This window comes from Convolutriloba macropyga, chromosome 15 (assembly GCF_964194025.1).
Source record: "Convolutriloba macropyga chromosome 15, txConMacr16.3, whole genome shotgun sequence".
In the NCBI taxonomy this organism is placed as follows: Eukaryota; Metazoa; Xenacoelomorpha; order Acoela; family Convolutidae; genus Convolutriloba; species Convolutriloba macropyga.
In genome coordinates, this window is record NC_134482.1 from 10,986,530 (window position 1) to 11,058,618 (window position 72,089).

General features: G+C 36.4%; 3 protein-coding genes across 3 annotated transcripts; all 3 read right to left on the minus strand.

Moving 5' to 3' along the window:
• Positions 1–6,052: 6,052 nt before the first annotated feature.
• LOC142354383 (guanine nucleotide-binding protein G(I)/G(S)/G(T) subunit beta-3-like) lies at positions 6,053–52,109 on the minus strand. Its single transcript, XM_075406662.1, has 8 exons — positions 51,701–52,109; positions 43,324–43,417; positions 42,798–42,955; positions 20,092–20,224; positions 18,238–18,351; positions 10,610–10,795; positions 9,816–9,994; positions 6,053–7,291 (listed from the first exon to the last, which is right to left on the minus strand). Exons 1-8 carry the CDS (start codon positions 51,872–51,874, stop codon positions 7,181–7,183), a joined length of 1,149 nt encoding a protein of 382 aa, XP_075262777.1. The 5' UTR covers positions 51,875–52,109; the 3' UTR covers positions 6,053–7,180.
• A 792-nt stretch (positions 52,110–52,901) lies between these two features.
• Positions 52,902–53,717, minus strand: LOC142354384 (protein lin-7 homolog C-like). Its single transcript, XM_075406663.1, has one exon. The coding sequence runs from the start codon at positions 53,679–53,681 to the stop codon at positions 53,031–53,033; it is 651 nt and encodes a 216-aa protein (XP_075262778.1). The 5' UTR covers positions 53,682–53,717; the 3' UTR covers positions 52,902–53,030.
• A 1,526-nt stretch (positions 53,718–55,243) lies between these two features.
• LOC142354776 (thioredoxin-like protein 4A) lies at positions 55,244–56,124 on the minus strand. Its single transcript, XM_075407161.1, has 2 exons — positions 55,902–56,124; positions 55,244–55,598 (listed from the first exon to the last, which is right to left on the minus strand). Exons 1-2 carry the CDS (start codon positions 56,094–56,096, stop codon positions 55,365–55,367), a joined length of 429 nt encoding a protein of 142 aa, XP_075263276.1. The 5' UTR covers positions 56,097–56,124; the 3' UTR covers positions 55,244–55,364.
• Between the last annotated feature and the right edge of the window lie 15,965 nt (positions 56,125–72,089).

The window sequence follows — 72,089 nt, forward strand, 5'->3', positions numbered from 1 at the left end:
GAAGCAACTGTACAGTAAAATGAAACGTTCGCATGTGAAAATGAAACGTTCGCTTGTGTTGATGCAGCTTGCGTTCTGTGTTTGGAGCATATACTTGAGAAAGCATACTCCTTTCCCTTTTCTGTGTGTTGGCGTGAACTAAATTTATTTTTGATCATGAGTCTCAATGGTTTCAAGGGTTTCAAATTTTTTTGGCATTGTTTGCAATATGTGCTGCCTCTCGTCTGTGAACATACATGCTTTCGTGTGATTCAAGATAACTGAATATACGCGATGTCAATTTCTATTGAAGCTAAATAGCGGCATTGCTCATAAAGTTTACTCCCAACAGGTGTTGTTGACATGGGACTATTGAACTGGAGTGATTCAAACTGGGTCCAATCGCGAAACCCTAAATATTACCGGATGGAGATGAAATTGCCCAATCTTGAAAACATTGCTAGCTCTTACTGGAAGTATTGTCGACAAAACATCGCTCGCTGCATACGGATAAATTGCCCATCAAATAAATTTCGTTCACTTTTGCAGAACCTACGCTCTTGAGTTGCCCTATTACAATTATTATTTCCCTGCAGAAGTGGTTTACGTATTTTCGCAAGCAGAACAATGATACTTTTTACCAAGCTAGAAAAGTGAATCTTCTCAAGAATCCGAGTAAAAAATACTTTTTACTTTGGAATTTAAAGATTAACAGAGTAGTAAGAAAGAGTGATCTAATTGATAGAAGAAGACGATCATCTAGATTTTTGGGCAAAAATTGCCAATACGTATACGCATTATGAGTACAATAAAAAATATATATGAAAATAAACATATCAGCATGATATATAGTGTGAGTACTAAGACTGGCAACAAAATGTTACCTTATACGGAAATCCCAGAATTAAATCTATTTCCGGAGGTAAAATTACCATGTGTGCAGTTAATGACGGAGATAGGAAAATTTAACATCAGGTAGCTTACAGCTAATAATATGTTTGAATTAAGAGCCAATGAGCAAGATATAGAACTTCTCACCTTAACAAAGCTTACTTCGTTACAATAATTTTGGTACTTTGAATTTTTTGCACCTGACATTATATTGCTCAGCTAAGCTAGACAGTTTCTTTAAGTTTAAGTTAGGTGTCGCACTCTATTTCATATCTTCCATTCGGCGGTCTTGAGTTGATTGCGTAGAGTCTGCTCGCACTTAAAATACGCGGAAAAATTCCAAGTTTAAGCCGGCTACTGATTTTGCACAGATGACTGCTGCACTCTTGACAGTGGGAGGATAGTGATGTGAAGTTGCTCCAACTTGTCTGGCCATGAATGAAGAGAGAGAAATTTCTTCTTGATGTGTTTGCTCCCCTTGTCCATGAGTCTCTTTTGGTAAACTTAATAAAACTTTGATTGTCCTCACCAATTACTATTGGTCAATTCTGTTGAATGTCAAAGTCCTCAAGAAGTTGCCACAAGTATAGTGCTTCTTGAACTGCTTCGAGAATGACTTCGTATTTTGCTACTAATGATTACAGAGAAAATGTGATCTGCCCATTGACACCACATCCTAGTGATGCACCCAGCTCTTTCATCTTGAAGTAGCAGCCCGTCTTTGAATTCTTGTTGATCACATTTCTGCTTCGACAGCGTGACCAAATTGTTTTGGCATAGGACTGCGAGCAAGTCCACGGCCTAGATTCTATTCAACGCCAAGGGTTGACGGAAATCCAAATTCTCGTTACCAAGTAGATATTTAATAGTTATTTTTGTGTCCAGGCCGGACGGGCTTGCTGTAACAGATATGACGAGATAAAACGTGGAGTTACAAACCTCACATGAGTCAGCTGTATGGAGGACAGTAAAAAGCACTTTTCAAAACTGCAAACTAAACACTCCGAGGTGCCATTTAAGTCTGGCGCACTGGGTGTGTTGCACCTCCACTTGATGCCTTTATATCCATAACTCACGACAATGTTTATTATGTTCTTTTTTCCAACGCTTTTTTGAATCCGATGAAGTTTAGATCATTATCTGATTAATTATAGCCAGCATATTTCTACAGAAAACAAAATGCAACGACCCAATAGCATAACAACTGCATAAGACATAGCATCTAAAGATAGAACGACTTTAACCTGGACAACAAATGTGGTCAGACAATTCAAACGCCATCTTTTCCGATGAACGCTAACTTAAGATGGGCTAAAACAAACAATCTAGAAGTTTGTGAAAGGAAGGAACTGGTACCCGAGTCTCTCTGTTAGTGAGAGATGATAGGGTGGGGGTCTTACATAATGGTTGCCCTCTAGAATGTTCAATTTGATTTGCGCCACAAGTAGAGCTGTTAATGTTATTTTTCGAGGCTTTAGATGCGAAAACGCTCTCGGTCCCGTCAGGAAGTGTTTCAAGGCAGCTGGAACTGCGGTAATATGTGCATTTTGCAGAAAATGTGCGCTAAAAGGAAGAAACTACATTCCAAAACACATTAAAAGCTTATTCCAATTACCAGCATCTTGTTGGCGTCCAGATCACTGTCAGTTTTTTTATTCCACAACGAATTTGTCAGCCCAGAACAAAACAAAGTGTGACCCTTTGTATCAGCTTTTGCAAACAAACGATAACCATCACTGCTTCTGTTGGATTCTTGTCTAGTTTGAAAATTTGCTAGTCTTTTGTATCAGGTTCCGGCTGCTTTTTTCTGCATGTAGTAAACTGACTGATTCAGTCGATATTCTATCTTTCTCCGTCTTGTCCTAGTTTTACAAACTCTTGTGTTTTTTACCGGTACAATCTTCCTAATAGTTGAGTGCAGTCACTTTGACATCAATTGGCGGATCACATAGCAAGATTTCGAAGCATTTTAGGGGAAAGTATCATTTTTCACCCGTTTATATCCTTTTGCCAAAAATTGTCCTTTGTTGTAGTAGCCATTAGGTCCTAGTCCCCTTTTTAAAACCATTTGCCAGGAGCGACGTCATTTTCTGTGGGTTGTCGCAATAGGTTCCATGTCAGTTTTTCTTGAAAAACTTTGACTTCGTTCTTCATTTTCAGGTGCTATTGGTTCCTCTCAACACTTGGCATAGCTTCATAGACTCATCTGTATTCCACATATTCACCCACAGTCACTGCAAGATGAGTTCCGAATTTTGCATAACATTGCGTAAAACATCTTGACCTTGTCCATCGTCTGGGCTCAATTACATCCATTTTTTCGTTTGCGTGTGAGAAGTTATATGTATCAATCTTTTCAAATGACCCTGAGTCCCATAAACACCTGATAGCAGTGGCTTCTTCGTCCATTGCCACCTGTTCAACATCTTAGCTCTCCTCAATGTTGTTATTGATGAGTGCCTACGCTATCTGCGTAATGCCTAGATGTATCCGTTTGCTCTTTCTGGTTATGTTTTTAATAGAATCATCACTCTTGGGAGAGTTGTCATTTTTGGCATCCCTTGTATAGTCATTTCATGTAAAATGCAAGACATTACCCAGTACGTCCTGAGAGTTACTTGTTTTCGTTGTCGTGTGAGCTTCTCGGGCATTCCCACTGTGAGAAAGAATAACATCAGACTGGCTAGTACTTCACTCCTTGGCTTTGGCAACTCCAAACAAAACACTCCTTGTTCTGGCCAGCAAAAAAAGAATTGGAAGCCTGAGAACAACTTTACTCTGAAAGGTTTTTTTTCACGTCTGTGAGCACTCCAGTTCTCCGTTTGCTTGGGTCCCTGCAAATCTTACAATTTGAGCCATTTTGATCTTGGCCAACGCCATTCTTTGAGCTGATCAATATCTCTGGTGTATTCCTGATCTCATATGCTTGATTCACTCTCTGTTTTCTTGGTGTTGAAGCTTGTCCTGAGTTCAATAACGATGCAAAACGAGTTAAAATAATTTTTGTGCATTTATTTCACCCTTGGAGTTTGTTTGCAGCTTTACCTTCTCTCGAAAGCCAAGTGAATCTTCAGACAGATAAGGTTTGAAGAATAGTCAGTGACATACAGCATCGTTTTTCGTTTACATTGGAAATCCCCTCTGCTCAAGTGTATGGTGATCCACACACACAGTCAATGCCTATCACTTTAAGGGCTTTTTTATGCTTCTAACCACTCATTGAATGGACCCAAAGTCCAGGAACGCATAAATTTTTATTAACATGTAATTTATTCAACGTCTCCACTGGCTTGTCTGCTGTCTTCTACTGGGTAAGAGCCAAAAAAATACTTTTCTAGTGTAGTCAATGTTGGACCCACTGCCACTTACTCACGTTGAGTAACATCGTTGTGCCAGTTGCAAGTTTTGTCTAGATCTCTTCTCACCGCATTTGCTACATCTGCAGCCTCCCTCCTACTGCAGTCCTTTCCAAACTAACCACTAAGAACTCATTAGACTAATTTCACTTTCAGGGCCACTTCTCAAAGCCAGGTTTCACTGCTGCTGCCGGAGAATCACCAGATTGTCCCCTGAGCCTATGCTATGAGCTCCCATGGAAAAAGCACAGCTTTTGTCAACTTACGCGAAAGTTGTTGGCTGTCGAACAAACTGTTTCGCCAAAAAACTATTGTCAGTTTTTCCACGCTGAACAAATATCAAACGAACAGGTGATATGAATTTGTGAGAAAAAACTAAAAGATGATGCTATGAATTTGTGCGACGAAAAAGGCTCTAAGATTGCCCGAACATATATTCCCATTAACGATGGAAAAATTGAGACAATAATCTAATTAGAGGACAATGATTTATAGATGGAGACCTAAATCTGACCAACTGGACACTTTATTCAATAATCCGGGAATTAAACATATTTAATGACGTACCCTGACAGAAAATTACTTCCAAATTGGTATAGGGAAATTGAACATGAGATACGTTACAGCTAAACTTAGCTTTATTGACTTCAGTGATTTTGTTGGTTCAAATCAACTGCTCATGATATTCTGCTGGCAAGTTAAACTTTACAGTTTCTTAATGTTTAAGTTGGGAATTGAACTCGATTTCTAACATTGGAATCATGACATCAACCTATTTTCACTTGATGCCGCAGAAGCTGCGCTATTGAGAAGTAAGACTCAAGTTGCTCAATTTGGATTTCCCGCAAAGGCATTTGAAGTTGACACCAGGGCCTAGTTATGAGCGGCTGTTTCGCTTTCTCATTTTTCTTTCTTCGATCTTGTAAATACCAGGTCTTGTTAACGTCTAATTAACGAGTCAGAACCCTATCAGGACAGAAGTAATTGTTTCCCAATGTGTCGCTGAAATAGATTATCATGCAACAAAAAATCAATACATCAAAAATAACTGATGCATTGCGGATAGCATTCGTTTTAAGTTAGCAAAAGCCGGTAAAATTCTTTATTCATGAACATTATTATACGAAGTGGAAGTCAAACTTTCGAGTTTAGTCTAACTTGTATCAGCGGTTATTAGGTCTCTACTTCCGGCAAACTTGAACAAAGTGGGCGGAAGATGCATATTTGTTTCCATTTCTGATAGAAAAAGTTGTTTTTCGAAATATTAGCAAAAATTGGAGCTTAAGTTGTCCGAACAAATAATTCACCGACCTTCCCCTGTGATTAGAGGCAAATCCAAAAACACTATTGTCAACAAACAAAAATGACAAAATGAGCAAGAATTCCTGAAAACGCGAACAAAATTAATGGATATAGGTTTTTATAAAATTTGTGCCCTGCCAAAACTGCAAATGAGCGCAACCAACATACCAATTGACGATAAAATTGCAAAAAAGGCGTGCATGACAAAAATCGCCTAAGGCTTCAATGGAAGCAAGCAAAATGAGAAAGAGAACCAATTGTGAATTGCGCAAAGATCAGCTTTTTGTTCAGCTTAATTTTGGCAGAGGGATGAAACCCTGCGGAACCAGAAAATGGGTTAAAAGGGATACTACTCACAGTCCGGAGCTTACGACCAGTCAATTCAAGAGATTGTACATCAGCCTTGCGAAAAAACGCTGGCTCGATTCCAGTACTGGCCCATTTTATTCCAATAGCAGCGCCTGTTTTGACCCTCTTAACAAAATCCTAATAATAATTTTTGGACTATGGCTGAGGCAGAAAGGTTGTTTTGCAAAAATGAATTGAAATTAAATTGAAATTGAAAATATTATTTTATAAACGCTACAAACTTGAGCAAAACATGCCACTTAATTAAGTTGAGGTACAAACACGAGATGAACCTGCGTTCGTTTTGCTACCAATAAATTTATCAACACAATTCTACTTTTCGCCCAATTAGAAGATTATCTGCGAATTTATAGGAAAAGCACAACTCTCTTTCTTTATCAAATCAGTCAAATCAAAATACATTCGACAAAAAATAGAAGACAATTTCCACTTAAAATGTCAACTGTTACGTCTGATAGATTTCTTTTCATTTGTAAGTGGAAATGAATGACTAAGAAATTGAATTTACAAAAGTAATGAGCATTAGTAATTAAAGATTGGCTTAACTTTTGGATAGAAGTCACTGTGTTAAAAAGAGAAAACAATATTAAATTTTCAGATCAATAATTTAATAAAACTGCGCTTTTTTCATTCGGTCTGGCATATTACTTGGGCTCTCAAAAATCCCTCAAATTTAACAGTTTTGGTTCCATTTTTCCATAGTCTTCATAATTTTAACAACCGTTGGTTCCATAGTCATTTCAAAGAGGGCCATTTTTACTGAGAGCAGTTGTGTGAGAACAAGTTGCAATTTGTCAGATAAGATGAGAAGTACAAAATATTCTTTGACAAACTAACTACAAAAGACCGGCTCCAAAGTCACAATATAATCAATTAATGTTCAAAAAGCCCCTTTTTATCTTGCCCAGTTTGAACACAGTTTCAGCTAACAGTAGCCCGCTCCGATAACAATTAATTCAGCTGTTCAAATCACCATGCAAACGCGTAGAAGCACATAACACTTCAAGTAGTTTTATTCAATACTGTTTGAGTTTTGAGAAGTCAACTTTAGTCCTCGAAAGCTTTTCGAAATAAGTCAAAATCGAGATGTAAATATTGTTTACTCGCTAGTGTAAACATGAGCGTTGATAGCTGCGAATGAAAGTGAAAACAAATCGGATTTGAAAACCAATACAAATATCAGCAGATGCAAACAAGTGGGCAATGAGCACTGTTGGGTTGTTCAGGCAGGGTACGGGGGTAGGGGTGACTGTGTGTGTGGTATATCTGTGGAAGTTGTTGGTTTAGTTCCAGATCTTCAGTTTGGCATCCCATGAGCCAGAGCAGACTGCGTTGCCATCCGAGTTCACGCCCAGACAAGAAACACGCGCTTCGTGTCCAGAGAGAATACCCACCTAAAACATTCATATTTTCAGGAAGGCAAAATATGCGCTGAGGGAGAGGGAGGGAGAAATTAACTTTATACAGCACGAGTTGCTTCATGTGCGTTTTACCGAAGATTATTTTGCTTAAGTCGACCTGGCTTCAGCTTTCAGCCCCGGATTATTCGTTACTCTGGTCTCCAAACTGGTAGCTAATGTGTCGCACTTTTCAATTTCGTATCACTGCTAGTAGTTAACTGTCGCTAATTGAATATAAGTGCCAACAATTGCGAAGGAGAGATGTAAAAGCCAGTAAGTAAAATTGTCAGAAAAAAATTTAGCATCGAAAAGACACACCACTACAATCATTTCACAATTGTTGGAGAGCAAATAAAAAACATAACAGGAGACAAGTCCTGAAATACTTTTCAAAGAAACTAATTAACTAAGCACCTGACTATTAACACTTATAGATCTGAAGTGAGTCAATTGAACTGATTAAAGTAATCCTTATCAGCAACTTTTGACATCAGTCCCTAATGAGATTATTGATAAGTACAAAAATACTCTCAAAACTCAAAAATTCATTAACAATATTGAATAGCATCAAAGTCATGAAAACCACTAGCCTTCAACTCCAACCCTCACTTCGGTTCATATGTGCCTCATTAGCAACAAATGAGACCCAACAATACTCTCAACAGGCAACTACAAAGAGAACAGAGATATAATAAACATAACCGACTAACGTCAGGCGAATTGCTTTCAAACGACCGGCGAGCGGTTGGCTTCGCCAGTAGGTAGGCATGGTTTCGTGAGGCTAGTTTTAGCTGAATTGAAGGGGCGTAAGTGAGCAAAGCTGGGGGTGCACCGGGGAGAGTCAATTTCTAAGAACCACCCTTCGCACCATAAGTACAAGTCTCCAAAACAGATTCTGTGAATCGCATACTTGAAGACTAGTGAGCTGAAAGGCTCTAAGAACATTTAATGGCCGCTGGGTGCTACCTGTTTATCCCGTTTTGGAGGACGAAAAGTCAAATGCGTCGAACAAAAAATTGGTCAAGCGAAAAATGGCATTCAAAAAGACCGACAGGACTAATATAATTGCTACAAACTTCGTTTGATAGCAATTAAAAAGACGATTCCAGACGATATCATATTAATAGCGCTCAATAGAGGAAACACTGAAAACAGAAGTCAAATTGCCACACGCGAACAAAATTCGGTTTCAATAATTTTTTTTGTGATACTACCGAACATTTGTTCAAACCCCAACTTCTCGCTCCACTTTAAAAGCAATTTGAAGAAAATCAGGCTTATAACCTACTGGCTTATCTCTCCAGATCTGTATGTGAACAGAACTTCAAAAAATAGACAGCGTGAAGAGATGTTTTAAAAAAGACAGGGTATCAATACAATCTAAATACTATGGATTCTATAAAAATGGGTAGACGAGTTTCCGTTACTAGTCCCCAATAAAAAAATTGAAAACAAAATTTCTTTTTTATTTACAATAACAAAACCGTGAAGTGGTGTCGTATGGTAATGCAAAACGGAAACATTTTAAAATTACATACTTTTGCAGATTCTGTGCCATTATTCTTTTGTAAAATGTGTGATACTTCCTATGCAAGTTATGGCATGTGATAACTTACGTTTAGAAACTAAATTGATTTAACGACTCGAAGTGTCTTTTTCAGTCAATTTTATTGGAGTGAGATTTGAAGCAGCAATTCACATGCTTGAAAAATTTTTGATTTAATTGAGTGTTGAACAAAAATGCAAAAGGGAGCGAAAGGACATTAGTTTTTTGTTCTAACTGTTTTTGAGAGAGAGAAATTGAGGTATGTAATCACTTCTTGTAAGCGAGCGAAATGTTTAGTTCACGTGCGGCTTTTTCATACATTTTTTGTTTAAATGTTTTTTCGGTTTAGTGGTTTGAAAAAGCTACGCAAATATATTAAAGTATGACCAGATAGTGTCTTTAAAAAATTTTAAAAATTAATCCGAAATTTGCATATTGCTGTGTGAGCAGTTTGTTTGTTGTTTTCAATAGCATAAACCATAACCCACTTGCTCTCAAACAACCGTTAAGCGGTTGGCTACGGTAGTAGCCAGTTGTGGCTTTGGGATGCAATCATTAGGGGGTGGGTGGTCAAGCGATGAAGGGGGTAGGGCTAGCAGGGCTGAACGATAGGTTGGGGTGGATTGAAATTGCCGGGTGCTGGAGGGTGGAAGGAGGAGTGTTGTGGGGGGAACATACGAAAAAGGCTAACGATTTCTACAATTAACTATTTTTATCCTTTAATACTTCGGTTACATGACAATTTATTCAATGCCAAAATACGAAATATGCTAAAATACCCGATATCATACCCAATTAATTCCCTTTACGGCCTTTTCGTTTACCTATGTTCGTATTACAAGCTTGCTTTATTACAATCTTTCGCATAGGATAAAATATTGGGTCTATTTTTGCGTATTGGCTCTTTTGGCATTGAATATTTTGTCTTGCCGCCAATAATTCAGTCAATAAATTAGGAAAACAATGAGTGACCTTGAGACTCTTGAGGGTGTCCCAAATTAATACATCGAAGTCACAGGCCACGAAAAGGAGTCGTCCACTTCGAGAGAAGCTGACGGCTGCGATGCCATAATTCAGGTTCAACTGCGAGTAACTGGCCACTGCCTGGTCACTCCTTATATCGTACAGCTTACACGAGTTGTCATCCGAACCTACAACACAAACAAACAAATGAAGATTCATAATCAGATCAAGTTACATTTTATAATTTGTGACCTCTTCTGGTGCAGAAGACTTGATTTCAGCTTTTACTATCTTTCTTTAGGCTAACTAACGTAACCTTTTAACGCTTATTTTGATGGAATTTTTTCGGAGAGCGGGGCACGCGAGAAAATGTTCTGATTTCTGCGAAGTTAAATTCTTTAGTTATTAGTCGTTAGTGCTATACTAAGCAAATTAAAGGTTAGTGTGGTGGTAGCAAGAAGTGATTTATGAAATTTTACTGCGTTCATTACTTTTCTTAGTTTATATTTATCAGCCAATCAAAAGCTGCAAGCTGGACACATATTTGAGCATCTTCTATTTTGTTTGGTTCTTCACGTTACCCATATGGCTACCATTTTTTACATAATCTAGGGCGCAAGGGCTCAAATCGGTGTTTGAATGGGAATGAACAACTGGAGGCCAATCAAGGCGCGCGAAGATCATTCAAAAACAAGTCACACAAAAACACAGCTTAAAAATTTACGGAAAAGCAGCCAATTAGCCGAACCCTTTCAAAGTAAAGGGTAAACAGCAAGACCTGATGTGACGATGAAATTGTTTACCTGTGACGAATGCTCGGTCGCTGGGAAAGAAGCTGATGGAGTTGATGTCTAGCTCGTGTCCAGTGAATGTCTGTTTGGCTCCCTTGTCCCTCACATCCCACAGCTTCGCACTCCTGTCGCAACTCCCACTCACAAACACTGTATTGTCACTGCTGCCCGCCAGACCCATCACTTCTGCCGTGTGTCCTGCATAATATGATGGACGTTATACACTTCGGTAAATTGTACTTTTTGGATCTATTTTTTTAAAAAGGAACATCATTGATGAGGGTTCATACATTTTCTTCCAACCCGTCAAAGAAAAATCTAAATTTGAAAAGAGGATAGACGTTTCTCGCCTCGACGTTTGATGATAGATAACGTTAGAACACCATCGGACGAATTGCTCTCAAACGACTGACGAGCGTTTGGCTGCGTCAGAAGCTAGCTACGTGAAACAATCTTACATCTTAAAATAATAGCAATACAATTTCTGACACATTTCAAAGAATTTTCATTGATTAAACAAAAGAATAGACCTAGCATGGATAATAAATGGGCTGGGAAAACCACTTAGAAGAGAAACTGATTAAAAATTTTAAAACTATCGAAAACCAAAGTCAAACTGCCACATACGAACAAAAAAAACCACCATCCAGAAAGCAAAGCGAATTTTTGGTCACAGACTGTTTTCTCACTCTACTTTGAAATCACACCAAAGCCACTCGCTTTTTGTGCCCCACTTCCTGTTTTGGCGTGAACAAAATCGTTTCTACATTTTTACTTAGGAAAACATGCGAACAACCTTTTAAAAAAAGACAGCGCCCAAATACAATTCAAATTCAATGAATTATAAAAATAGAGAGCACCAATATAAAACAGTTCTCGGATCGTAAAAAACCTGCAGAATACCACTCAAAGCTGACAGACAGTCTTTCGATATTTCAATTCATAATATAGCTCTTGCTAAACTGCTCTACTTAACATCTTGCTAAACTACTCTACGTAAACTGGTCTTATTTGATACATTATGAGTTAGGTCAACTTAAAATTATGTTAAAAGTACTTTAGGCCATCCGACGTATATTAGAACGGATTTTATGCAATATAAAGCTCACGTGGTTAAGAGAATGACGTAGTAAAACTTTCTCGCTAAATGTATTGCTCATTTCATGAATATATTGCTCATTTCAATTTACCTGGTAATATCCTCCGGCCCGGAGGGAGGTGTTGAGAACATTGGTGCAAGCGTAACGAGCGATTCAGACGACGTGCGCACGATGGCGGAGCGGGCGACGCTGTCGAAACAGCATCGAAGATATTCAATTCAAGCAGTTGGATAGTAACCCCCTAGGGTTGCTTTCTTAACGATCCAACAGCTGCTCGGCAGACGTCTGCCACTTAGACCTACGGTTCAGAGCAGGTATACACTCCTTCAGCCAACTTACCAAAATTGCTTTTGCATTGACGTAAGACTGCGCACGAGCGATCCCCTCACGGTGATCGAACTCGTCAACGCCAACGATGGACGGAATTCCGGTTGCTTGGTTGCCAAGTAGAAAATGATTGGGTAATATTGCGCTGAGGTGAGATGGACTGGTGCTTACGGGCGTTAAAGGACGTGCGTTCAGTGCGTATTCAACTAGACAAAAAGTAGTAATCAAAACCTCACCTGAGAGGAGACATGTACCGAGGGTGGTATACATTACCCTCTCAAAAACACGCACCAACCTCTCCCAGATGCCACCTTGGTGTGGCGCACTGGGCGTATTGAAACTGCATTTAATAACCTTAAGCGCAAAAACCGTGGAGATGTTAAGTGTTCCATTTTTGAATACATTCACGGAGATCTTTCTCCGCTCCGATAAAGTTCGTACCATTATCTGACAAACAAATAACAAGCGTACCCCTGGGGGAAACAAAACCGTTCCACTCCCATAACAGAGGAACTAGTATCCATGGACGGAACGGCTTCAACATGGACAGCACGTGCAGTCAGGCAAGTGAAGAGAAATCCCAACCTCTTCTCTGTAGTCCGACGAGCGGTTAAGTAAAATTAGCCGAAATAATCAACTCCTGTGTTGGTAAAGGAGGAGACTGGTAAGCAAGTCTCTCCTTTTGCGGGTTTGCCTTAATCGGTTTTATGGTTGCCACACATAACTTTCTACACAAGACGCAGTTTGATTTAATCGAACGCAGAGTGGAACGTAGTTTAAGGACGGCGTAACGTTCCTGTACTTTTGACCTTAAGTAATCGATGCTCTGATGTTGATTTTTCAAGGAGTTTGAGCACGTATGCGGTAACAATTGGTTTTTGATGAGAACTGAACTTATCATACGATACTAAATGAATGCTTTGTTCATTAACGATTTTGGTTGCGGATGCGGCTAAAGATGAGGTGGAGTCATGATCTTGTTCCTTGGTTAAACCACCGAACTTGATGTTATTGACGTCGGTATCTGTAACGAAAGCAATTGCTTAGTTCCCAAGAAGTCAGGACACTTCACCCAATTTCTTATTGCAATAACTCAGCGGACATACCACGCGTGCCTTAATCTGCCGGATTATTACAAGAGGCGACGTGGTTCCATTGATCAAGGCTGGTGTATTCCAAGATTTCAATTACACGATTTCCGATAAAGATGGGATATTTGTTGTTTGAGTTTACCCACTGCAAGATGATCGTATTAACAACAACAACAACAACAACAACAGTCAATGCTCGACAATTTCCTTTTCAAGCGTACAGCGAGAAGAGCGGCTTGCAGTTCTAACATCGAAATGGTCATCAACCTTCATAGGTTCAACGCGAGCATTGCCCACGACTAACGCCAACTCTGTTTTAATCGCAAGTTACCTGAGTCCGAAAAAACCTACAGCACTGAATACGTCTTGTGAGCTATGACCAAACAAGCGGAGTTCAAGATGTTGGAACGGTTCTGAAAAGTAACTTCTTGGTATAGTGATCTTGGCAAACAGCGAAAATTCGTCACACCGTGCAAGAATTCTATCAATTGTGTCTTTGGGTAACCCACCATTCCAACTTCGTCTATTGACATGCCAGATGTCTTTCAAGATTTAACCAGCACCTACAGTAAACAGTGCGACAAGACCAAAACTTAAAGCCAAACGCTGCGTCAAATTTTTTTGTGATGGCGTTGTTTGTACCCCTGCCCACAACCAGAGTATCGTTGTTGTGATCCCACTTAACCTCAAGCGCGTTCATTAATTCCGCTTTGGATGAAACAATGACTTTCGGTTCAGTAGACTGAGGACACTCATCAAACCGGTCAGCCAGATCAAGCAAATTGCTTACAAACTTAGTGAGCCTGAGCTCACCTAGATGGAAAGTACTAATTCCTCTAATCTAATGAGGGACCTTTCGGGGATTCCACTGAATCTAAGTAATCTTCCATATAGAATTTCTCAAATACGGCTTTTGCGGCTTCCGGATACTGCTGAGCATTATCACGTGGTGTGCGCTGTAGTGCGTAGTTAGCGCAAGTAGGCGAGTCCATTAGCCCAAAAATGTGGCGTGTATACTGGTGTACCAAAAATTTGATGTGGGATCCTCCAGTCACAAACAGCCAAAGATTGCTAATCACATGGTATACTCGCACTTGGAGGAACATTCCCACGATTTCGGCTGATATGGCAAATGGATGCTGTCTGAAGCTTAGAAGTTCAAAGATTTTGTAATAAATCGGGTCCAGTGAGTAACGACTTATTAGGAGATGCGCCATGGAGTTTAACTGCCCCATTTAGCCCTGTTTGTTCGGGTTAACAACCCGATGGTGCGGTAGGTGCCACTCACTTTCCGAGCAACTTTCCACCTGGAGGGCATCTTTGACCCTTACTGCGTAGCACTTCCTAAATCTTCTTTGATGGTATCCGAACTTTTCCCTTAACGACTGGTGTCTCGTGAGCCGCTTTTCTTTAACTGAACCGGCGCTGAGAAGTAATTATTGGACAATTCGATGTTATCGTCAGCCCAAAGCATTCTGGAGTCTTACCTTTTTCCATTATGCAGTGGTGTTTTCAAGAATTTCATGCTCACGAGCATCCACGGCGGATCATGGCTCTACTTGCTTAATTGCGCCAACTAGTAATTTCAAAATCCTGCTCCCTCTTATCTTTAAAAACAAGTCAAGACTAATTCTGAAAATGAACGACGAGCACTTCTTGTCGGCAGAAAAGTACTATAACGGGCGGATGGCATCCTGTCCGAGTATCATCTGGATGTTTCCATAGCAACATTTAGCCGGATCTAGACCTTCTCGGTGCGGATATGTTTCTTGGGAGTGGCTTAAGGTTGATTGCGTCGGCACCTACATTCAACTTTTCCTTCACGTATGGACTAACTCCAGAAGGATCAGATGCTTCGTTATCGCGTAGTGTTACAGTCAGTTCAAACATCTTGGTGTCAATAACCTCGGTATTTATATCCTTGACTGTTAGTTTCAATGCTGTACCATGCAAAACCAGTCCATTTGCAAGACTATTGGACATCCAAGAGTTACTGCAAGCGGTATTGCACAAAACCAAAGTCGTGGTATCTTATCAGTAGAGCTCGCGAACTGTAATTCAGTCACCTGAAAGAGGCCTTTCTAGGTACTCACGGATGACAATGTTGTGGTCTTGAACGTTGATTGGCCACTAGAAGGTTTACTTCGACTTGCACCAGTATTGGAACTGCTTTTGTTGTTGGTTGAGGATTTCGATGGGTAAACCCTCTCAGCCCCATGAAGTGTGTTATGGGTGTTGTTGCAACCATCATTCGTACATTTCCTGGGATTTGGGCACTGCCGGAACATGTTTTTCCCTCAAACATGAAAAACAAAGTTTTGCTTCGGTCGCTACCTTTGCTCAATCTGTGGGACTTTTCTTTTAATACTAAACTCCCAGAGGCGGTGGTTACCCTTACAGACAATGCAGCGAGTGGTGGCTGATGTTGCTAAAGTTGCAGCCGGTTTGTATCTGCATTTTTGCTGTGTGTTGGCAGTGAAAGTCCTTGGTAACTTTGGTCTTGGTTACTGAGTTGGTGTTGTCCTCAGTTCTTGCCTTTATTGATGTTTGTTTCATCAAGTCATGTGCCTCGACCTTTTGTTTCAAACAGTCATTGAGTCGAGAGGTGTCCGCTGTATCCAATGCCTTTGGACCGTAGAGTGACCATGACTCTTTCATATTGGGCGGCAATTTTTGCACTGCCGTATTAAGTAGCGAGGCGCTCTTCAAGTCAGCGTCGTATGAAAGGGACATAAAGACCCCAACAAGACTCGAGATAGAAGCAGAATAGTTTGAATTATCACTATTGTTTAACTTTAGTGGTGAAAAAGCAGAGTTTGTCAAAGTGTGCACTGAAAACTGCCTGTGGTGGGCCAAATTTACGTTCAATTGTCTTAAGTGCATCCTTATACATTATTCCGAAATGTGCGAACTCAGGAGTTCTTTAGTAAAGCAGCTTGACATAAACAGCCAGAGACTGAGTCTATGGCGCTTTCAATTTGTCCGAATTATTCATGCCAGTGCAGGTGGAGACCTTTGTACTGTGAAAATATCCAAACGAGCCGAAAGTGTGGGATGCGGTGAGCCACCCCAACACAAGGGGTCCCAAACGGTAGCTCCATACGTTGGAGCAGCGATGGGAAAGACGAAGGTTGGGGCTGTACCAGTGGCAGAACTAAAGGGATTCGGTTGCATGAACTCTGATGTTACGTGGGTTTGGGACCATGCTGCTGCTGCTTGTACATGAGTGGAGGAGCAGAGCGAAGTAGGGACATGAGGGTTAAATAACGGGCCATTGGTACGTTGTTTAAAATTATTGATGTACCAACAAGTGCGATTGCATTTGATGGAACTGATTCCCGCAAGCGTCAATGATTGGATCCGGCAAAGGGAGAGCTGCTTGGGTTGAGGGGACAGAAATTAGTGGCATGTACCTCTGCTGTGGGGCCGGTGGATAATTCAACTGTGGTAAAAAAACATTTGCGGGAGAAGAAATGTTCTGTGCAGGCGGAGCGGGCGGTAACTAATTGGCATTGTTTGCCACGGGGTTTTTGACGTTTAATGGGAGTGCAGTTGGTGGTGGTGCGCGAGCAAACCGAAATGCGGGTGGGATTAACGCGAGTTGCGTGGCTATGGGGTTAAGGACAGGGGATGGAGCAGAGCGGGCGCTTAGTTGTGCTTGTGGCTGCTTAAGTGCTAGCGGAACATTAGCGAGTGCATTTAAGGGTGGTGAACGAGAACGGCTGAGTAGTTTCAACTGTCCCCGCATGCTTGACCTATCGGCCTGTTGGTCGACCAGCTGCAGACCATCAAAATGCATGGTAGGTAGAGACAGCTATCGGGCTGTGTTCGGAATTGTGCTGGCATACCAAAGTCTATTGGTGATGATGGACGTGTATATTGAAGGTGTTGCTGTTCTTGAATGTGTTTCAAGAGGTGCACTTTTATTTACGATATAACCGGTCTCCAGCCTATTGTCAGTGAGGTTGATGTTAGCCTCAACTTGACCATGTGTATTGAGATCCAAAGGATGCGAGTTTAGAAGTTGAGCCGAAGAAGCACGAATGGCATTGGTTTGATTTGATTGAGCAATGGAACCAGAAAGATGCATACTCGGTTCAATTGCAACATCTGCCATGTTCACGGCCTGTGACGAATTGACCTAATCTTGAACAAGTTTATTGCTCTTGACCGTGTTTCTTTCAGTAATCAGCTCGCTCAGCTAGCCTGTGTCGGACCCGTCTGCTGATGATTTTGTCGTCTACTCGATTTCCCCAAGGGTTGCAGTAGCTGCCTGGTTGATATGTTTCTCCTCAAGCTCCTGAATTACTAATTATCGCAATTGCATCTGTTTTTCAAATTCGAGGCACTGTCTCGCAATGCGCAGCTCTACCTCGTGTTTTTTCAAGTTCCTACCTTTTTAGTTTTGATATTTCCAATCAAAACGACTCGTAAAAAGACCACAGCGCTAATGTTATTGCTTACAAACTTCGTTTGAGAGCAATTAGTAAAACTAAATACTTCTTTCTCCAATAAAAATGATCGATCAAGATTCATATTATCAATTCGATAATGCATACTTTACATAAATCACGTAGTTAAATTGCGTTATTGTGTTTAAAATTAAAGAAAGCATGAAAATGAACAAAGAAAGAAAACAAAACTATAAACAGTTGAAGCCATTTGTTCGAGAAACAAAGATGGTCGCACTTTTTTACGTCTCAGGAAAGATTGATCGGCCAAAAAACCGGTGCTCTGCTACAAAATTCCGGGTGTGCAAGAAGTTCCGAACCCCAATTAATCATACTTTTTAAGACCAACTTTGATATAATCACCTGTTCAATTCAAATCCATAACCAAATCGTTTTACTAATTTTATTAACATTTTGAATAACAGTCTGAACTAAACATTTACTTTCATTTACATGCATAACTGATCTATACTGCCAATATCATAGTTTCATATCAAAGCAATTTGAGCAATCTGTAGAAAAGGCCTCATACAGGTCTACAGCAATCATGCCTACAGCAATCTGTAGAAAAATATTTATAGTGCCTAAACAGCTTTGTAGGGTCGCACAAAGAATTGTGAGTAATAGTTTATGGATCGATTTGGGTAAAGAGAGAGTGATGAGAGACTTACCCTCGTATGAGGTGTGTTTGATGTTCTGCTCTGAGTCCCAGAGGGCACAGGAGTTGTCCCCTGAACTGCAGAGCAGCTGTGTGTCGTCTATGTAGTGGATGGAAGAGATGAAACCTACAACACAACAATTTTGAATCACTCGCAACATTTTTTGAAAATCGTCTTTTTCACCTTTTCACAAAAATATTGCTAGGACTTAACATTGCAATAAATACAGAAAAGATATAGCCGGACGCGCACGTCAGGCTAAACCGATACCGCTTCATACACAAAACATCACTCACTATATTTGTTTTTTTCACATCACTCGTTTTTTTCACCGTTTCCAAGAAAACGTGCTGCAACACAAGGCATGAACATGAAAAGAAATTCGCTTTGCAAAATTTTAACGAGCAGACCCAGTTTCATTTATTTGGAAGACCTTTTTATGGTCGAAATGAGGACTACACAACATCTATCACCTCTCACTAGATCTGGTTGCCGGCTATAAAAAGTGTTTTTTTTTTCAGGGATTTCTAGAAATGTAATCTAAATTGGAAGTTAAAATATTTAGTAGCATTTTATAACCGCATGCTCACATCGCTGGCAAACCCCAATCAAATTCAGATTGCTTGCGCTTATTTAATCTCATTAGTTCAGTTGGTTTGGGGCGACTTTCTTGTGTCAAACTAATCAAGATACTTTGTATTATTTCTGCATATTAGGCTACTCAAGTATTGAAAGTGTAGGCCTTGTTGTAATAGAAACATCAGATAGGTAGGTAGCTAGCTAAGTAGCATGTAGTTTGTGTGCAGCAGTAGTGGTTGTTGCTGTAATGATTAGGTTTCCTAAAATTACTAATTCTGCACGAATGCCCACTACTGACCTTTTCCGCACCCCCCCCCCCCCCAATCAAATGACTGTCTACGCAGTTAATGGAAAATAAATCAAGTAAGTATCAAACGACACGCAGCTTGCTTTTCTGTAGCTGCTGCTGCAAATGCAAAATTACATGGACACGAATTTAACACAATGCTGAATATCGAAAGAAAGCGAGCACTGATTAGAATCTCAAAATGAGAGCATAGTACCATTGCTTCTGGTATAAGCAGCATTACTTCAGCTACTTTTACGCTGTTTGTGTTTGCATCAAGCAACAACCACTATCACAGTTAGTGAAATGGGCGGGTGTCAAATTTCATCATACAACACCGCCTTAGAGAACTTACTCCAAAGGTTCAAAATTAGACCAGCTCACATAAATGTTGATTGAATTCAACAGTGTAACACAATAACTCAACAAAAGTTTACCAGATATGGGAAATAGTCAACAGAATTATAGAAAAAAAAGGAACTGTAAAGAAAACACTTACAAATTGTGACCAGACATGCAATTACTTTTGAGAAAAAGTAAGATCACTTTATTGGTAGAACTTAGAGCCTTGTTTGGGGAAAATCATTAATCCTCCCGGAGTTAAAACAAACCAAATTTTTCTTTTTAAAAACTATTTGCTTGCAAGCCTTGTCCTCTTAAACTAAGAGAGTTAAACTAAGCAACTTTTGATTTCAATTAGTTTCTGTCTCGCAATGCCATAAAGCGGACTGTGGGCCATGTTACAACACCGTCTATGCTTTGCAACTATGAAGCGGTATGGCGGTGGTTGGTGGGGTGGGGCTAGTGCTAGTGGTTGGTTGAGCGCAGGAGTTGGCGGTGGTGTTTGGCTGGGGGATTCCGGTGGTGATTGAAGGTTTCAAGTTTAAGTAGTCATGGCTTTAATAAGAAAAGTAAAAAAAATTAATTGTAGGTAGACATAAGGGGTTAAGATGTTCAAGAGTAAACAGGGGTCAAGTGTGAGGTACTTGGACGATGCCTACCATTGTGGTCTGTGAGCTGTTGTACTGGCTTGTCTGGCACTGAGCCACCTTTGAGGGAGTAGATGGACACTGCGTTGTCATGGCCACCAGAGGCCACAAAATTGCCAGAGGGTGCGAACCCGCTGCTCATCACCTAAAAACAACAAATATCAAATACATATCACAAATCGGACTTGTATCAGAAATAGGATTAATAATGACCGACTGCTTTACGCAATAGCTGATAAATATTACCTGTATCATGTACATGTAAGCTCAACATAGAGGTCAATCAGAAAGTAGTATTAGTAGCAGCCCGCAGCACTGATGACTGCGACTTAGTAATAAGTATTTGAACAATGTTACGACCACAGTCCATCCAATAAATTTTGCTCTACGACAACAGGTCGCCAACTTTTGAAGATTGAAACAGATTTGATAGAAAACCTGATTTGTTCCAAAATAAAACTAAACAAGAATAAAAATTGGTACTAATCTCTATAAAAAGCTTCTAAAAGCCTCCACTATTCTGATTCATGTTTCTGCCCAAAGCTCTTAGGTCTATTTCTAGGCAAAAAAGATCAAACATAGCTGATTGGCGCCAAATTATCAATTAAATCTGCAAATTTGTGAAACAAATATTTATAAACAGCCCAAAATTGATCTCCAAATCATAAAATTAAACCTCAGTAGTTTTGGTGAAACGTATACAACATAGCTGCCAGCTTGCCGGAACACCTGCGGGCCGGATACTGCAGATAGAAACAGACAGCTAAAAGTTGAAAAAGTTATCGATGCCGCTAAAAAATTTATGAAAAAAACATTCCGCTATAAATTGATACAGCTTGTTAAAATTCCTTCAGTAGAAACCTTCTCACTACGGTCCTTCACTACAAATATGCGTTCATTTGAGTCTAAACAAATTCAAATTATACTTGAATTTTAAAGTGCAAAAGTCATTTTATTGAGTGAGGCAAGTCACGTATGATCTAATCTCGCAAATGACCTGAAAAATTTTGAGAGAGAGAGAGAAAAAAAAACTGACATCACGCCCACAAGCGCCGTTAGTGAGAGGATGAAGTCAATCAGAAAATTTGACTTCCAGCTTTAATGTGCGAACAAATGTAAAACGAAAAAAAGACCAGTCTTGCAGTACCAGTCATGAATTAAAATTTTAAGAATCGAAGAATCTGAAGGCGACACTATCAGCCTCAAATAATAAAAAGCCGGCAGATTGCCGGAAAATAGCCGCCGTTCACGCGCTAGCCGAACATCGGGATTGAAACAGAAAAAGAAAACAGCTGGCAGATTGGCAGAAAATAGCCGCAATAGCTTTGGAGAACTGCAGTCTCAAAAAGAAGCCGAGATGTTAAATTTAGATTGAAAATATGTATAACTTATTGCTGTTTCTAATAGCTGCTCTTAAATACCATTCGATTAGAGTGATATACACTCACTTGACCTTATCTCTTTGAATTGAAGTAAAGAAAAGTCGGTTTTAACAAAATATTTATCACGCGAATGAATAAAGAAACTCGCTCCACTAATAGCGAAAAGTGACGTATCACACATGCACTCCAGTTGAAATTGCATATACGCATGTACAAAAAGCAGATTTGAAGTAATTTTTAATGTCATGTGGCCGCAACAAAAACCTTGACGCAAGAAACCAAAAGCAGGCAGATAAAAGCCTCAGCTATCGCTTTGTAGCTGTTAATGGAAAAAAAATATGTGTGCAATCTTCAGTCGTTCATCTGATAGACGAAAATGTTCTTATGGATAATTTTTCTGAGGTTCAAATGTGTGACTCGGTGAGATTGTCTCTGTGCCAACATTCAGAGGAGGGCAATAATTAGATGAGCAGAATAGGCTCTATTTGCTGTCTTTGTTTGAAGTATCTGTTACAATATATGATTTTCTGTTATTCATATCTGTAACTTTGTACTAAATTCGAACTATTTAAACTAATTTTTTTTTCATCTGGCTACCAATATCAAGATTATTTTTCGCATGACGCAAGATTTTATGCCTGCGATTGAAAGGAGAACGATTTCGCTAACAGGGGAAAACAGATGTTTTTCAGTTTTCACAGCGTACTTTTCCTAAAACAGGACACACACAATTGAGCTCAATTCTAAATAAATTCCTGTCCTAGTACAGAATCTTCACAAAAAAATGCTAAAGAAGACAATATGCCAAATATGTCAATAAATTTTTGGCCCTCTTTCAATCGGCTTTCTTCCACGTCACCGTCGAAGAAATACCAATTTATGTAGCAACTAAAGCGATCTGCGCATCTGTTTCACGCAATCAGACCTCGACTAGATGACCAAAACTTTCACCAAAATAAGCATATTTGTAATCATTATTAAAAAAATTACCGCCTATTTCAAAAGTGGTTCTGATTTACAAAAATTATTCAACTAGGAAAAAACAAAAACATAGCTGGCAGATTGCCAGAAAATAGCCGCACTAGCTTTGTAGAACTACAGTCTCAAAAAAACAGACAGACAAAAAATTAATCTTTTCATTGAAGGCTGAGATTTTATATTTTGATAAATGATCTGTATTAGTTTTTGCTGCCTCCATTAGCTGCTCTCAAATAACCTTCATTTAGAGTGAGATTTATTCAAGGGACCTTATCTCTTTAAATAAAAGTCGAAAGCAAATAAATAAAGTCAATTTCAAAGTGAAGAAGTCATTTTTGAGAGTCAGGTAAGTCACGTACGACCAAAAACTTTATCACGCGAATGAACAAAAAAGCTCGCTCTATTAAGAGTGAAAAATGACGAAACGCACGTAATTCGGTTGAAATTGCATGAACGAATGGACAAAAAGCAGATTTGAAGTGATTGTGACGTCATATGGTCGTCACAAAAATCTTGACGACTAAATAAAAAAAACCAAGAGAAGGCCAATAACGCTTCGCGGATATTAAAAAGGGGAGAGAGAAATTGACCAAAAATTTTTCCTAAGTTTCAAAAATTGTTCTACTCCAGTGTCAGTTTCAGTTAGATTCTAAACCTATACTTACTTCAATTCTAAACTGAAGCGTATTAGGCTTAAAACTAATATCAGCTAGCAATCGCTCTCATGAACTTTGATAACCTAATGCACTATGACTTAATGACAGGGCTTTATCGGTTTATCGTTTCTTTTGATTTTGCTCTTTTGACATTGACCTAATTCACTACATTGCGTAATTCAATGCGTGAAAGAATTTACAATCCAATCACTTGAAACAGTGAGTGAGGTCAGTCAAGCGTAAAAATCGTGACTTATGTTGAACGAAAAACGTGATCAAAAGGTAAAACGAAAGGAGAGCGCCTAAATGTAAGCCGTTGGAGAGGCTGATGAGGCTATTAAGTAAATCATATAATAAGATGCCCACGAAAGTAAACAGAACACTACAAAAATCTAAACATAGCTGGCAGATTGCCAGAAAATAGCCGCAATAGATTCGTAAATCGGCAAAAATCGTGATTAAAAATCTGTATAAGTTATTGCTGCCTCAAGTAACCTTCATTTAGAGTGACACACACCCATTTGACCTTATCTCTTTCAATTAAAGTAAATAAAAGTCAATTTCAAAGTGAGGAAGTCATTTTTGAGAGTCAGGTAAGTCACGTGTGACCAAAAACTTTATCACGCGAATGAACAAAAAAGCTCGCTCCACTAAGAGCAAAAAATGACGTCACGCATGCAATTCAGTTGAAATTGCATGAACGAATGAACAAAAGTGACTGTGACGTCATATGGTCGTAACAAAAATCATGACGACGAAATAAAAAAACATAGCAGGACAAGTCCTGAAATACAATTCAAAGAATTGAATAAAAAACATAGAAGTACTCTACCTGACCAGCACATCAATTGAGCAATGCCAGCCAATCAAACAAAATCATCAAAACGTTGAGAAGTTAAAACAATCAAACAAACTAAGCAAAAATATACTCATTGCTAAAACTCTTGAAACTTTTACCCCGATAGGCAAAATTAATCTCTTTAAATATGACTAACTTATAAATATAAAAACAAACTTTGGATCTTAAATCGGTCCAGGATTACATCTGCAAGACCTGAAAAAAAATTCACTGGACCTTGAAGATCCATTAACTCAGAAAATGAGAAAAATTTTTAAAAATCAATTGCAAATGTTAATGAAAGGTTGATGAAAACTTGATATCAATATCCTCCGAATCATTTCTGTGTCTCTAGAGGCTATCTAGTAACCGAATTCCAGGCCTTAAAAAATTCAACGGCTCAAAGATCGATAAGCAACAGTTTTTAGAAAAATCAAATTTCAAAAAAAATCCTATTTCTTCTATTAAAATATTAAAAACCATTCTCTCAACCCCTAGCAACTATGTTATAACATACTTTCAAAACCTGGCGGAGGTTACCTGGTGACTGGGGAAAAAAACAAAGAAAAATTTTTCCAAACTCAATTTTTTATCAAAAAATTTCTAAAATTCGAATTGCTAAATTGTTAAAAAAATTCCTTTGACAGTTAGAACCAAGCAGCAACTTTTTTTTATCAGAACCATAAAAACGTGGAATAGGTTTTCTGGCACCTAAGAATGGACAAATATCAAAGATTGACAAAAAATTTCAGGAAGACTTAAAAAAATGGCAGATTTTACACAAAAAATGCATCAATTTGAGACATTAAAATGTTGAAATCCATTCTATTATTACTAGAAACTATGCATTGTCCTATTATCAAACCATAAAGGAGATTCCCTGGCCCCTGAGAGGCTGTAAAAACTGAAAAAGACAAAAAAAATCAAAAAACTTGAAAAAAAGTGCAAACTTCATCAAAAAATTCCAAAATTCGAAAAGTTAAATTGTTGAAAAAATTCCATTGACGATAACAACCATACTCTAAACTTTTATCAGACCGTGGAATAGGTTTTCTAGCACTTGAGAATGGACAAATACGAAAAACTGACGAACATTTTAGGAAAACTTAAAAAATGCAGATTTTATCAAAAAAAAATGCTAAAATTCGAGACATTAAAATGTTGAAAACCATTCAATTACATCTAGAATATCTATAAACCTACGCAGTGCCCTATTATCAAACCGTAAAGGAGATTCCCTGGCCCATGAGGCTGAAAAAACTCAAAAAATGACAAAAATTGTCAAAAAACTTGAAAAAAATGGCAAAAATTAGTATCATTTTGCGTGTTCATGTTTGTGGTACCGAAAAATATAGCTCATTAAATGGTCATAACAAGTAATTTTATCTCTTATAAGACCTTCATCAACTATTAAAAACTTCAACCTCAGACTAATCAAACAAAAAACGGAAAAAAATGACAAAAAAACATGAAAAATTGCACCATTTTGAGCTCAAAAACTCCTAAAAATGACCTTTTAACCTTAAATTAAGGCCATCCCAGCAGCTGCACTACTCTAAGCACTTAAAAGACTACTAAAGCTTACTTTGGGCCTCTAATGAAACTTAATGCCCGCTGGGCTTTACCTGTTTATCCCGAAGTAGTATCCATATCTGCCATGTTACTGGAGCGGGGGGGTCCGGACCCCCCCCCCCCTACAAGAACTCTCACCACCAAAAAACTGATTTTCTCTTAGTGAAAGCAAGTTTTTTGGTTAAGTTTCGCCAGCCTGAGAGAAGTTCTTGGGTTAAGTCGGCTGGCGAAACTTAACCAAAAAAATTGCTTTCACTAAGAGAAAAATCAGTTTTTCGGTGGTGAGAGTTCTTGTAGGGGGGGTGTCCGGACCCCCCGCCCTCCAGTAACATGGCAGATATCCGCTGTTGAAATGTTCGCTGTATATAGAATTAGGTGTTACCTAAGTTTTGAACTCTCACTAAATCTTTTTGGTGAAAACATAAAAAACCTAATATAAGACACCAGAAGCCTAAAATTTTTCAAAAAATTTCAAAAATTTTTTCGAAAATTTTTCAAAGTTTTATAAAGTCCTAAAATGGTCTGAAATGGATTTTGCGCTATGAAAGAGCACTCAAAAGTGATTTTTTGTTGACTTCACTTTTTTCACCAAAGTAGTATAGGGGTCGAAACATATAAAAATTTCGAATTTTTTGAAAAAAATTTTAAAAATTTTTTGGAGTCCTAAAATGGTCTGAAATGGATTTTGCGCTATGAAAGAGCACTCAAAAGTGATTTTTTTGTTGACTTCACTTTTTTCACCTAAGTAGTAGAGGGGTCGAAACATATCAAAATTTCGAATTTTTTGAAAAAAATTTTAAAAATTTTTTGGAGTCCTAAAATGGTCTGAAATGGATTTTGCGCTATGAAAGAGCACTCAAAAGTGATTTTTTTGTTGACTTCACTTTTTTCACCTAAGTAGTAGAGGGGTCGAAACATAACAAAATTTCGAATTTTTTGAAAAAAATTTTCAAAATTTTTCAAAGTCCTAAAATGGTCTGAAATGGATTTTGCGCTATAAACGAGCACTCAAAAGTGATTTTTTGTTGACTTCACTTTATTCACCTATGAAGTATGGGGTGTCGAAACAAACAAAAATTTCGTTATTTTTCTGAAAAAAATTTTCAAAAATTTTTTGAAGCCCTAAAATGGCATGAAATGGATTTTTCGCAATGAAGGAGCTTTCAAAAATGATTTTTGTGGACTTCATTTTGTTCAACCAAATAGGACATGAAAAACTCAGTTTTTGAAGTAGTCTGAAAGAAGTCAAAGAGCAGTCAGAAGCAGTTTTTGTTGACAATACTTTTGCAAATGTTCAGTGTGACGTGGAAAGCTTGGCTTTATTTTTTTTATATACATGGGTAACTATGTATATTTCTATCAAAACAAGTATGTATATTTGCTTACATGTGTTCAAAATTGTAATGTTTATGTAGGAATGAACAATTGAAAGAAACGAAAGAATGAGAGTTTTATTTATATAATTACGCGTATTCATGTGTATAATGAAAGTATATATATGAAAGTGTATATCTGTTTATAAGTAAATATAACTGTGCTTAAGTTTAGTAATATGTTTCTATGAGTATAAGCTGAAGTGTATGTCTGTGGGTAGAAATTGTAAATGTGTGTATATGTGAAGCCGTTCTTGGTTTTATGTGTGTATGTTTTTCTATATCTATACAGTGAAATGTATGTATATATGTCTGAATGTGTTTGTATTTATGTATTTATATGTTTGTAATCCGATGAGAGAGATAGAGAGAGAGATAGAGAGAGGGGGGAGATAAGTTCCTGGAGGGCATTTTTATTGCCTTGAAGAATGTTGTTATTTGTCTCCACGATCCAATAATATTATATCTTGCACACGGATTTTGACCTTCAGCGTAGCTAAACTCTGTCCCATTAAGCATTGGCAGGCAAAATGTCACAAACGAAGACGACAACAAGTTTTTGATCTTCTGAGCATGCTTTGTTGAATACTGAATTTTCTACACCTATCTAGCTACCATATTAAAAACTATCAAGATTTTTTACGAAAAAAAAATTCATGCTCTTTGTCTTTTAATCCTAGGCAAGAAAATGATAAAATTTTGCAACACAGAAGACAAAAACAACTTTTTGATGTTCTGGGCATGCTTTTTTGAAAAAAATTTCTCTATACGCATTCAGCTACCCTTCTAGGATTGAGCAAGATTATTTACAGGAAAAAAATATTTGAGATAAATTGTTGAGAGATAAACAATAAATTGAGCTAAGTAAAAAGATTAAACTCTGTAAAAAACGGAAAAATTTGGTGGAAAAACTATGATATGCAGGAGCAGCTGAACGTGTTAGTTAAATAAATTAGAATGATAGGAATTCGTCAAGAGCTTGAATCAAACAAATAGTGTAATGATGTACAAGAAGAGTAGTTTCCACTGGAACTGTAAAAATAGCTAAATTCTTAAAAGTTAATTAGCCACTTGATCAATTAAGCAAGAAAGAACACAAGCTTTGTATCTGCGGGGGGTTGCTAGAAACAGCTTCAGTAGCGAATAAGTCTTGTTTGCGCATTGGGAATAACACTAACGGATAATGCGTGCTTTGACTGAAATCTTAAACAAAAGCGAATCGCTTCTTCAGTAAATGGTTCCAGCATACTGAATATACATATACTCAACTATTAAACACTGGAAGTAAAATATCAGAACACCTCAAGCCAATAAAAATCGAATGAGTTCATTATTGTTCTTTCTTGAATCAAATTTTCTGTGCATTCAGTAAAACTGTTAAAATTTTGGATTACCTATTGTTCTGTCGACGTTTTAAAATAACATCACCGTAACGATATTTGATAGGGCATCGGAAAGAGTAACATCCAAAGGAATTTGAAATTTAAAGCGACAGAGTCTGTATAACATATTGGGTTATGAAGCCTGACGAACATTTCGGAATTGAACACAACACTACTGCTACCTACTACTGCTACTGCCTACTACTACTGCTACTGCCTTCTACTACTATTACAACCTCTATCTACAATTAGTACCTACTACTACTGCTAACTACTACTGCTACTGCCTTCTACTACTATCTACAACTACTATCTACAATTAGTACCTACTACTACTACTACTGCTACCTACTAGTAATACCTACAACTACTACTAGATTCTATTAATATCTACTACAACTACTTATTGGTTCCAAGTTACACTAGTACCTACTACTACTTCTTTTCAATACCTTCAGATTTTACCATTTGTTTACTAACTATCTACAAAAAGCTGTTTCTGTTTCTCTAAAAAATGAAAACAATTCTTATCTCTAGAGGAGACTCGCTGAGCATAAACAACAGAAGCTTTTCTCTATCTCAAGGTAATGTGTCCTGACTGACACAGACCGATAGAATTTAGCCGCTAATATTTTCAACAATGCATTAAGTGTTTGAAGTTTTTTCGAAGATATGAAAAACGCTGAAGCTATGTTGTATACGTTAACTCATTAATTTTCAACTCAATGTTAATTTCTTAATTAACAATTAAGAAATCCATGGTATGGTATATCAAGTGGTACTTAATTAATTAAATCAATGTAGGGTTTTATTGTTTAGCGAACCAGTCTAATTTTTAGGAGTTTTTTTGATATGTTCTTTTTTTGAAGTGCAACTCTTTTTATACTTTATTCAAAAATTGCTTGCTTCAAAAATTCTATAGTGTGTACCTTAATGGAAACAAACACTTTTCTACGTACCTACATTATCAGGTTTTACAGTATATAGTTGTTTTCATATGTTTATTCAGAGCCACCTGTTGTTTCAGTTGTCAGGAATTACACAAATTTTCCGAATCCCTACGTTTCAAAAACTTGTATAGACAGAAAACTGCTGGGATAGCTTGCCAGAAGGACAATGCGTTTGTTGAGTTTCATATTAACCTTAGCTTTGGCTCAGGATGTGTTCAAAGCTGAGACTGTAATTGTGAACTTGCTATGCATCAAAAGTTTAGCACTACATGATCTTGCAATTTTTGTTATATTAACATCTTCCTAATTTGTTAAATTTCATTTGGTCCTTGTTTATCTGAAGAAAATTAAAAACGAATCAACCTCATGAAACATTCTTGCACAAACTCGTTGCGCAGTCTTGTTGCATTCTTGCAGAGTCTTGTCGCATTTGAGAGCTCAAACAAAAACATTAAATTTAGGTGTTTAGCTGAACAAATTTTGTTTGTTTTCAGCATCTGTTTACACTCAATGGGCACCAAATGGTTCCAGAGAAGTACTTCTCGCGGAATTTGAAACAAAATTCTTCTTTATTAGTGTTCAAAACACAACCGGAGACAGTATGGCTTTGGATAAGCAAGTAGAATAAAAATGTGAAAAATGGTCGATCACTACTAAAAGTTGAACCATTGTGTTCGATTTCGAGTTTGTGATCTAAACAGTTTTCAAGGAGAATTAACTTTTAAGAAAAAGGCTTCTTTCTTAGTATTCAAAGCTCAGAGGCGGAATGGATTTCGATAATCAAGTTTATTAAAATGGTGATTTTGGTCGATTGCTCCACAGAAAAATGGAAGTCTTGAGTTTGTGTTTGAATTTTTGATCTAAAAACACTATTCAAGGATAATTGACTTTGAAGAAAGACTACTTTTAGTATTAAAAACACAATAATCGGTGACCGCTTAACTTTGAGTTACCAAATATAATAAAATGTGAAAACTTGCCCTATCCCTCTAATTTAAAGTCAAAGTTTGAGTTTGAGTTTGAGTTTGTGATCTATAAATAGTATTCAAGGGATAATTACGTCATAATAGTTGTTATGTTATTTAGTTGTGAACGCAAAACATTTGAAATACGTTCTCACAATCTATTTAGACTACAGCTATATATGTGTCAAAAAAGTGAAGGAGACCTTCTGGTTTTACTAAGCTTTTTGATATAATTTACTATATTATATAGACTATATTCACGTGGTCTATTATGCAATCTTTACTGCACGACTTCTGCAAGCATTCAAAGCTGAAGAGTATAATTTTGCATTGTTCTATAGAAAAAAAAACAGAAAAAACACATGATTTTCCTGGTGCTAGGAAAATTGGCGGACAGGTCGTTTAGCCGACAAGGAAAAAATGAGAAATTTAGACGACAATTTTTATCATAATTGGTAATAAAAGTCTAATTAGTTTATAAATCAGTAGTTCGGTTGTGATAGATTCATATCAACTCCCACAGACCGTTGAGGCATGACCATGGCCCGCGAGGCATGGCCAGATGCGGTTAAATGCAGTCCAACCACGTAAAGCCCTCCGTTACATTAGTTGATGAAAAAACTAAGGTATACTTGTCCGCTTAAAGAATAGTGTTTTAAATTGGCCAATCACAGCTTCAGAATAAGATTTATTGCTCATTTTACTTAAATTGTCGGTAAAAATGTTCATTTTCTTGGTGTGTTGACATATTTTACCAGTAATTTTTGAAAAGATAGGTCAGTGCAACTCTTTAAATGATTAAATTTCTCTGAAGAATATTCGGCTAATGAACATTAAATATTGTAAAATAACTAATGTGGAGATATCTTTAAGTCATGACCACATTAAGTAACAGTTAACACAACTAATTTTGATTTTTGCTACCATAAAAACCGACAACACAGACAGTAGAAATCAGATTAGGAGCTTCGATACCATAGTCAAACTGACAAGTATACTTCTACATTCATTTGGCCGATTTGGAAAATTTCCAGTGTTAAAATTCTGTAACCCATAGTGCATCAAGTTTAAAGTTTAAGGTATTCAAAATTTTTGGAAATTAGTGTTTCACTTTTCTATGTGGTAATATTGTATTATAATACTAGTATTCTTGGCTTTGTGTACTTCGTTTTGATGTTCTCTTTCCGAAAGGGTTTCTATGTTTTCAAACGTTTGTTTGTTATGGATCCTATGAAGAGTCAATTTGAGTTCTTTCAACTGAGTCAAAGACAAAAAACAACTGTCAAAAAGCAAATCCTGATTATAGAGGCAATTGAGCTAATAAGATTTCCAAATTTTTTAATGCAGTATTTTAATTTCCTCTGAGCTTAAAAAATGTGAGAAATAAGTAAAAATGTCTCTTGGAAAAAATCTCCAGGTGGAATTTTACTACTGCGTGTTTTGCTTATTGCCACTATTGTCAATAGAGACCATTGTAATTTAACATGATTTTTATCCTCATGAAAATTTGTAGCCTCTATAACAATAAATGGTTGAATCATTATGTACATGAAAAAAATTGTTTGTCACGAGTAATCATATAGCAAAACCTTAATTTTCAATAAAGCTTTATTGATCGGCAATTTACGCTATGAAAATGAATCAGCGGTCTCACAGGTAGTATGAAAAAAAAAATTTTCATGGCGCTCAAAACAAAAGGAAACCTCTAACAGAACTGCAAAATTAACAACGGTAAGAAAAGAAACGCTTTTTAATGTCAACTTTGCTTTTAATTTGAAAGACTTAATATAAAACAATGCCTAGCTGAAAAAAAAAAGACTTAGATTGCGCAAAGCAAACATTTATAAGATATCCTTGTCAAACAAATATTTATGTACAAGCTGATTTTTCATTACTCCTTTAACAAATTTGTTTTTTTACGACCTCAATAGTTTGCCTTGAGAAAACTCATAGGAGAACGGAGAAGTATTCACTTCTTGCATCTATTGGAAATTTCGTTCTGATACGTTAAATGCTTACTATTCATGATACCATAGCTTTATGGATTAAAGAAGTTTTAAGTTCGCGTTAATGAATACTTAGGTTTTAAATTTTTATGAGTTACTTGAATAACATACTGAAATACTTCAAATTGACACATAGCTCTAAAAGCTACTGAAGGAATTCTGTGAAAACCAAATGTTCTAAGACAAACACAAGCTGTTGCACATGTATACAGAGAACAGTAGTGCATACTTACGTCTATGGTTAAAATTGAGCCTTTGAGCAAAACATGTTTGTTATCTACTAACGTTAGCAGGGAACTTCTTATCGTTCCTTACAATAAACCACGTCAATACTATGCAAAATCAAAGGTATTATACAGATAACTTAATACTAAACGTACGACATAGAACCAGTTACTATATAAACTAGAAGCAATTGTAACCGTGAAAATCAAACAATCAGGCCAATAGTTGAGTTTAAATGTATTTGATTTGTCCATTTCTTTTTCCATTGCTTTATATAAGTTAACGTTATTTTGTTTAAATTCAGCACAGTAGGGGGTCGAAATGTACTCCCAAATAAAGAATTGCAAGCCTATGTACTCACTCTCTATTTATCACAAGTTTTGCTGCAACACAGTAGAGTACATGTATATATACGCCTTCTTGATCAGAGACAAGAGAATACTTAAGCAAACTAATAAAAGTGCTTTTAGCCGAAAATATTATGCAACAATTTTGCAGAGAAGACTGAACTTCTCACAATATAGGTTTTTTTATTCATAAAAAGCAAGTGGTCAGGTTGAATTTTTTGTTTCAACCCGTGACTTGTAAGAGAGCCGAAGTGAAAAGAGCCGATTCAAGAGAACCGACATTTTATTTAAATTATAAGTTGATAATTTATGGTAAATTTTGCGACAAATTAATTTGGCTCTTAAATGAGACTACTACATTCGAGTATTGGAAAAAATAATATTTAGTATCTTCTAGTATAAGACACTGAGAGCAAATTAAAAAAATAATTATCTTGAAATCATCGCGGACCATGGCCATGCCTCAGCGGCTGTTGGGACTTGATATGAAACTATCATAACCGAACATGATAAAAATTAACCCACTCAGGTACTTTTTTTTAATAATCAACTAACAATTTAGGGTAATGAACGGCAATTTTTTAGTTTCGGCTCTACTTAAATCAAAACAAGTTGCGGCGTATTCTAACGTCAGCTTTTTATAACGTCGACTCTTGCGCGTATCCATTTCAACATTTCAGAACGATAATCTACGGTTTGGGGATCCTACTCTACAACAAATTTCTGACTTTCTAGTTCTTTAAACAGGTCGAAGCCTGTTTCCTGTTTGTCTGACGTGGATAATGTTCAACCAACATACTTTAGTTTAAAGGAGTGGTTTTTCAACTACTAAAATTTGGATAATAAGCATACACAACGGATTTAAATAAAGCACAGCATTTCAAAATAACAGGTTATAAATGGAAAATACTGGATACCAACGTCTAGTTCATAAGCTTTAATCGACAAGAATTTTTCAGTTCTAGTTGTTATTGTCGCATGAACACCTCACATTTTCATCGAATCTCATTCTTTTTGGAAAATTTCCACTGTGAATTACACATCCTCCAACAACCCGAGATTGGCTCCTCTTTCGTAGAGCATTGTTAGCCGATGGCTCAGTGCTAAATTTCTGGAAGTTTTCTTCAATTTTCGAGTTTTCTTCAAGAAGACTAGGGAATCGTTCTAAGATGGAAGATATGACAGTCTTTCTGTTATCATCGGGTGTGGATGATGTTGTATGATCAATTTTATCGTGAATGGTGGCTAGTTTTGTTTCAATTCTGCATGATTCGAGCTTTTTCCATATTTTTTCCAAACCTTCTAAAGCAGCGAAATATTCTTCATGGCTCCTGAAGAGTGGCATACTTTCGAAATCATAACTGCGCAAGATCCTCTTTATGTCCATAGGAAGTGACCATATGTCAGAAGTCAAAGGATTAGGTATATTCTGAGAAGTTACTCCCGTTTCTGAGGGGGTTGAGTTGTTGATAAAGTCTTCCTCTTCGGTTATATTAGGTAATGTAGTAACAAAGTCAATAAATTTTTTGGGTATGAGACAATGATCGAAGGTAGTCCAGCTTGAAACTGAGCTGCCCTTTCTTTGTTGTATAAAGGCAATATTGTTTTCATAACGAGTTTGATAGACAATTGTGCGCTGAAATGAGCCTTCAAATTGCGTTAGGATATGATACATTATAGGTTATAAACCGGCAGTTGAGTTTGGGTTTTGGCATACATTAACTGAATGAAATACAAGTCAAGAATGAAAACGCTAAAATATTAATTCGAGAAGCAATTCATTCAGTTAAAAGTAAATATGAGCCGTTCGCTGGGATGTTAGCACTCGTTCTATTAGCCTAATTAGCCAAATAGTTTCCAATGAAGACATATAACTTTTCGAGGAGAACTCAGTTGTTAAATCAGTTAGACTAATTCTTATTCCTTTTCAGTTGTAAAAAGAAATGAAGTTTCTCCTAAGTACCTCAGACATTAACATTTCAAGGTTTTGATCTGATTGCTACGTATAAAGCTGAAGAACTGCACTGTGCGTATGAGAAGTTCAGTCTTCTCTGCAAAATTGTTGCATAATATTTTCGGCTAAAAGCACTTTTATTAGTTTGCTTAAGTATTCTCTTGTCTCTGATCAAGAAAGCGTATATATACATGTACTCTACTGTGTTGCAGCAAAACTTGTGATAAATAGAGAGTGAGTACATAGGCTTGCAATTCTTTATTTGGGAGTACATTTCGACCCCCTACTGTGCTGAATTTAAACAAAATAACGTTAACTTATATAAAGCAATGGAAAAAGAAATGGACAAATCAAATACATTTAAACTCAACTATTGGCCTGATTGTTTGATTTTCACGGTTACAATTGCTTCTAGTTTATATAGTAACTGGTTCTATGTCGTACGTTTAGTATTAAGTTATCTGTATAATACCTTTGATTTTGCATAGTATTGACGTGGTTTATTGTAAGGAACGATAAGAAGTTCCCTGCTAACGTTAGTAGATAACAAACATGTTTTGCTCAAAGGCTCAATTTTAACCATAGACGTAAGTATGCACTACTGTTCTCTGTATACATGTGCAACAGCTTGTGTTTGTCTTAGAACATTTGGTTTTCACAGAATTCCTTCAGTAGCTTTTAGAGCTATGTGTCAATTTGAAGTATTTCAGTATGTTATTCAAGTAACTCATAAAAATTTAAAACCTAAGTATTCATTAACGCGAACTTAAAACTTCTTTAATCCATAAAGCTATGGTATCATGAATAGTAAGCATTTAACGTATCAGAACGAAATTTCCAATAGATGCAAGAAGTGAATACTTCTCCGTTCTCCTATGAGTTTTCTCAAGGCAAACTATTGAGGTCGTAAAAAAACAAATTTGTTAAAGGAGTAATGAAAAATCAGCTTGTACATAAATATTTGTTTGACAAGGATATCTTATAAATGTTTGCTTTGCGCAATCTAAGTCTTTTTTTTTTCAGCTAGGCATTGTTTTATATTAAGTCTTTCAAATTAAAAGCAAAGTTGACATTAAAAAGCGTTTCTTTTCTTACCGTTGTTAATTTTGCAGTTCTGTTAGGGGTTTCCTTTTGTTTTGAGCGCCATGAAAAAAAATTTTTTTCATACTACCTGTGAGACGACCGCTGATTCATTTTCATAGCGTAAATTGCCGATCAATAAAGGTTTATTGAAAATTAAGGTTTTGCTATATGATTACTCGTGACAAACAATTTTTTCATGTACATAATGATTCAACCATTTATTGTTATAGAGGCTACAAATTTTCATGAGGATAAAAATCATGTTAAATTACAATGGTCTCTATTGACAATAGTGGCAATAAGCAAAACACGCAGTAGTAAAATTCCACCTGGAGATTTTTTCCAAGAGACATTTTTACTTATTTCTCACATTTTTTAAGCTCAGAGGAAATTAAAATACTGCATTAAAAAATTTGGAAATCTTATTAGCTCAATTGCCTCTATAATCAGGATTTGCTTTTTGACAGTTGTTTTTTGTCTTTGACTCAGTTGAAAGAACTCAAATTGACTCTTCATAGGATCCATAACAAACAAACGTTTGAAAACATAGAAACCCTTTCGGAAAGAGAACATCAAAACGAAGTACACAAAGCCAAGAATACTAGTATTATAATACAATATTACCACATAGAAAAGTGAAACACTAATTTCCAAAAATTTTGAATACCTTAAACTTTAAACTTGATGCACTATGGGTTACAGAATTTTAACACTGGAAATTTTCCAAATCGGCCAAATGAATGTAGAAGTATACTTGTCAGTTTGACTATGGTATCGAAGCTCCTAATCTGATTTCTACTGTCTGTGTTGTCGGTTTTTATGGTAGCAAAAATCAAAATTAGTTGTGTTAACTGTTACTTAATGTGGTCATGACTTAAAGATATCTCCACATTAGTTATTTTACAATATTTAATGTTCATTAGCCGAATATTCTTCAGAGAAATTTAATCATTTAAAGAGTTGCACTGACCTATCTTTTCAAAAATTACTGGTAAAATATGTCAACACACCAAGAAAATGAACATTTTTACCGACAATTTAAGTAAAATGAGCAATAAATCTTATTCTGAAGCTGTGATTGGCCAATTTAAAACACTATTCTGTAAGCGGACAAGTATACCTTAGTTTTTTCATCAACTAATGTAACGGAGGGCTTTACGTGGTTGGACTGCATTTAACCGCATCTGGCCATGCCTCGCGGGCCATGGTCATGCCTCAACGGTCTGTGGGAGTTGATATGAATCTATCACAACCGAACTACTGATTTATAAACTAATTAGACTTTTATTACCAATTATGATAAAAATTGTCGTCTAAATTTCTCATTTTTTCCTTGTCGGCTAAACGACCTGTCCGCCAATTTTCCTAGCACCAGGAAAATCATGTGTTTTTTCTCTTTTTTTTCTATAGAACAATGCAAAATTATACTCTTCAGCTTTGAATGCTTGCAGAAGTCGTGCAGTAAAGATTGCATAATAGACCACGTGAATATAGTCTATATAATATAGTAAATTATATCAAAAAGCTTAGTAAAACCAGAAGGTCTCCTTCACTTTTTTGACACATATATAGCTGTAGTCTAAATAGATTGTGAGAACGTATTTCAAATGTTTTGCGTTCACAACTAAATAACATAACAACTATTATGACGTAATTATCCCTTGAATACTATTTATAGATCACAAACTCAAACTCAAACTCAAACTTTGACTTTAAATTAGAGGGATAGGGCAAGTTTTCACATTTTATTATATTTGGTAACTCAAAGTTAAGCGGTCACCGATTATTGTGTTTTTAATACTAAAAGTAGTCTTTCTTCAAAGTCAATTATCCTTGAATAGTGTTTTTAGATCAAAAATTCAAACACAAACTCAAGACTTCCATTTTTCTGTGGAGCAATCGACCAAAATCACCATTTTAATAAACTTGATTATCGAAATCCATGCCGCCTCTGAGCTTTGAATACTAAGAAAGAAGCCTTTTTCTTAAAAGTTAATTCTCCTTGAAAACTGTTTAGATCACAAACTCGAAATCGAACACAATGGTTCAACTTTTAGTAAAGTGATCGACCATTTTTCACATTTTTATTCTACTTGCTTATCCAAAGCCATACTGTCTCCGGTTGTGTTTTGAACACTAATAAAGAAGAATTTTGTTTCAAATTCCGCGAGAAGTACTTCTCTGGAACCATTTGGTGCCCATTGAGTGTAAACAGATGCTGAAAACAAACAAAATTTGTTCAGCTAAACACCTAAATTTAATGTTTTTGTTTGAGCTCTCAAATGCGACAAGACTCTGCAAGAATGCAACAAGACTGCGCAACGAGTTTGTGCAAGAATGTTTCATGAGGTTGATTCGTTTTTAATTTTCTTCAGATAAACAAGGACCAAATGAAATTTAACAAATTAGGAAGAAGTTAATATAACAAAAATTGCAAGATCATGTAGTGCTAAACTTTTGATGCATAGCAAGTTCACAATTACAGTCTCAGCTTTGAACACATCCTGAGCCAAAGCTAAGGTTAATATGAAACTCAACAAACGCATTGTCCTTCTGGCAAGCTATCCCAGCAGTTTTCTGTCTATACAAGTTTTTGAAACGTAGGGATTCGGAAAATTTGTGTAATTCCTGACAACTGAAACAACAGGTGGCTCTGAATAAACATATGAAAACAACTATATACTGTAAAACCTGTTTTTTTTTGATAATGTAGGTACGTAGAAAAGTGTTTGTTTCCATTAAGGTACACACTATAGAATTTTTGAAGCAAGCAATTTTTGAATAAAGTATAAAAAGAGTTGCACTTCAAAAAAAGAACATATCAAAAAAACTCCTAAAAATTAGACTGGTTCGCTAAACAATAAAACCCTACATTGATTTAATTAATTAAGTACCACTTGATATACCATACCATGGATTTCTTAATTGTTAATTAAGAAATTAACATTGAGTTGAAAATTAATGAGTTAACGTATACAACATAGCTTCAGCGTTTTTCATATCTTCGAAAAAACTTCAAACACTTAATGCATTGTTGAAAATATTAGCGGCTAAATTCTATCGGTCTGTGTCAGTCAGGACACATTACCTTGAGATAGAGAAAAGCTTCTGTTGTTTATGCTCAGCGAGTCTCCTCTAGAGATAAGAATTGTTTTCATTTTTTAGAGAAACAGAAACAGCTTTTTGTAGATAGTTAGTAAACAAATGGTAAAATCTGAAGGTATTGAGAAGAAGTAGTAGTAGGTACTAGTGTAACTTGGAACCAATAAGTAGTTGTAGTAGATATTAATAGAATCCAGTAGTAGTTGTAGGTATTACTAGTAGGTAGCAGTAGTAGTAGTAGTAGGTACTAATTGTAGATAGTAGTTGTAGATAGTAGTAGAAGGCAGTAGCAGTAGTAGTTAGCAGTAGTAGTAGGTACTAATTGTAGATAGAGGTTGTAGATAGTAGTAGAAGGCAGTAGCAGTAGTAGTAGGCAGTAGCAGTAGTAGGTAGCAGTAGTGTTGTGTTCAATTCCGAAATGTTCGTCAGGCTTCATAACCCAATATGTTATACAGACTCTGTCGCTTTAAATTTCAAATTCCTTTGGATGTTACTCTTTCCGATGCCCTATCAAATATCGTTACGGTGATGTTATTTTAAAACGTCGACAGAACAATAGGTAATCCAAAATTTTAACACAGTTTTACTGAATGCACAGAAAATTTGATTCAAGAAAGAACAATAATGAACTCATTCGATTTTTATTGGCTTGAGGTGTTCTGATATTTTACTTCCAGTGTTTAATAGTTGAGTATATGTATATTCAGTATGCTGGAACCATTTACTGAAGAAGCGATTCGCTTTTGTTTAAGATTTCAGTCAAAGCACGCATTATCCGTTAGTGTTATTCCCAATGCGCAAACAAGACTTATTCGCTACTGAAGCTGTTTCTAGCAACCCCCCGCAGATACAAAGCTTGTGTTCTTTCTTGCTTAATTGATCAAGTGGCTAATTAACTTTTAAGAATTTAGCTATTTTTACAGTTCCAGTGGAAACTACTCTTCTTGTACATCATTACACTATTTGTTTGATTCAAGCTCTTGACGAATTCCTATCATTCTAATTTATTTAACTAACACGTTCAGCTGCTCCTGCATATCATAGTTTTTCCACCAAATTTTTCCGTTTTTTACAGAGTTTAATCTTTTTACTTAGCTCAATTTATTGTTTATCTCTCAACAATTTATCTCAAATATTTTTTTCCTGTAAATAATCTTGCTCAATCCTAGAAGGGTAGCTGAATGCGTATAGAGAAATTTTTTTTCAAAAAAGCATGCCCAGAACATCAAAAAGTTGTTTTTGTCTTCTGTGTTGCAAAATTTTATCATTTTCTTGCCTAGGATTAAAAGACAAAGAGCATGAATTTTTTTTCGTAAAAAATCTTGAGTTTTTAATATGGTAGCTAGATAGGTGTAGAAAATTCAGTATTCAACAAAGCATGCTCAGAAGATCAAAAACTTGTTGTCGTCTTCGTTTGTGACATTTTGCCTGCCAATGCTTAATGGGACAGAGTTTAGCTACGCTGAAGGTCAAAATCCGTGTGCAAGATATAATATTATTGGATCGTGGAGACAAATAACAACATTCTTCAAGGCAATAAAAATGCCCTCCAGGAACTTATCTCCCCCCTCTCTCTATTTCTCTCTCTATCTCTCTCATCGGATTACAAACATATAAATACATAAATACAAACACATTCAGACATATATACATACATTTCACTGTATAGATATAGAAAAACATACACACATAAAACCAAGAACGGCTTCACATATACACACATTTACAATTTCTACCCACAGACATACACTTCAGCTTATACTCATAGAAACATATTACTAAACTTAAGCACAGTTATATTTACTTATAAACAGATATACACTTTCATATATATACTTTCATTATACACATGAATACGCGTAATTATATAAATAAAACTCTCATTCTTTCGTTTCTTTCAATTGTTCATTCCTACATAAACATTACAATTTTGAACACATGTAAGCAAATATACATACTTGTTTTGATAGAAATATACATAGTTACCCATGTATATAAAAAAAATAAAGCCAAGCTTTCCACGTCACACTGAACATTTGCAAAAGTATTGTCAACAAAAACTGCTTCTGACTGCTCTTTGACTTCTTTCAGACTACTTCAAAAACTGAGTTTTTCATGTCCTATTTGGTTGAACAAAATGAAGTCCACAAAAATCATTTTTGAAAGCTCCTTCATTGCGAAAAATCCATTTCATGCCATTTTAGGGCTTCAAAAAATTTTTGAAAATTTTTTTCAGAAAAATAACGAAATTTTTGTTTGTTTCGACACCCCATACTTCATAGGTGAATAAAGTGAAGTCAACAAAAATCACTTTTGAGTGCTCTTTTATAGCGCAAAATCCATTTCAGACCATTTTAGGACTTTGAAAAATTTTGAAAATTTTTTTCAAAAAATTCGAAATTTTGTTATGTTTCGACCCCTCTACTACTTAGGTGAAAAAAGTGAAGTCAACAAAAAAATCACTTTTGAGTGCTCTTTCATAGCGCAAAATCCATTTCAGACCATTTTAGGACTCCAAAAAATTTTTAAAATTTTTTTCAAAAAATTCGAAATTTTGATATGTTTCGACCCCTCTACTACTTAGGTGAAAAAAGTGAAGTCAACAAAAAAATCACTTTTGAGTGCTCTTTCATAGCGCAAAATCCATTTCAGACCATTTTAGGACTCCAAAAAATTTTTAAAATTTTTTTCAAAAAATTCGAAATTTTTATATGTTTCGACCCCTATACTACTTTGGTGAAAAAAGTGAAGTCAACAAAAAATCACTTTTGAGTGCTCTTTCATAGCGCAAAATCCATTTCAGACCATTTTAGGACTTTGAAAAACTTTGAAAAATTTTCGAAAAAATTTTTGAAATTTTTTGAAAAATTTTAGGCTTCTGGTGTCTTATATTAGGTTTTTTATGTTTTCACCAAAAAGATTTAGTGAGAGTTCAAAACTTAGGTAACACCTAATTCTATATACAGCGAACATTTCAACAGCGGATATCTGCCATGTTACTGGAGGGCGGGGGGTCCGGACACCCCCCCTACAAGAACTCTCACCACCGAAAAACTGATTTTTCTCTTAGTGAAAGCAATTTTTTTGGTTAAGTTTCGCCAGCCGACTTAACCCAAGAACTTCTCTCAGGCTGGCGAAACTTAACCAAAAAACTTGCTTTTACTAAGAGAAAATCAGTTTTTCGGTGGTGAGAGTTCTTGTAGGGGGGGGGGGGGGGTCCGGACCCCCCCGCTCCAGTAACATGGCAGATATGGATACTACTTCCCGATTTGAAAGATCAAAGTCATTGAAAAATGTGTGAACAGATCTTAAAAAAAAACAGCGCCCCAATACAATTCAAATTCTTTGAATTGTAAAAACCAAGAGAAGGCCAATAATAGCCCCAGCTATCGCTGTGCGGCTATTAAAAACGAAATAATTTCTTTCCCGTTTTAAGAAAAATAGGGTAATCAAAGTTAGTATGTCCAACAACGTCAACTTCCTAAGACGTTTACACAATGAGTTTAGACAGCAAACTCGAACTTCGGCTTTCTCTCCCCTCCCCTCTCCTCTCCTCTCCTCTCCTCTCTCTTCTCTCCACTCCTCTCCTCTCTCTCAAACACTGGTTTTTAACATGTTTGACTGACACTTCAAAAAAGAAAAAACTGGCTCCGAACAAGGGCACTTTGCAATCGAAAACTCAATACTTTTCTGTTAGCAAGATTTGTTTCAACTCAAAAAATTAGAGAAGCCTGTCTCAATCCATAATGAACTCAACTTGTTTTAAGAAAATCTCAACTATGACCAGTTGAAAAATAGCAAAAATTGAAAAATAGCAAAAATTGAAAAATGGACAAAAGCTAAGAGTGATCACACTTTTCATATGTACAATTTGAATAATCAGTACAGGTGTAAGTGTATCTTACCCATGGGCATTTGAGGGTGATGATGTTTATTTTGTTGTTTGTTTGTGTGTCCCAGATCAGCAGTTTTCCATCCTGTGACCCGCTCACCAACTCCACAGACTCTGGTCTCCAACACATTGTGTAGATGGCAGCTGCATGACCATTCAGAGTTCTTCTCGCTACAACAAAAAATGCACCATATAACTTAACTACTTCTGATCGCCCAAATTTGATTTTGAAAAATCAGAATTCTTCGAGAAAATTTTAGAGGAAAAAATTTTGCAGCGTCTTTATCTTGCAATATTAAATTTGTCGATGAACAATTCCAAAAGACTGCAAAAGCAAAGAAATCGAAATAGGGTCACTATTTAGCACAGGTGGAAACAGCTAAGGTAAGATTAAAGATATTGTTAAGATTAAAAAATTGACATCCTTTTCCATATTAGTTTCGTAAGTTCAATTTATCAACGTCAATAAGTAGACCTCGCAACACAACAACATCGATCTAAAATGTGCTACAGAATGAGGTGTTTTTTTCTGTACTGACTCTTAAGTCTGACTCTGGTGAGGTTGTCTAAAGTGGCCGCAGTCTCGTTCAACATCTTATCACACACTGTTTCCCTCTCGCTCTGCAGCTTGTCCTGAAACAACCCAACCCAAACATGAAGCATTATACACATTTTAACCGGTAGTATTTCTAAGAATATTTATATATTATCACTGAATATAAATATTTCTGTTGAATTTTTTCAAAAGTGTAAGCTATTCCCAGACGGAGTTTCTAAAACCAAAGGGCATCTATTACTCAGATAATGCTATAAAACTTGTTTTGTTCTATGTTGAGGTTTGTTAGCAGAGCAAAATAAAAATTGTTCATTTGGTTTTTCTTAAATATCGTAGTTGCTTTTCAATCCATCTGTGAATACGCCCCAGTGATTAAGCTTTCAAGTCACATATTCCCTCAAAGTAAAAATGTGCATTTCAGATAACACAAAACAACTACTTACAGAGCTCACCGCCTCTTTACCGTTCGAAACATTTGGCTGTTGGCTGCCAGCCAATTTTATGTAACTATACAAATACAAAACTTAATTCAACCGGTTGTCCTCCAAAAATAAACCCAGACATGACAATCATAAAACTGCAGTTACAGACCAGCAATATGACTTTGGAAAAAAATTATGAAGAATTTTCTCAATAATTCTTTGCAAAGTAAATGCATCCCTAAATAATGACTGTCAGTTGTCAGCTTCTTGTTGCCGTCAAATTCAAGTCTATAAGACTGACAAGACTGCTAACTTCTCATCTTTAGCGTATAAACCCATTGGGAGAACAGAGCCGGCGTATTGATTGCATGAGAATAGCCGCTGTTGACCCCTTAATGTCCATTGGGATTAAAACAAAGATGTAAATCTTTCATGTGCCAGCAAAACAAACATTCAAACAAAAATTCTAAATTAAAAAGTATATGTGATATGCGCAAACTTCAATTCTTACATCAACACAAATAATTTTTTGCAGATAAGATTATTTCATGAACACAAATTTTGTTGACTAATTCTCGGCATTTTTTTGTATTGAAACTCCAAAAAATTTAAGTTCAAAAATGATTAAAATCTTAGATGTCTATTAAAAGAATCATAGCTGCAGCTGATGCTACTTTCAACTCTATCTTTGAATACCCAACTTTGAATATTATTTTGCCATTTATATCGAAAACAAACGTTTCAAACGAAGAAACAATATCCTAAAGTAAAGTAACAAACAAAAGTCAAGAATTTGTCTTCACTCTGACGTCTAAATAGTTTCTCTCTCCTAAATTTCATTACACTAAAATTTTCAATTGCTCGCCTTTAAAAATTCCAGAAACAATTTTTCCACAAACAAAAATCCAGGAATATTCTTTTGATGCCCCTTCTAGTACAAAAACAGTGTAAAACTTGAAAAAGTCGCGCATAAACATTCCAGAATAATGACAACAAAAATGCAATGATGAGGAATACACGAGCGCCAAAAAATGCCTAAAGCAAAAAAAAACATTTGAGGCGACTGTAAGTGAAACAAGACCAAAAAGTAGCATAAAATATGCCTGGAAAAATTAAAAACAGAAATCATACTTTTGAAAACATAAACCGACTAACGTCGGGCAAATTGCTCTCGAACGACAAGAAAGGGCAATTAAAATTTGAGGAGGCTGTAGCCTATATAATTTTCTATGGGAGGAAAATTTCGACAAAGGAGGGTTTCCAACCAATCTCCTGCACACTAGACTGACTTATCTTACAATTGCTTGTTTCAGCAACAGATTCAATTTCTCAATAAAAACAAATTAGGTCTTCTGGCAAAATAAAGCAAGAAAAACGTCAAAAGTTGCTTGGAAAGTGAAAACGAAAGAATGCTCTCAAACGTCGGGCGAATCGCTCTCAAACGACCCGCTGGCTTTCGTTGTACCCGCTTAGCAGATGCTAGCATGGCCGGTGAGCGGAGTGGTGAGCAGGGGAGACGGGGTGGATTGGGGGGGGGGGGGGTGGAAGGCTAGACGAGAGGGGGTACGAAACAATTTTAAAATATCGTTATCCAAAACTGGATTTTTAAAAACAGTCAGTAGGAACATCACTTTATATAAATATTGATATTACGCATCCTCGGAACAACTACACAATACAATTAAGGCATTGAAAACAATACCAGCCAAAGTAAAATACGCAAAAAAATAGGCGAAAATCGTAATCATTTTGAAAATCAGTAATTGTAATCTTTTTGTGTCAAAGAAAAAACAAAACTGCATGATAAGATCCTTAGTCACAAAACAAAACTAAAGACATAGAACATTGGCGTTTCCGTAACGTGGAAAAGGAACAAACGAAAAATGACGGCAAGAATCAAAAATTCACCAAAAAACGTCTCAAGAACAAATAGTACCTAAGTAAAAAAAACCACAGCTAATAAATTGACGACAATTACACCAAACTAGAACACCAATGAGAACTGTAACTTTTGTGACTAAGCAAAAAGATCGAACGGAGAGCAACAAAAACGGGCAGGACTCAAACGTCCAAAAATTTTCGAAAAGAAATAGTTTCAAAAATTCAGATAATACTACTGCAACGAACTTGCGTAATTAATGACTCATTAGTAACTGAAGATACGGTTCATAAAGGAGACCGTTATAAAAACAAATTATGTCAAAGTCATAGAAAGCATTACGATTACTTGAAACGATTAATTCAATTAATTTTAACCTCAATAACAACTGATGAGAGCTGTTATTAAACAGATTGAATGGTAAAAACAAAAAGAATTATAAAACTGAGTAAGACGAAAAAAAAACACTTTTCGCTTTTAGAAAGCAAGAGGTGACAAAGTAATAAAATCTTTAGTTATCAAATGAAACTAAAACAAATATTACGCCTCATTAGAGAGTACATACGCTCAAGACTCAAGAAAGCGTGATATTTTATTAAAACAAACAGTGGATCAGTCAAATAAATCATTGACTGCCCTTTAATGCATTCAAATATCATAACCGACCAACGTCAAAGAATTGCTCTAGAACTAGTGGCACCTAGAATCTATCGTAGCCTGCTCCAATCGTGGTGGGGAGTAACTGAATTGACTAAGGTGACCTTCAAAAGCCGTCATTAGAGGTTATTATATACAATTATAACCACTAGTAAAAATTGAAGTAAAAAAAGTTGCAATTTTGGCGCAATTTTCATTTGACTTTTAGTAGTTAACTGCCGCCACTTGATTTCACCTGATGACAATTGCGATTGAGAGAGAAATTTTGTTCACAAGAAACAAAAAAACTCAAGAGCGACAAGTCACTCGAAAACGCTCAACCAAAAAATTTCCATAAAAAGGACAACATTTCAAAAATAATTGCTTTAAACTTCGTTCGAGAGCAATTAAATACAATTATGCATTATTAGAGCAAATGTTTAACATTCTTATACGAAGCTCAGTAGAAAGATAACCCAAAAATAGAGGCTAAAGTTCCGCACGTGAAAAAAACTTGTTCAAGCACTAATTTCTTACTCCCCTTTAAATGTAACTCGAAGAAGTAACTTCAAACCCACCTTTGGATTGTGAAAGAGAGCGCATAGACAATAGCTTTTGAGGGGCTGACGGCGGTTATTAATAATCAGAACAAGACCCCAGTTATTTTAATTGACTCATTATTTTTCTGGGATGTGCAAAACAAAAAATTGAAATTAAAATTTGACAGAAAAGAAGGACGATCTCGCTTAAATATTCCTATATTTTTGAACATGAAATGTTAGAACGATTGGCAAATGCATCTGATTTATGCTTCGGATTATTTCATGGATTTTGCATTAAAGACGTACGTGACTTTTGTATCAATTAAAATAACAGCCGTTCAATTAATGCTATCAATCAACTGTCCCGTTCTGCCAAAAACAACGCGAAACTAATACCTGACATGACAAAATACCAAAGTTTCTACATGATCTAAAGAAAAAGCTCGAAGAACAGAGCTATGTTGAAATACGCGATTCCACACGACAATTTCAAAAACATCTTCAAGTCTTAGAGCACTTCTGTTCGGGGCTCCCTTTTCAGATGTGCAGACGTCAATCAAATATTTATCACGCAAATGAACAAAAAGTTCACGCAAAAGAGTGAGAAATGACGTCGCGCACACAAATTCAATTACTGAGCAGGAGAGATTCACAGAAAACGTCAAATTGTTACAAGAATCATCGATGAGAATTCCATGAAAATGCCATATCTCGACATCAAAGCAATTCTGGCAAGAGCCTTTAAAGTTTTTCTTAAATCAGTGACCAACCACACAGTAAAGTAAACAAAAAGCAAAATTCAAAAAACTGTTAATAATTTTGCTATAGCTGCCCTATCTAACCTTCAAACATCTCTAGTAATAAAACCCTTGGAAAAACTCTGAATGGATGATAGAACAAAAAAAATGCGACAAGTACACAAATATTAAATAGACGGCTCGCGCGAATCTGTGCGTAGCACAGAATGTTCCAACATACCTGTTACGGTTGCAAAAAACTTTTAAATTCTGCCAGAGAAACCGTTGCGAGTATCCGAAAGCAACTTATATGCATTGGAGAAAATTACTTGAACTGTTTAAATCAAACAAATATGCCGTCTTTTTTTCAAAATAACAAACTGTCGAAACATAAAAGTAGTACAATCTAAAAGACACAGAAAAACCATAGAAACACACACACATATATACACACTCACACACAGCACACATTACACAAACAAACACCAACACAAATACAAAGCACAACACCAAAAAAGAATTTTTACATTTTCTTTGTCAATTGGTCACTACTCAAGGTTCATCACTGTTCATTTAAGTTTTCGTTGTTTTTTAACTAGAAAACTAGGTGTAAATAAACTAGGTGCAATTGCATCGGTAACTTAAATTTTGACACTAAAATTTGAAACGTAACTTTTTAAAATTTTGGAACTTTTTCAATGTCAATATTTCATGAGTATAACATGACAATTAAATCCTCAAAATCTCGCATAAGTGTCATCAGTTAAAATTCAAACCAGAGCTTTGGTATTGGACTCATTTCCAGCTGCATTTTGTAGTAAATGTTAAGAAATTCTTCATTCTGACTGTTTTTTCGCTCTGCCTTTTTGTGTCTAACATTTGATTGAACTATCTCTCTTACACTTACTATCCCTTTCTCCCTCTCTTATGCACACATACCACACACATGAAACGCACACCGATGGAAACACGCACACACAACCAAACACACAAACACAATAACACACACAAACAAACCTCAACAAACTTTTCCTTTGACATGTAATCATTGCAAAAAATTCGCCATCGTTTATATATTGCTTGACCGTTTTTTTCTGGAAAATTAGGCGTGGTTTTCTTTAGCCAATTGTATCAGTAATCGTAAAATTGACAGAAAAATCTGAAATGATATCTTCGAAGGTCTTCGAAATTTTGTCATTTTCTATGTTTCGTGAGCATAAGGAGAATTAAGTTTTAAATATCTCGCAGACATATTATCAGCGAGATTAGCAAGCAACATCCTTGGCAATGGACATATTTAAATCCTTAATTTGTAGCAAATTTAAAGTAATCTTTTTATTTTTCCATAATTTGTGTTTTTCTCTGCCTCTTTCTCTCACAAAATCTCTGTATTTCTCTCTCTTACACACATACAAAACAAATTGAAAAAAAATATGCATGCACCCACACAGGCACGCATGCACAAATAAACAAAGCTCGCTAAACAAAAAAATTTTCAAAGTCATATTTCTTTGGCAGAAATAGTAAAATTGACTCTAAAATCGGATATGAACTGTGGAATTATTTCAAAAAAATTTGTCGTTTAGAAGATAGATTTGATAAACACAGCTTTGGTCCTGAGTATTTATAAAATCGCAAGTTTAACCAAAATTTACTCTTTTTTCATGCTTTTTTTATACTTCTGACAGTTTCTGCACTCAGCCTCTAGTTGCATTTAACAAGGAAAGGAACGTTGAAACCCTGAAAAGTCTCCCATTTAGTAGCTTTGAGAAACTTTGGTTATCAGTAATTTTCGGACTTTCTGCTCTGACATTAGGAAAACAAGAAAAAAGAGCCACCCTCGAATACATATTTCCCCATTTTTGAAAAATTGTAGAAACAATAATAGAAACCTCTATGGTTGACAAAACAGGGCCAAAGCCGGAATTAGAGTAATAATTTAGTGTAACAGAAACAACTCCTTAAATCTACTCGAATAAAAAGGACACCATGAACACTGTAAAGATTTATACAATTCAAAAAAGATTGAAGATTTTTGAAAATGCGTCTACTATAAAAGGCAAAAACAAAATTAACTAAGAAATCGTATTTGGAATTTTACATTTTGCTTCAGAGGGGGGAAAACATGATTTCGTCCAGCTATGTTTCTCAATTGCACTTACTACCCAATTCAATTGAGAAACAGCTGGCAAAATGTCCCAAAATTGCCGCGACAGTTTTAGAGATCTGCAGTCTCAAAAAGATTTAAAAAACGTCGAAGTAGCAAGTTCTCTCCTCTTTTATTAACTGTTGAGATGCCATATATTGAAAACTCATTGCTGCTTCTATTAGTTGCTCCCAATTAACTTTCAATTATTGTGACACACACTCAGATGACTTTATTTCCTTGAAATGACTTTATTTCCTTATTGGCAGTGAGGAAAGTCATTTTTGAGGGTGAGGTAAGTCCCAAGTGACCAAAAGCTTATCATGCAGTGACTGGAATGACTAGATTGGAAGCTATCGTTACGCCCGTCATATGATTGCAACGAAAACCTGGTCGAAATAAAAACCAACAGAAGGCCAATAATAGACTCAGCTACCGGTTTATGGCTAATAAAAACCATTTGGATCTAAAACTGAAAACTTCTTCGAAAATGACACATATGAACAAAAAAAATCGATCGCTCATCTACTTTGCACAACTCCTTTTTTTTTAGCTCACTCTCACTATTATATTTGAACAAAATACTCACTTTTCTTTTGACTTTTGTTCAGCAGATTGACCTTAACACTTGTTTTCCCGTGCGGCATTGACTTTTAAACATAGCCGGCAGATTGCGGGAATAGCTGCGAAAGAATAGACCTGCGTGCCATATAATAGAGATAGAAACAGATACAGATCTAAATTGAAAAAAAAAATCGACGCCGCTCAAAAAACTAGGCTAAAAAACATTCAGCGATAAATTAATAAAGCTTGTTAAAATTCATTCCACAGAAGCCTCATATTAGTGACCTTTACTGCACATATGAGTTCCTTTGACCTTAAACAAATTCAAATTGAACTTAAGTTTTACAGTGCAAAAGTCATTTTATTGAGTGAGGTAAGTCACGTATGATCAAAAGCTAATCACGCAAATAACCTAAAAACATTCGCTAAATCGAGTGAGAAATGACGTCACGCGCGCAAATGCCGTTAGTGAGAAGAAGTCATTCAGAAAATTTGAATTTTTCAGCTTTGGTGTATGAACAAATGTAAAACGAAAAGAGAGCGTCAGACGACGAAACAAAAAAAACAGGACTAGTCCTGACGTACAATTCAAAGAATTTTCATTGACTAAACAGAAAACTAGACCTAGAACGGACTATGCGTGAATTGGGAAAGACATTACTAAAAAAAAATCAGATGAAAAAAATCGAAAAAACAATAAAAATCAAAGTGAAATTGCCGCTTGTGAACAAAACCACTAGCGAGAAAACGAAATTTTGTTCAAACACCGTTTTCTCACTCTACTTCAAAATTAGAGCGAAAAAAAATTAAGCCGAAAAATCACCCGCTCCAATCCGTTTCGGGGTGACCAAAATCACTACTCCAATTTGACTTCAAAAATCATGAAAATGTGTGAACAGATCTTAAAAAAAAGACAGCGCCCCAATACAATTCAAATTCTTTGAATTGTAAAAAAAACCAAGAGCACCGCATAGCTACGCTCAGCTTACATCTTCGCAGCTATAATTACATCCTGTTTAAGTGAAAGTCGTAAAAAAAACTACGATGAGATCAACCATTGCCTCTCTATCGTTTCGCGGCGATTAAGTATTAGACAAACTATTTAGGATATTTGTACTTAATTTCCACGTCCATGTCTTGATATGGGACTTAATAGGTAACTATCACATCGATATTTGAGCTAAATTGAGTGTAAAAATGGGGTAATTATGAATTTGACTTAAAAAATTCTTGTAATTAACTGCTAATATTAATCGGAATATTGAATGCAAGATCAGAAGGAATCCAGTTCATTGTAATTTGGTATTAAGGCATTCACTATTTTGGAATCGGACAAAATTTATGCAACCAACTGTTTTTGCCCATTTGCCATATTAACCGATTCAAAAATCTCGTTCTTCTGTAAATTGAAGTTATAATTCTACATGCTCTGACCTTAAGTTTGGACAGTTCTGATTCCAGCTCCTGCACTTGTTCTTGGTCGGGATCGGCTGCTTGTGCGTTGTCTCCTCCAGCTGCTGCATTGTTATTGTCGTTTAGAGGGGGCTGTGCAGGTGTCACAATAGGCGTGCCCGGAGGGTGGTGATTTTCAACTGCAGCGTCACTCATTGTATTCACACTTCTCTCGAGCTCTGACGGGATTTTAGAAGATGCTGGGATGATATTTTTGGGTGCTTCAGGATTCCCAGGGTTTCGGTATTGCCAGTTATGGCATGAAACGACTCTGTATTTTGAACAGCAAATAGGGTGCAAACAGGGTTAAATTATGAATTGTAATTTTGGCTTGATAACTCTTCTCTAATTGTGTCAACATACAAAGAAACTGAAAATATTAAAAATGAGATAAATAATGCCTCTACCTTCAAAACAGTAGCATAAAAATTTACAGAAAATTAACTAAGAATTAACTGGATTTTCTATTCGCTGGTAATTTTAAATACAACTCTCTAAAAAATATCTGGTGATCCAGAAATTGTCAAAGACTGAATATTGTAAATTGACAACCGCTAAGATTTATGATATCAAAAAGTTTGAATTTACAAATCGACATTTGAAACAATATTACAGATTCTTCATGGTTTGGTTTACAATTAAACACCGGTTAATTAAAGGAACAGCATCGCGATCGCCCTTATTTTCAATTTTCGGGTTTTTAACATTTCTGTTTGAAAGCTGTCACTTCACAGAACGTTGCTTTCTCAGAGTTATAATGGCAATCAATAATTAACTAACCGGTAGATCACTAATACAGTTCATAAACAATTACACATATAGATAGGCATTGTGCGCATACAGGCAAGTACATAAAACATCAAAGTAATCTAATAAATGAATAATTTGTCGCAATAGTAAAATTTGGAAATGGGCAAAATTGTGTAATTGTTAGATCAGATAAAATGTTTTCTTTCCTCGTGAACAACATTTTTATACTCATTGGCCATTATAATCAAGCTAATGACCGCTAGTTCTCTATACAAATACCTTCATTGCGTAATGGCAGTAGCCAAAAGTCACTTTAATTTACATACTAAAAAATCAGAGTAAAAAAGAACTTTTTTTCCATTTTTGGCAAGCAATTTTTTTGGGGAAAAAGTCTATTCCATCGTCCGTTCACATATAACTAAAAGCTACCAGTAATCGTTAAAAGAATTTCTGGGGCGTTTAGGCTTTTCCTGCTCCCCAAAACCAGTCATTATAATTTAGGAGGAAAGATAACAGTTCTATCAAAATCACTACTGATGATTGACGTCATTTAGGGACACAATTATCGCCCTTGACTTTTATTTCTGGGCATCGAATTCCTGTCCAACGTTCTCTGTTGTTGCTGTTGCATTGTCTGTTGCGCTGCTCGCTGTCTTTGTTTCTCAAATCTTGCTTCCATATCTTCCAGAACTTTCGGGGTGTACCTCACTATCAATTTTACGACTCCTGTCGCGTCTTTTAAAAGCTGCACAGCTGTTGTGTGGCTCTCACCTTCAACAGATACGCCGTTGACGCTTAAAAGCTGGTCACCTCTTCTTAAACCACCAACTCTTGCCGCGACTCCATTCGGAATAATCCTGCTGATGTAAATAGGAGAATTTTGTTCCTTTCCACCCATTATATTGAACCCGAACCCTTCATCCGTTACTGGCAACTGAACAACTCGGGGATGGGCGTGCCCTTCGCTGGCTGCAAAAGCAGCAACAGTCGCCTTAGCTGTCGCGTTAGCTCTGATTTCCTCGTTTGCTTGGACTTCTACAGTTTGGTATACGTGTTCGTAAACTTCTCTTACTGCGTTGAAAAACGGACTATCTAATACGGAGATAAGAGCGTCGGCCTTGTTAGCACTGAGCTCATTGTTGCGCTTGAGTTTGTGCAAAAGGTCAATAGCCAGTGCCACGTCATTTTGCAGATCAATTGAAGTTTGCGACATTTCAAATCTGAAGAAAGATAATCCTTAGAGCAGAAATAGTTATTTGAGTACACAAAGCATTAATACACGGAGCTTTAATAGAGGGAGATGCTAATATTCATCCTTCCTGTTTTCAAAATCCCAATTTAAAGAAATCTGCTGCGAACTTTGCGATGATAAATATTATTATTATTATTATTATTATTATTATTATGAATTCGTGGATATGCCACTGGGGAATCACACCCCGCGTTTACAATCTAGGATTGGCACGACAGTTTGTACATAAACAAATAAAAATCCAAGTACAGGGATTGTTTTCAGTCCAATGTCTATTAAAATAACTCCACATGTATTCAATAAGTTTGTTCTTCAGATTCTCCGGGTTAAAGAAATCAAGAGCTCTTTGCACGACGTTTATTCTGAATCCAGTCCTATACCAAAAATTTTGCCTCTGTATTTCAAATCTAGTGTCTGGAAGCACAACACGTCTCCTTCTACCGCTGTTGGTGATGTTGAATTCTTTCGAAAAGTCGACATTGTACCTTCCTTCCAAGATGTTACTGAAAAGTAGAAGGTCTTTAAGCACTTTAATGTAGAGTGGTGGTAATAAGTTTGATTTGATCAAAGCATCCTTGTAGTCAAAATTTCCGCAAATCCACTTCAGAACCTTTTTATTGAATTTTTCAATTATTTCGAAATTCGTTTTTCTTAGTTCCCAGCATTCGGATGCAGATAGCATCGACATTGATATTATTGATCGGTATAGGTCGACTTTACTCTTGGTGCAAATGATCGGGGACGTACTTCTTCTCAACCGAAAGAACGATTTTCTGGCCATTCCAACTCTTACTTTCACATGCTCGTTCCAGTTTAGTGATTCATCCATGAACAGGCCAACGTCACGAACAAGGCTTTTGTGGTTTAAATTTCTTCCATTCATAATAAAACAAAAATCTTCTAGGGTGTTCTTATTTCTACCGTACTGAAATTCGCTAATGGAACATTTTTTCAAGTTAAATAGTAGATGGTTTTGCACACTCCAGTTGTGAAGGGCTTGTAAATCCGTTTGCAGTTTTTCTAAGGATTCTTGTTCAGGTCTCCCATTGTAAAGAAGTTTTAAATCATCAGCAAATAGTAAGGCTAACGATGAGAAAACAGCATTGGGGAGATCGTTTATGTATATCAGGAAGAATAATGGTCCCAATACCGATCCCTGTGGTACTCCAGATGTTACAGTTCGCTCATTTGATAGCTGGTCACCTAGTCGCACTTTCTGTGTTCTTCCTAATAAATAGTCTTGTATTAGTTCGAATAAAGCCTTGGAGATGGGAATTTGAAGTAACTTTTTCATCAGGATACTATGTTTTATTTTGCCAAACTATGTTTTATTTTGTTTTATTTTATCCTCTCAAATAAAACCAATTTGAGAGGATATTCAACAGGATTTTGTCGCCCCTCACTTTAAAAGCAGTATTAAAATGAATTGGATGATATTTCACAAGTTAGCTTTTATAGTTTTCATAAAATGAGGAAAAATTTCAACTTAGACTACTGAAAAAGTTTTAAGAATGAAAAAGGGATAAAGAAAAAGAATTTCTTTAATCTGACGAACTACAACTAGACAATAACGCGGAACGCAAAATAATATGAGCATTTTTAGCACACGTCAAAAATTTAAAAAAGGATTTTCAGTCCGAATCATTAGTACCGATACTTCGTGGAGTAATCCTTGGGAGAAATTACCAGACCTCGTCCTTTCCGAGCGCCTCGATAAACTGTCTCGATAATGTCAATAAATTCCTGTTTGTTCTCAATAGCCCAGTTAATTTTGTTGTTGTTTCCTGTGCCCAAATCAATCATTATGTGCTTGTTTCGGTAGAAAAACATCACTGTACATGGATCGTACAATTCGTACATCTTGTTGAAATCCGGAACCTACAACAAACCAAACATTGATAATTTAAGTACGAAGGAGGAGGCCAGTTTTTACTGATTTCTAAAACAAAAAGGGGGTATGATTCACCCAATGGATGGAAGTGAGCCCGCACTATGAAACATCCCAGCAGAGTATTTAAATTTACCGCAAAAACTCATTGTATTTTAAACTTGCAGTAATATGCTAGGCTCTAGGAGCCGCGTCAGGCCAGAGTACGCATAGCTATCATTATCTCGGTAAACCTAGCTATCATTATCATGTTTTATGACAAACATCACCTTTAATAAGCCACCAGTACTTACATCGGAAATATCGACAACATAGATTGCTGCAAAATTTTTCACTTTCTCTGATATGCGATATAAAGTTTCATCCATTTTCATGCACACTGGATCCCAGTCGTGTCCAAATCTGATGACAACAACGCGATCCTCTTCGCCCAAAATTGCCTGGTCGACCTGCCAACCATTATGCAAATGCGGAATCATATACGACATTTCGCTTCTAAAACGAGTCCGCCGATTGCTGTCGGTTCGTTTCCTCAATTTAAACGCATCTTCAATAGGCAACAAAATTTTGGTTAACGGAAAAACCTCAAACGACTCGCCCAAGGGGTTAAAATTCTAGCGAACTTCAACGACCAAAATAAAACTATTTACACTTTAATTTTGGACGATTACTGTCAAGATTTAAATGTCTATAGCAGTTGACTTGCCGCCCCCAAGTTGACTACACTTGCCACCCCCGCTATATTTAAGGGGGAGGAGCTTTCTTTCAATTGACCTTTATTTTATTTACACTAGTTAACAAACGTAAACGTCGTGAAATCACAAAACCACATAGTAATCTGTCGGTGACATTTAAGTACAGACAGTTTCATTAAAAGTCAAATCAACTGAAAATCGATAAAATTCAATACCTCCAGGTAACATAAAAAACTCGAACTGAAGTGACTGTTAAATTTGAATTTGGAAACTTAAAAACTTCCCTTGGGTATTCCTCAGATCGGATCTATTTTGTTTAACCCCCCCCCCCCCACCCCAAAGTTTTTTATGACCCACAGTAACAAATAAAATGTTGTTATATAGTATATAGCACGTTACTGTGTAAGAAAATGGCACGTGCACCTGGGGGTCATAAAAGACGTAAGCTCACTAAGCTGGGGGGGGGGGAACAGAATAGATCCAGACGGTCAAGCAAGTTTTCATGAAAAGTTGGACTTGTTTACAAGTTATTGTTGCACTGTAATTGTTGAAGCGGAACGCTGTCAATGCTAAAGTGTACAATTGCAAGTACAAGGGGGTTTGATCTTAAGCCGCGTAGGACAATCCAATGGATGAGTAGTGCTCCCCACTATGAGACATCACTGCATCGTAAATAATTTTAAAGACAAAGAACTATAGCTCCTTCAGAGCTGCTTCAAAAGAATTGAACTTCTATATAAGCTTATTTTCATGAATCTAGTCTCCCCTCGCGCACTATGGTACTGCAAAAACTATCAATGTCGGTCGGCCGCAACGAACCAAGTCAACCACTGAGGCATATGACAGCGCTGTGCAGAAGATCAAAACATATTCTCGTGCGTTTGTACGTTTTCACGTCGGGGTATGATTCGTCTTTCTTTTCCGCAAGTTACCTAGCTAGTTGTTTTAAAGTGCGGGTTGCGGACGATTCGGCGCGGAGAACACGAGCGAAAGGAAGCTATTCTGATAGACGTCAAGCGTTCGTTGCTAATAATTGAGGAATGTGAACGACTCATGATAATTGCACGCTTCTATGCTACGGTGGTTTTCGGGCATGGCTTGGCAAGTAGGTTGACAATCTTTAGGTCGAAGAAATAACGGCTGAATCTGGATCCCTCAGGCGTTTTTAATTTAATTTTTAGTCGAGTGTTTTGATCAGTGCTTGTAGTCATGTCTTTACAGGACTCGCCTTCAAGTAACTGAAGAGTCGGCTCAACTTCGAATTCATAGCAAACGTCATGCAAGATTTTAGCTAAGGTGTCGGGGATCTCGTTGTGCCTCATGTGTGTATACCTCCCCATCGTACAGTGAGAGCATGTGTGAGGGAGAGCATGTGCTAGAAACTTTCCAACACATGGACAATTACTGGACGCAATTTTGGCCTCAATTTAACATCTAAAGCAAAGCTCTTCTCTAAAATTGGACTTTGTTAAGGTAAAACCGTAGTGTTCATGCGGTAGATCTGTGAGCCAGTTCGAGGCTCCTTTTATTGAGGCGGTTTCTATATTGTGTCGTTGTCGGTCTAAAGGCTTTCCATATCATCCTTCTAATGCAGTCGAAAAATATTCAAGCGTGCGGTTCGTTGGTCGTGCGTTAAGCGTTCTCGGGTGATATGAGCATTTTCGCGAACCTCATCTTCAAGAAGAGCGCATGCGGTCAGCGAAGCAGCGTACTCTGTTCCGTAATCTGCTGGCTCTTTTTCATGCTGTCAAGAATTTGATCTTTGTAATGTTTTTTAACAACTTTTTGAACTCACTGTTGCTCGTTTTGAAATTTGATAGTGAAAGTTGATTTCGTAGTGAATTTCTTTTTTTGTCGTAGCATAGAAAAAAGGGTTGTTCAGAAAGAAGTTAGTATGTGGTCACGGAAAACTAGTTTTTGACCATTTTCATTGATGGCATATTCGGCACTTGCTAAAAGCAGAGTCGTATTGAATGCATTTTTCTCTAGCGTTATATTTTTTCTGAGTTAAGAAATGAAAGTTTATCAATTCACTGTTCAATCTTGAACACCTGTTTCTTTTTTCTCTGGCAACGCAAAGATATGCAATTTGAGCGGAAAAACACTTTTTAAGACCCGAGTTTAGCTGCTTTTTTAGAGAACTCATCATAGGTTTTCTAACGAGCTGAATGAAATGAGCGGAAATATTTAGATGTGACAAGAGAAATGAATGAGGTAATGTTTCTAAGCTTGATGTAGGGAGTTCAGTTCCAATAGAGTCAAGAGTTTTTATCCCCTGAGTCATCTTCATTAACCTCTGTTTAATGTGGTTCATGGAATTGCGACTGCTATCAATTGATATTCCTTAAAATTCACTTTTAATACTCTTTTTGTTTTTTTTTGTTATCTACTAATTTTCTGTTCTGTGTTCTGTTTCTTTGATCGCTGAAACAAACGAACTCCGTTTTTAAAAAATTCTTATTAAATTAATGTTTTCCAAATAAGTTTGCTAATTTGGGCATGCTTGATGCCAAGGACTTTTTTGCTATCTTTTTTATCCCTGTTAGAAGCAAAAACCAGACAATCATCAGCGTACTATATCATTGTTACAACAATATCCATAGCTGTACAAAAGCTGTTTACGTACAATTTGAAAAAACTTCGCTGTCAAAGCCAATTATTTTTAGTTTTTCTATTAGGATATCATGAGATATAGGATCAAATGCTTTTGAGCGATACAAAAATGATCTGAGCGATACAAAAATGATCTGTGCCTAGATCTGTGAGCCAGTTCGAGGCTCCTTTTATTGAGGCGGTTTCTATATTGTGTCGTTGTCGGTCTAAAGGCTTTCCATATCATCCTTCTAATGCAGTCGAAAAATATTCAAGCGTGCGGTTCGTTGGTCGTGCGTTAAGCGTTCTCGGGTGATATGAGCATTTTCGCGAACCTCATCTTCAAGAAGAGCGCATGCGGTCAGCGAAGCAGCGTACTCTGTTCCGTAATCTGCTGGCTCTTTTTCATGCTGTCAAGAATTTGATCTTTGTAATGTTTTTTAACAACTTTTTGAACTCACTGTTGCTCGTTTTGAAATTTGATAGTGAAAGTTGATTTCGTAGTGAATTTCATTTTTTGTCGTAGCATAGAAAAAAGGGTTGTTCAGAAAGAAGTTAATATGTGGTCACGGAAAACTAGTTTTTGACCATTTTCATTGATGGCATATTCGGCACTTGCTAAAAGCAGAGTCGTATTGAATGCATTTTTCTCTAGCGTTATATTTTTTCTGAGTTAAGAAATGAAAGTTTATCAATTCACTGTTCAATCTTGAACACCTGTTTCTTTTTTCTCTGGCAACGCAAAGATATGCAATTTGAGCGGAAAAACACTTTTTAAGACCCGAGTTTAGCTGCTTTTTTAGAGAACTCATCATAGGTTTTCTAACGAGCTGAATGAAATGAGCGGAAATATTTAGATGTGACAAGAGAAATGAATGAGGTAATGTTTCTAAGCTTGATGTAGGGAGTTCAGTTCCAATAGAGTCAAGAGTTTTTATCCCCTGAGTCATCTTCATTAACCTCTGTTTAATGTGGTTCATGGAATTGCGACTGCTATCAATTGATATTCCTTAAAATTCACTTTTAATACTCTTTTTGTTTTTTTTTGTTATCTACTAATTTTGTGTTCTGTGTTCTGTTTCTTTGATCGCTGAAACAAACGAACTCCGTTTTTAAAAAATTCTTATTAAATTAATGTTTTCCAAATAAGTTTGCTGATTTGGGCATGCTTGATGCCAAGGACTTTTTTGCTATCTTTTTTATCCCTGTTAGAAGCAAAAACCAGACAATCATCAGCGTACTATATCATTGTTACAACAATATCCATAGCTGTACAAAAGCTGTTTACGTACAATTTGAAAAAACTTCGCTGTCAAAGCCAATTATTTTTAGTTTTTCTATTAGGATATCATGAGATATAGGATCAAATGCTTTTGAGCGATACAAAAATGAAACTCGGACGATATTGTTCGAGTCAATCTTCTTACAAAATGATTTTATGAAAAACAACAAAACATCAACTGAGAAAACACTTTTTCCCAAACCAAATTGAAGCGAAATCAAAAATTCAGGTTTTTGTACGTGATTCGTTGATTGTTGATGTACAAATCGCTCAACATTTTTTTGAAAATGCAACTGTGATTGATATTGGGCGGTAGTTGGTTGCATCCATTCGCTCACCTATTTTGTAGATAGGGCTGATTTCCGCTTATTACTGAAGTCTGGAAAATTGTTTTGTTTAATGCTTTCGTTAAGAATATAAGTAAGACCAGGTACAATTTTTGTTTGACCATTTTTCATTGCCCAGGCAGCAGCAGTACAAAGACCTAATGGCTCGTTTGATCTCAACTCCCTGAAAACATCATGAACTAATGTTTCTCGAGAAAATGAAATTTGAATGGTTTGTTATGGCTGCCTAGGCTATTTTTTGGGTGCATTCTTTTACATTCGTGTCCTTTAAAAAATTACCAAGTTTAGAAAAAGTATAATTAAAAAATACTGCTAATTCATTTTCATTAGTTAGTAAGGCTTCAAACAAAGTTTGCAACGCAGTTAGAGTAGTGAAATTGCTTTGTTTCCCTATAGTTGAAATAATCAAAATGCCCTTTTTTTCTCAGTGTCCACAGATTCAAAACAATGCCTTGAACATTCAGTTTTTCTAACTTTTATTAGGTTTGATGGAAATTGTCGCTTTTTGTTTTAAAAATCTCAATTGTTAGACGTTTTGTTGTTTATTCTGACATATCCTAAGTGCAACTTTTTTTCTTCGTAAGGTGGTTTTAGTTTCCTCCTCAAACCATTCAGTTTTCAGCATGTTTTGTGTTTGCAATTCGTATAAAATTTTTTTCACAATCGGAGCGTGAATGTTGAGTAAATTGCTAACTATTGATATCAATATATTAAACTATACGAGAACATCATTGCATTGATAAATGAAGTGCCACCAAGAAAATGAAAGGGTTTTAACGAAATCTTTTGCATTGTACTGTTTGTTGTCAAAACAAGACATACGTTTCGCTTTGCATTTTATCAAGTTAAGATCAATTAGGACAACAGACGCTAAATGATCTGATTTGAATGCTGTATCAAAATTATATTGCCTGCTTTCTTCTATACTTTTGTCCAAGACATAATCAACATGCAATTCTGAGTTTTGTTTTAGTCTTATGGGTTCATGTATGTCAACAGTTTGTACACAATAAGGTGTTATGATGCTTTCTAAATTGTTTTTCTCACGTTCGTCTACACAATAATTTTTATAGTCAGCCAGTACATGTACAGTGATGCAATGTCCAAAACGTATAACAGTTCGTCTAAAAATTTTTTCTTGATGTTGTTTTACGTTAGGTTGATAAGCATTTTTTCAAAATCGTTTTTCAAAATCGTATCTTTTTGTAAAATCGTCTCTAAATTCAACCCAAACTGACAAAAACGTTTTCTGGTCTAAGATCCTTAAGTCGGGTCTTTTTTTGGTGCTAGTATCTTTGGAACAAACAGGGCCACACCTCCACCTTTCTTTTTATATTTTTTGATGGCGGTCTTTTCGGAATAGTGCAAGAGTATCGTTTAAATCATTCCAGGCAATCTCTTCCAGATAGCCAAGTTTCACTTAGTACAATAATTGTGTTTTCCCCAGAAGCCTGGTTTTTCCTAAATTAACTTAGCGCGTTCAAGAGGAAGAATTAGATGTTTTAGAATAATTTTTTGTTATTGCTAAAACATATTTGTAAGAAACTGTTGGTCGTGGATTTGACTCCACGTCACCACATTGCAAAAAAAATTATCGCAATGAGTTTTGCCTGAGTCATCTCGGGTTGATTCCAGATAACCCGTGACACTACATTCATAAATATTTTTTGATTCTGCATTGCAGTCATGGTAATATACAAGAATATCAAGCAGCTTGCGAAGAAAAAGAAGTCATTATCCAAATAGTAAGTGATAGACATGTAATTTCTAAAAAAATGAAATACATCATTTTGGCTAGTTGTTTGTGTTTGTCGGTTGTGTTTCGGTCGCATTGATATAGCACAGTTGTATATTTCAACAATTTAAATTTATTAGGTTGTTAAGAAGAGACTTAACAATGGCCCTAACGCCGTTTTCAGAGAGATAGAAGCCATCTGTGTCAATAAAATCAAAATTGTTTTGGTACTCGACATTCAAACCAAAAAGGTTAATTTTTGCTTTGGATAGTTCCTTTACTCTTGAAACTCAACAGCATAGTTGCTTGTTGAGTTTGTAGACGGTAAAATTCATCTTTTTTCTAAAAGCAACAAGCGATAAAAAAGTGCACAAATATATTGTCTCTGGTGTCAATATCGAGCACATAAATATTTAAGCCTTTTGTATTCCTTAGTTAATTCTTTAATATCGAAATCAACGGATAGACAATCATTGATTCCAAATAGAATTGTTACATTTTTCACTTTTTTGCTCTGGTGTTTGCGGTTCTCTCAAGCAGTCCTGAGATCCTATCATCCTCTAAGCTTCCTGCTAACACATTTACCTTAATTTGACTTCCATTAGTTCTGTTGGTGATTGAACCTCCAATTACTATTTCTTCTGTAGTGCCGTCCTTTGTGATAGATAAAAAGGCATCATTTCGTCTCTAGGCATCATTTGTGCTAAATTTAAATTGGGTCAATATTATTATATGAGTCTTTGAATTGACCTGCGTATGTTTCGGTTGTACAGTGAATGTTGCATTTGCTCCCCTTGATCTTGCAATTCTAGGTTGAATTGGATCTCTAATGAACAGTTTTCTGAAACTACTAGAAAATTCACCTGAAAATTTCGAATTCATATCTGTTTTTAAAATGTTGCTCAGGGTTGTCAGTGTTTTCAAACATTCTGTCAAATCCCAAACAATTCTTCGTAGATAATCAATATATTGTTGTTGAGATTGCAGGAGATTGTGTTTATTTCATCAGACAGAGTGATAAAGGCGTCCAAATTTAGCAACATGATCAAAATGTTTAAAAGTTAAAGTGACAAAAAACGAACAATTTCTAGACTGATGACTCTGGTTGTGTGATTGATTGCTCTTGTAGTGAAAATGAATGCTTTTTTTGTGAGACTGATTGTTCTCGTTGTGAGACTGAAAAATTTTTTGTCATTGTTGTTCTTGTTGAATGATTGCCCTAATAATTGTGTTTTCCCCAGAATCCTGGTTTTTCCTAAATTAACTTAGCGCGTTCAAGAGGAAGAATTAGATGTTTTAGAATAATTTTTTGTTATTGCTAAAACATATTTGTAAGAAACTGTTGGTCGTGGATTTGACTCCACGTCACCACATTGCAAAAAAAATAATCGCAATGAGTTCTGCCTGAGTCATCTCGGGTTGATTCCAGATAACCCGTGACACTACATTCATAAATATTTTTTGATTCTGCATTGCAGTCATGGTAATATACAAGAATATCAAGCAGCTTGCGAAGAAAAAGAAGTCATTATCCAAATAGTAAGTGATAGACATTTAATTTCTAAAAAAATGAAATACATCATTTTGGCTAGTTGTTTGTGTTTGTCGGTTGTGTTTTGGTCGCATTGATATAGCACAGTTGTATATTTCAACAATTTAAATTTATTAGGTTGTTAAGAAGAGACTTAACAATGGCCCTAACGCCGTTTTCAGAGAGATAGAAGCCATCTGTGTCAGTAAAATCAAAATTGTTTTGGTACTCGACATTCAAACCAAAAAGGTTAATTTTTGCTTTGGATAGTTCCTTTACTCTTGAAACTCAACAGCATAGTTGCTTGTTGAGTTTGTAGACGGTAAAATTCATCTTTTTTCTAAAAGCAACAAGCGATAAAAAAGTGCACAGTTATATTGTGTCTGGTGTCAATATCGAGCACATAAATATTTAAGCCTTTTGTATTCCTTAGTTAATTCTTTAATATCGAAATCAACGGATACACAATCATTGATTCCAAATAGAATTGCTACATTTTTCACTTTTTTGCTCTGGTGTTTGCGGTTCTCTCAAGCAGTCCTGAGATCCTATCATCCTCTAAGCTTCCTGCTAACACATTTACCTTAATTTGACTTCCATTAGTTCTGTTGGTGATTGAACCTCCAATTACTATTTCTTCTGTAGTGCCGTCCTTTGTGATAGATAAAAAGGCATCATTTCGTCTCTAGGCATCATTTGTGCTAAATTTAAATTGGGTCAATATTATTATATGAGTCTTTGAATTGACCTGCGTATGTTTCGGTTGTACAGTGAATGTTGCATTTGCTCCCCTTGATCTTGCAATTCTAGGTTGAATTGGATCTCTAATGAACAGTTTTCTGAAACTACTAGAAAATTCACCTGAAAATTTCGAATTCATATCTGTTTTTAAAATGTTGCTCAGGGTTGTCAGTGTTTTCAAACATTCTGTCAAATCCCAAACAATTCTTCGTAGATAATCAATATATTGTTGTTGAGATTGCAGGAGATTGTGTTTATTTCATCAGACAGAGTGATAAAGGCGTCCAAATTTAGCAACATGATCAAAATGTTTAAAAGTTAAAGTGACAAAAAACGAACAATTTCTAGACTGATGACTCTGGTTGTGTGATTGATTGCTCTTGTAGTGAAAATGAAAGCTTTTTTTGTGAGACTGATTGTTCTCGTTGTGAGACTGAAAAATTTTTTGTCATTGTTGTTCTTGTTGAATGATTGCCCTAATAATTTTTATGTTTTGCATTTAACTTGGGCATTCCAGGATTACTGAAAGCAGTTGTTTGTTTAGGAAAATGACGTCACAATAAATTTAAGTTTTAACAACCAAACTTATCAATCCAGTTTTATCAATCGAGGTTGAAATTCAATCAATCAACCTGCACCTGAACTTCGCAAAACCCAACCCATCTATAAAGGGTTGTATCTTTGATGATTTTCTTGACGAACTGAATTGAATTTTTTGTTTCGTTCTCCCCGTTTTATCTGCTGAGACAATGTGCTAAATCAAACGCTGCTGGATGCCAAGTTTGTCTGAGAGGCTTTCTGTTGAGACGTCACGATCAAGCAAACTGGGTCCCAAAACCGTGCACTTGGATCTCAGACCCGTGCTCAAATGCTTCAATTCTTGATTTTTGTTTTTTTTTACTTGTTAAGTTCAGTGTCCCCTCCCACAATGTCCCACGACCATGGTTGTCACACTTTGCTCATTGCTGTTTATGATAAGAGCGGATGCGGGAATTGTGAAATTCTTCTAAGGAACGCGAGCGTTTGGTGCAATGCTTGCGCCTGGTTTCACGTAAGGCGCAGTGGCTTGAAACGCTCCATTGGCCGCCAGCGCGGGTTTTTTTTGTCTGGAATGTTTTTCAAAAGCAGCACATGGTTATCGCAACATTCACACTACAGCTCAACCCACAGACAACCATACTCGGAACCAAGACCATAAAACCCCTTTACCGCCCTCGAGAAGCCCATGTTGTTGCCAAGATCTTTAATTGAATGTCATCTCCCAACTGGTTCTCGCTTAAGTGAAATCAACCAACTTGGGGTCAAACAGCAAGATCCTCGCCCGACAACTACAGTTATGGTTCCACGATCGCCTCTCTTAAAATCTTCTGGAAGCAAGAGCTCTGCAGTATGAAATTCTAAGACCCACAAAAACTGTAAAATTGATGAAATGGAACAGTTCAACAACTTCAAGAAGATCTAAAAACTTTTGAACGTCATCAAATGTCTCAATGGTGACCCCTCATTTGGTGTATTATTAGCAAACAAGAACTTTAACGAAAAAACTGTGAATAAGTTGCTCAAATTGAAGCATCCGACTCCTTCCCACGTAAAACCTTGATTACATAGTTGACAATAGCACATTTAAGTCAATCCCGTACCACCCAGCAGTCTTTTAAAATAAAGGCGAATCCTCAATTGAAAAGCCAGAAACTTGAGATTACATGGCGTTCTCGGACCGTCTGGTTGAGACGCAAACGAATGGATACAATTTTTCACTTGTTTCAATGAAGTTTCAGCAAATAGGGCGAAAACGTTAGATGAAGTTGCTAATTGTCTGGCGAATGAAAAAATATCCAAAAAACTCTTTAAGTGTACAACGCATAAAGAGTAATCATTTACAACAAAACCCCGGTGGTCCAACTGTTGGCTTAGAAGAATTTCTTTGTCCCATCAAAGGCACAATCATCATCAAACATATAGAAAACAACTTACACTTTTTGGGCGGCAACACAAAACTTTGTTTAGGCCAAAAGAGCGGGATTGAACACGAAATTACTCTCTGCGCTCACAATATGTAAAACTCAAAGTGAAGCTGTTCTCTGAATAAACGCAAAAAACGTCTTCAACTGCCTCAACCGAAACTTGACAGTTGAAAAAATGAAGAGAATTGGACTTTATTTTTAGTTGTTTGAAAAATATATTCAGTGCCGTGCAATTAATACGTCGCAGATAAAACACTGCAGTCCCTAGAGGGCAGAACTCAAGGGGACCCCACTGCTATAGCTGTGAAATGAGTAGCCACCGCCAGGCTTGTCCAGATTACGCACGTGTAACAAAATGGTACGCATACGGCGGCAGTTGGACGTTTGGAGGAACCACTCTTGTTCTTCAAATAACACACTGAACAGGGTAGCTTTGTCGTGAATGTCCACAAATGTGAATGTCCTTAAATGTCATTTAATAATAAAAGAAGAGTCAAATATCAAAGCTCTCAGGTTGTTTGAGGAGACGACAGTTAAAGTGATTGACAGTTACTGTATTTTGGGACCTGTAATAGGCCAGGAAAAAGCCTACAAGAAACATAGTTGTAAAGTATTCCAATTTGTTGAAGAAATTGAGGAAAGTATCAAAAACTTCCCCTCAAAACTCTTTCTCATGCACCTCAAGAGCCTTGCAGTAAAATTTAATTTCAATTTCAGCAACAACGCCCAACTCACGGAACATCTTAAAAGACCTTGAGGCCAACATTCAAACGCACATTCTTTGACTCTCCAGCCCCTCAATCCTCATGGCAATTGTAGTCGCTACCAACCTAGGAGAGCAGACATAACATTAAGGAGCCAAAAGGATTCGAAACGCAGTAACCCGTACGCTTTCTTCTCGAAAATGATGATTGAGCAAATCTAACCCAAAAACCCATAATGCACGACCAAGGAACGGACGCTTCAAAAAAACTGGATCGCGTGAGAAAGATCTTGTGCAGTGCCTTTACACCGAGCAACAAAAATACAAGCAATGATCAAAACACTCTACTAAACATTAAAACAGAAACGCCTAAGGTGTCCAGATTCAGCCGTAATTTCTTCGACTTAAAGACTGTCGATCTATTTGTCAAGTCATGCCCGAACACCACCGTAGCATAGAAGCGTACAAATATCATGAGTCATTCACGTTTCTCAATTATAAGCATCGATTGCGTGGCGTCTAGCAGAATAGCCTCCTTTCGCTCGTGATCTTTGCGCAGAACCGTCCGCAACGCGCACTTTCAGACAACTAGCTAGGTAACTTGCTGAAAAGAAAGACGAGGCATACCCCGACATGAAAACGTCCTTACGCAGGGGAATATGTTTTGCTCTTCTGCGCAGCACTATCAAAAGCCTCAGGGGATACCCTTGCTTCAAACGGCCTGCTGTCAGTGATAGCCTTTGCAGTGCCATAGTGCGCGAGCAGAGACTAGATTCATTACAAATTTTACTTTTATAGAAAATCAATTCTCATGACGGAACACGAGGAGAATTATAGTTCTTCTTTGTTGTTAAAACCATATGCAATGTAGTGATGTCTAAGTTTTTATTAAAAATTAAATCTCATGTCGCAGCTCTAAAGGAGCTATAGTGCGTTGTCTTTAGAAGAATATAGGATGCAGCAATGTCTCATAGCAGGAGATCACCCCTCAACCATTGGGCTGTCCTACGCGGCTTGGGAGCAAACCCCTTTTCTGTTTTGTAAGTTATTAGAGAAGTAAATGTCTAATCGAATTTCAAATCATGCAATATCATGTGACCCAACATATTGTTAGCGGTTTGGTTTTTCAGCATCTTATTTTCAGTCGCGCGAAATATTTTTTGAGAGAATGAGGCAACACTTCAAATTGCAGAGATGAGATATTGGCAGTTACACTACTGGGCAAAAAACAACAGAGCTATATCTATCTTGGCAACTCAGATCACTCTTCATCAAAAAATACTCGCAAACAAATCTGCAATCTTAAGTAAGAAACACGTGTTCATTAAATGCCGCTCAGTTGAGACTTCTTAGGTTCATCCGTTAGTTCATCTTCAAAAAACAATTCAATGGTTGAATGCGTATTGTTCATAAAAAACAAAAGTCATAGAAAGACAAGATGTTCTGCACACTTCAAGCCCCATTTTGCTGATAAACTTATTAAATACCAAAGTCGTTTGTGTTTAATAATCAGCAATTTAGTGTTCAACAAATCAGACAAGATCTGGATTAGAGACCCAATATATAATACGGTTAGATCGAAATTCAATAGGACTGAAGTAGCTCACCCAAGTTTATAATTACCCATTGCGCTAAAAAAAACTTTGCTCCTGAATTACTGATGGCACTGGTAATGAGGCGGTTACGGCGTGATTTTTATAAATAATGAGGACTAATCTAAGGCCGTAAGGGTGACTCTAAATCTGCGATTCAGGTGACGATTTCAGCGAGAAGGAAAGCTTAAAATTCAATTACTATCCTACTATTTAAGAAGGCGTTCGAAAAAGGTGACAATGTAGCATAAGTTGGTAGAAGATTATTTTATACTTAGCTTTTGTGATTTCTTAGCTTTTATTTTATACTTAGCTTTCGTAACCCAGCCACGGCAAAACACAAACAAAAAAACAAAAGCAAAAAAAGATCATGATTCTACCACTGACGATGAGATCTGCGGAAGTGTTAAAATTGTAAAGCCAGTTGAACTTGACTGCTCTTGTTAAAAAAATGTTGAACTGAAAATGAGTTTGAGAATAATGCGAAAAGGACTGTTGTATCTTGCAAAATACCCGAAAAAAGTTTTGAGAAAGAAGTTTTAAGATTTCAGCAGTCTTTCAAAATAATACCATCTGCCTCTGTGAAAACTATGGATGATGTTTGACTCTTTGAACACTTTCGAGGCTCGCCCTCTTGTGATCAGAACTTTGATCGCAGGTTTTTTATGAGTTTCTCGCGCAATCTCAAAGGTAGAGGTCAATTTATTAAACAAAGACTTCATAAGAAATATCTCCCAAGAAGAAGTCATTAGCGATTAGATAGAAACTCGTTGAGTCTTTTTTTAACAAAGGAGTACGTTTGTATATATGCAATCTGCTTTTATTTTAGTTGTCTGGAGAGGTCAAATAATGGAAGCGAATGAAAATATTGTGTAGAAAGTGTGAGCCTGATCTAATCCTACTGCCAAAAATAATTGTAAAGATACTACTACCACTCTTAATAATTTATTTTTGAATTGTCATAATATACGTGGTAGTGGAAAGCGCATACAATTGGAGAAACTATGAACCAGTAACCCTGTTAATTTTTTTTGACGGAGGCGGGGCAGGATAATTCCCTAGAGGGCAGCACTCTGTTCCTATTCATGTGACATCTATTTATAGGCTATGGCCCCGTTAGTGAGATAACATATCGGTGGCACCAATTAATATGCGCAACGTATATATTTATGTATTTGTTTTGTTTTATCTTTAACTGAATAGCAATTCAAATGCCGTTCCAACTTACTGTGTAGCTGAATTGATTTGTACTTCACTGATCAAGTTGCAAGTCGAAACCGCTGCTCAGACCAGGGGCCTATTTGTATATATAGGTGATTTTAACAAACTTGGTTTTGGCTATGAGACATTAACTGAAAGTTGGTGTTGTGAAAGTGATTTTGTTGAATTTTGCGCGTATTATTGCTTGATGCCAATAATTTTGTCAGCTAAACTCCTGAAGTGCAACGTGCTTGACGAAATTTTATCAATTCCATCAGTTGGTTGAACTCACAACCTATCTGATCTAAAAAAGGCCTCAATTAGCGAGCATCATTTTTTTCTGGTACGTTCTGATAAATTTCTCATTTTTGTGAGAAAACATTTGCTTTTAAAAATTGTAAGATTTTATCTTCTTTCAAATGCAAGTGGCAATGTTTCACACAGTTTTCCGATTGCGCAAACTGGGTCGTACTCAAAGTGCATAAAATTGATGGGTTTGTCTACACCTCATTTTTATTCTTCACATGGTTTTCCTTCTCTTAGCACTCAAGAGACTACTTATCAGCGAATTGGGTTTTTTGTTACAAATGCTATAGCAGGAAATGTGCATAAACTCAAAAAGATCCGAATCTCACTAGAACAGACAGTTAAACTTGATAATGTTTGTTTTATCACTGGTTTGAAATCTGCTAACTTGCAAGATATTTACTCACTAAAAAATTTGACTCTTCCAAACATCCTCTCTAATTCTCACTGACACACATTTATGCTTTTGGGTTCAGCTTAAGCTTCCTAAATTCCGAATCCTTTTAAAACGTTTTTGTAATCTAAGTTCAACGAAAAACGCTATGGGCCTTATCTTTTTGCTTTGAATAGACATGGTCTATTAATTAAAGTCTTCCGTGCCTCTCTTACTTCAAGAAAATAAGGGCCTCAATTTAAGCACCAAAACAGCGAGGTATAAATCATACAATGGATTACTTGGACAAATGATCAGCAGCTATCCTGCTATTTTTCTATCCCCACTTTTTATTTTTTTTCATTTTTACTCACCCATCAGTTTATCTTTCAATGGAAAACAGCTTCTAATCATCCTTTTCATACCCCCATACCCCTTAGTTCTGAGAGAATAGAATTTTTTTGGCCGACTAGCAAGGTATTGTCTGTAACGCTTGACAGATGGGTAAAAGTATGTCGAGTTTATAAAAAAGGTAATACGAACAATGTTTTATTGAAGTAGAGCATAACTTGCTTAACCCAAGAGTATTTGCTAGCATTGCGACCTATAGCATTTATTTGGGACCTATAGCTAGACGAACTCTCTAACAGATCGTGCCTAATATCTGCGAAAAGCTCAAGAAGCCGTAAGCTGACATCAGTTTCCCTCTTTTCTGTAATCGTTTCTTCTGTCTCAGGGGGTACTGGTCGCTACAAAAAAATAAAGCAGTGGGCAATTTGCCCTCTGCAATTAATCATGAGTGACAGCCGAACGGTTTCTATTGTTTATTTTTTATACGCTTATGCTCAGGTTTTACTCGAAACACCCACAAGGAAATTTTGCACTTCTGTATCAAAGAGTAGACACAGGACGTAGCCATAGCAAAAACACACTTTTTCTTTGAACAAAACAATTACTTCAGCATTAATGTTATATCGTCCTTCAGATTGCGCAGAATTTTTCCGTTTTTCATCTTTGAAAGGCTTGTAGGTATTTACGCACGTTTTATTCATTCAAAGTGGGAATTGTAGAAATAGGAGATTCAGAGCATCAAGCCCGCGGAGGCTTCAAATGACATTTCAGAGAAAGGAATTTCTAGAAGAGATAAACTTAATTAAATAATGCCCGGGTCATGGTTTGGCGGTGAATTTTTGTAAGAAATGCGGTGAAATGCGGAGAAAAATATTTTCACCGCGTATTTCTTACAAATTTTTGCGGTGAACGCAAAGATCAAACATCAAGATTCAAAGCATCAAGCCCGTAGAAAACACTCTAAAGCCTTCAAAAGACACTTCAGAGAAATCGGATCTCTAGAAGAGATACATTGATCTCAACAAAGAGAGAGAGAGAGAGAGAGAGAGAGAGAGAGAGAGAGAGAGAT

Excerpts from the sequence above, each read along its gene's own strand:
- LOC142354383 (XM_075406662.1), bottom strand. The coding sequence starts at position 51,874 with ATGAGTGACGCTGCAGTTGAAAATCACCACCCTCCGGGCACGCCTATT. Across the intron at positions 20,225-42,797 it reads TCACCCTCAAATGCCCATGG|GTGATGAGCAGCGGGTTCGC; the intron begins GTAAGATACACT and ends TGTTGTTTTTAG. Across the intron at positions 10,796-18,237 it reads CAAACACACCTCATACGAGG|GACACACGGCAGAAGTGATG; the intron begins GTAAGTCTCTCA and ends CATATTATGCAG.
- LOC142354384 (XM_075406663.1), bottom strand. The coding sequence starts at position 53,681 with ATGTCGCAAACTTCAATTGATCTGCAAAATGACGTGGCACTGGCTATT.
- LOC142354776 (XM_075407161.1), bottom strand. The coding sequence starts at position 56,096 with ATGTCGTATATGATTCCGCATTTGCATAATGGTTGGCAGGTCGACCAG. Across the intron at positions 55,599-55,901 it reads ATGTTGTCGATATTTCCGAT|GTTCCGGATTTCAACAAGAT; the intron begins GTAAGTACTGGT and ends GGTTTGTTGTAG.